Source organism: Ascaphus truei, chromosome 3, assembly GCF_040206685.1.
Source record: "Ascaphus truei isolate aAscTru1 chromosome 3, aAscTru1.hap1, whole genome shotgun sequence".
In the NCBI taxonomy this organism is placed as follows: Eukaryota; Metazoa; Chordata; class Amphibia; order Anura; family Ascaphidae; genus Ascaphus; species Ascaphus truei.
In genome coordinates this window covers 351966804-352034082 of record NC_134485.1, presented here as the reverse complement: position 1 = coordinate 352034082, position 67279 = coordinate 351966804, and the positions used below count along the sequence as shown (strand labels likewise).

The window sequence follows — 67279 nt, the reverse complement described above, 5'->3', positions numbered from 1 at the left end:
GAGTAGTAATAGTAGACTAGTAGTGGTGGTGCGAGGAGGATGAGGAGATGGTGGTGTGAGAAGAGGATGAAGAGGATGGTTGTATGAGATGAGGAAGGTGGTGGTGTGAGATGAGGAGTAGTAGTAATAGACTAGTAGTGGTGGTGCGAGGAGGATGAGGAGATGGTGGTGTGAGAAGAGGATGAAGAGGATGGTTGTATGAGATGAGGAAGGTGGTGGTGTGAGATGAGGAGTAGTAGTAATAGACTAGTAGTGGTGGTGTGAGATGATGATGATGATGATATGGGAGGAAAGGATAAAGGGAGGATGAGGATTAGTGGAAGGGAGAATGAGGGGGAGTTGAGAGAATATGGGGCGGTGAGAGGATGAGGGGGCTGCAACAATCTTGGAATTTGTGGGAGGAGCAGTAAGATCAGTATTGCTCGCCATGTACAGTATGACAGCAGGTATGTTATTTAGAAATTAACAGACCATTATATAATTTTTCTCAATTTCACTCCAAGTTTGCACCATTTCATATTCTATTTCATAAAAAATTCTGGGAGGACGCTCAATCCCCAAACCCCTCCCCAGATTTGTTTTTTTTAACGAAATAGAATATGAAATGGTGCAAATTGGTGCAAACATGGAGTGAAATTTAGGGAAAAAAAGACATAACAGCCTGATCATTTCTAAATAACATACCTCCCCATTGACTTTTCGTGTGCGTCGCACCTTTCACCATTGTGCCCAGTATTTTTGGAGAAGCCACCTGGCAACTCTATTAGTAGGCAGGTGTGCTTTATATGAAATACATCTCTAATTGTGAAGCAAGTTGGGGGGAAAAGGTAGAGGAGTTGTTATATGGCTGAATGCTTATGAGATTGCAGCTTTCACAGTACAAGTCGGCTCATGGCTCATGGCTATATGGGGTCAAAAGTACGTCACCTGCTTGTGCTGTATATTTTTAGCCACCAGAGGGCAGTAACCTATACAGCTTTTTAGTTGGAGGTTATGGAGCACATTTCAGTGTAGCATTACATAGATATATAAACGTTTAGAAGGACGTGTCCAAGAAGAGGGCGTGCAGGCAGTGCACGGCTTGTAGAATAGATATAAACGCCCCTGCTGTATTTTCTTATTTGCTGAGGCACTGGCTGGACATTTTCAACCTTGCAGGATAAAATATCCTAAAAGTGGGCGAAGGCACTCACCCCTGTTAGGCTGAGTCCATGATCAGCGCCGTGCTGAGGCGCGCTGACGCTTGTCAGTGAGCCCCTGCAGCCGCAATGAGAGCGGCTTTAGCAGGGGCTCGCGCACGCTTCCGCAGGCGTGCGGAGGCATAGCTCTTAAATTTTTTTTCGTTTCGGCGCTCACGGGAGCGCAGGGCCGGTCACGTGAGCGGTTCGCACAATGAGGGCGAACCAGCTCCGTGACGTCACTGCCCCGCCACCCCCCCCCCCCCCGGACGGCGCGCGAACTAAGGCCAGGGAAAGCACCCGCTTTTCCTCAGCTTCAGCGCGCCTCCGCACGGCTGGAGTCACCATGGACTCAGCCTAAGACATTTCCCAGTATATTTAAAATCTCATTAAATATGTGTCAATAGTTTAGCAAATTTATGTTTGAAAACAGTACTGTGAAAAACACAACATACCAGAATATGCAATGCCCATTTGTCCTTTTTTTTGTTAGTAGCTAGGTAATATCTAATTGGTTGTCAGGGTTTAATCTTACAGTTTGTGCATTGGGCTGTTGGGGGGTGGGGGGGGGAAACAATTTTAACCTGCTTGATACTTAATATTTCAAACGCTTATATCTCCTGAGGGAAACATCCGATTTTAAAAATAGAAACAAAATTGGAAAGGGCAAGAACAGCTCTCTCTGAGGTTTGGCAAAACCCTTTCCGGGTTTTCATACTCCAGTTCGGGATTTTGCTCTTGCTCGCTCTCTGTGGCTGGATCATCCATTTGTGCTCCTTGCAACTTCCTTTAAAAGGACAGCCCTGTTAGTAGGAAGTTGCCGAGCAAAGTTTCAGTTCATGCTGAGTACATGCAACGCGCTTTCCTATTGTCTTAACGTTACCAGACCCGGCTCACGTACCTCGACTAACCTTTGATTTCAGCCCCCCCCCCACCACCCAAACAGGTCTGGTTTTCAGGATATCCCGGTTTCAGCACAGGTTGCTCAATCAGTCCTTGCTTCAGCACAGGTTGCTCAATCAGAGGCTCTGTCTTTGACTGAGCCACCTGTGCCGCAGCTGTGATATCCTGAAAACCTGTCCTGTTGGGTGGGCTTGAGGCCTGGAGTTCAGCTCCCCTGTGTTATGGTGTTAGGAGAGAATATGTGATAGCAGCCATGTTACAGGGATATCGCAATTGCAGGGCTGAAGTCTGATCCGTCAAGCAGATGTTTAAAAAATGACAATGGTGGACATCATGTAGTGTAAACATTTTGCTCCCGGCATGGAAAACAACTGGAACATCACGAAGAAATATCCGATCAGGACGAATACAGAAAATGAGTTATTTGGGAAGGAGGCAGTGGGACTGCACCTTTAAATCTGCCCCTGTATCAAAAGGTCAATATTCAGAGCCTGCGGACCATCCTTATTTAGTAACCACTGAGACCTGTGATCCCGGCACTATTCCTGCTATGCATATTCGATACATCTTGTAAGATGCAGCCAACGCTCCCCAATGAGGCCATACGAGTGAGGGACTGGCTGTCATGGGAAGAGAAGGTGTTACACACACCCAGAGATACAGATCTGTGCAGCTACAGCAGACTCCACATTAAGGTGACTAAGGCCTTGTCACAAGTGCAGGGATGAAAGTGCTGGGGCTTTGTGTCTATTTAGTTGGCTAAAGGTTATCAGGGCACTGACATTTAGTTCAGAAAACCTTCCCATCTCCCTGCTCTGTCAGCAGATTAGGTTCCTTCTCCCTGTTGCGGGGGAAGGGAGCTACAGTCCCTGGAAAGGTCAGAGTCTGCACACACAGGGTGAACCACATGCTGCGGTGTTACAGGCTGCAAGACATAACCCTGTATAACACGCACGCTGAAAAGGCATACCCTGTATAACATACAAGCTGAAAGACATAACCCTGTATAACACACAGGCTGCAAGGCAGAACCCTGTATAACACACAGGCTGCAAGGCATAACCCTGTATACCACACAGGCTGCAAGGCAGAACCCTGTATACCACACAGGCTGCAAGGCATAACCCTGTATAACACACATGCTGCAAGGCATACCCCTGTATAACACGCACGCTGCAAAAAGACATAATAACCCTGTATAAAACAAAGGCTGCAAGACATAACCCTGTATAACACACAGGCTGCAAGGCATAACCCTGTATAACACGCACGCTGCAAAAAGACATAATAACCCTGTATAAAACACAGGCGGCAAGACATAACACTGTATAACACACAGGCTGTGGTGTTATAGGCTGCAAGACATAATCCTGTATAACATGCACACTGCAAGATATAACCATGTATAACACACACGCTGCAAGACATAACCCTGTATAACACGCCTGCTGTAAGACATAACCCTGTATAACACGCCCGCTGCAAGACATAACCCTGTATAACACCCACGCTGCTATTAGAGTTTAACACAGAAAACGTAGTGGTCAAATCTTGCCTGTATCACTACTTTTTTATTTACAAACTCAGAATCTCAATAACTTTTGTTTAAGAAAAGTTGGTTTGTTTTAGTCTTCCTCTCCATGTTTGTTACAGCATAAAGATTGCTTCAATCTTCTTAAAACAAACCTAAAAAGCTTTGCCTCGTTGTTTAAGAAAATGTATTTTTTTTAAACTCTACTTACCTCAAACACAACACACACGTACTCGTGCTACAGACGTCAAACTCTGCACAACAAACGCACACTTGTTTTAGAGCGCAGAGAACACACATCCAGCACGATGTGCCTAATCTTGTGTGGCAAAAAAACCATACAGGCATACCCCGGTTTAAGGACACTCACTTTAAGTACACTCGCGAGTAAGTACATATCGCCCAATAGGCAAACGGCAGCTCGCGCATGCGCCTGTCTGCACGTCCTGAACAGCAATACCGGCTCCCTACCTGTACCGAAGCTGTGCACAAGCGGGGAGACTATAGAGCCTGTTACAAATGCGTTATTTACATCACTTATGCACGTGTATGGTGATTGCAGTACAGTACATGCATCGATAAGTTGGAAAAGGGAGTGCTTCACTTTAAGTACATTTTCGCTTTACATACATGCTCCGGTCCCATTGCGTACGTTAATGTGGGTCTGAACTTCACAACACACACACTGCTGAAGCTGAAGTAATGTGAAAAACACACATTGTGCATAACATACACTCTCTTGTATTACTGAGAGGGATCCTGACACCACATGCCTATACCTCTGTGCCCAGGACAAACTCCAACACAACAGGTACAGTAACTCTCATTGTATTACTTGCTGGTAAAACATTCTATAAATAACATGCTGCTCTGTTATAGACAACACGCAGCAGGTGACAATGCGATCGGGGACCTGATGGAGGGAGTTGGGTAGTTCCCAAACTTTCATGGTGTTGAGGAAACAATACATCTATGTAGCTAAATATCAGGGGGTCACCCTGAAAATAGGCCGAGTTGGCCCGCACAGTCACAAACGTTAAACCCCCACTCATTTATATAACAGTCACTTCAGTGTGCATGTTTAGTGATTAGTGTACCAGGTATTGCTGAGGTGGCACAGCGCTCTCAGTGCATTGCTACCCTCTCCAGCACTGCAGGAGTTACACAGCTGTTAGGTCACTATGCTGCAGGCGTCAGAGTGGCCGCACTCCTGCATTGTTCCGCTCTGCAGCAGAGGAATGTGATGGGACGCTGGATGTGTGGAGTAGTGTTCTGCAGATTGTGACCGCACTCTGTGTCTGTGCTGTGTAGACCTTATTAATGAACCATTAATAACTGCACCACGTGACAGGCTCGTTGAACAAAACCTGCTTACAGTTCATGGTACTTATACCATTTTGTGATTTAGCCCCTGTGACTGCCATGTCACAGTCTGCACAGCAGAAACAATTGTCACATACAAGCATACCATGTCACACTGCTCACTTTCCGTACCCGAGTGCACTCACACTCGCACAGCGCCTGTGGCAGCCAATCCTGCTCACTCCTTCCTCGACTCCAGCTCAAGTCTCAGACAAGAGAGAGTCCTCCCCATTATTCTGCAACTAAACAGGAGCATTTAAAGGGGCAGTCCCACATAGCAGGTCAAACAATATGTTTTTAAACTTATTGGAGTAATTGGCTTCCTTAGAAAGATTCCGCCACCATTCCCCGGGGTTTTATTTATTTGCAGCCTGTTAAAAATGAATATTTTGCTATTCTCTAGGTCTGCTGATTTCAAGCATATCAGCTACTGAAGTTTATCTGTTTGGTTTATGATGGCTTTATAATTACTTTGGAAAGAGTTGCAAATAAAAACAGGAATTCACCTCTAGCATTCAGTACCGTCAAACAGAAATATCGCCAAAGTACATCAGAAATAAAAAACAAAATACTTGTTTACTATGGCAATGCTACAAATTTAAAAAAATGTCTTCACATTTAGTTATACTGGTCCCACCATAAAATAGAAAAATCGACATGTAACCTATTAAATATGCCCCCGTGCGAGTTCCCTTTCATTCTAGGAAGTGCTACTTTTTTAAAGGTGCAGTCTCAAACAGGACCAAAGTGAACCAATGGTAGTGGTATGTTTGATAGGTTAAAACGAAGTGATTCATCTCTGTAACAATCAGACAGATATGTCTGCAAGTCATTTTGAAACTATTTTTGGTTAAATGTATACTAGCAATGTTTGTACATATTGCAAACAGAAGTTCAGGGCTCGGAGAAGCTAGATCTGAAGGGGAGGGGAGGTGAGTACAGACACTGACTGAAAACAATGAGGCTGAGTTTGAATCATGGGAACCTGTGTCAGCTCTTTGTGACCTTGAGCAAGTCACTTTATCTCCCTGAGCCTCAGGCACCAAAAACAGAGATTGTAAGCTCATCTGGGCCGGGACAGTGCCTGTAACAATCCCATGTGCTGCGTACCGGGCGCTGTACTGTAATTGTGACGCGCTTTGAGTCCCATTGTATGAAATAAAGTTACTATATCTGCCTTATCATTAGAAGAGGCCCTCACACAGGGTGAGATATCCATATATCTGCTTACCTTATCACCGGTGGGAAACTCATAGGAGCTGAAAACAAAGGAGAATGTTCAGACTGAAACATGGATTTAAAAGCACATTTACTTCGCGTTCGATGCCTTTAAAAAACAAACACGATTTAACCTGTGATATTGGGTCTTAAATGGGTTTGGACCTTTAAATAATAATTAAAAAAAAAAAAAAGAGAGGTGATCCCTGCCCTTTATGGGTTTCCGACAGGTCCAAGCCTATTTTAAGCTGCACCACCTCAGCAGGCAGCCCTCCTCTCCCCTATTTCAGGAGCCCGAGCCTGTATACATGGAATGTATTCTTCACAATGTATTATACTGTTGAGGTTTTGAGCTTGCAGGGTTGTGTGTTTATACCATGGAGGAAGCAGTAATCCAGAAGTACATCCCAGGCATGTCTAGTCTTTGAATGACCCCTCAGACAGTGAGCATTTGAGAAGAACTAAACTCCTGCCAGGCTTTATTGTTATCGAGGCCTTGTTCAATCCCAGCAAAGTGTATAGCATGCACAGCACTCACACCTGGTGCCCAGTGACAATATAAGCAACACAATAACAGGTTTCACAGCAAACTCCCACACGTACACTCAGTAACAAAATACCACACCAGCAGAGTAATAAAGGTCACAATCATTTATTACCCAATTTTACAAAAAAATGAGATACTTTTACCCTCGGCTTCTCACCGTGCCGAGAATGAGAGCGCTGACATTTTCCTGCTGGTCGCGGCACGCGTCGTGGGGACACATGACCCCAGAGAACATGTTTCTTCAAGTTGCCTCAAGGTAAAGGAGCAGAAACAAAACGACGACCAATACTATGTAGTTTAAAATGACTAATAAAAGCAACGGGGCTGCCTTTAGCACCAAGGTACACATGCAAAGTATTGTATTGCAGGCCTCTGGCACTGGAAGGGCAAACTAACCTGTATCCTGTATCCGGCTGTGTTTACCAGTGCCAGAGGGGACTTGACATTACATTGGTGGCCCCTCAGGCAAAGGCCTGTTCACACGTAGCAATTTCTTCCACAATGTTGCGCTTGCAGCCGCGAGCTGGATAATCAGGTGTGGTATGTTTGTCATAGCACCTCGGACCTGGAGGAGTGTTATTACTGTACATTGAGAACGTGGGACAAAAAGGAGCAGAGAAATCCAGCATTTGATGTATTCCTTAAGGCCGCGCGTATAGTCCCGGCGACGCTGTGTCAAAACAAATATACAGGCAGTCCTCGTTTTACAGCGCTTCGCTTTACAACGAATGGCTTATCCAACGCTATGCAACGCATACCTATGTTCATTTTTACAACGCCAAAACGGCTTATCCAATGCTCTTACAACGCTTTGCAAAGTTGTTTATGTGTATATAATATATATATATATATTATATAATATTATACTATCTAATATATTATTATATTTTATGTTATATATATATATATATATATATATATATATATATATATATATATATATATATATATATATATATAAATACAGTATATACACTATATAATTTATGTGTGTGCTGCATATCTTATTGTCTGCATAAAATATTTGGTGTATTTTAGTGTTAAAAATGCCTTCAGGAACGGAACCTTTCATTTAAACAGTGTTCCTATGGGAAAACGTGTTTCGCTTTAAGACGTTTCACTATCCAACGCCATTTTGAGTAACGCATTGTGTCGGATAACCGAGGACTGCCTGTATTGAATCCATCGCGCGCGCCTATAGTAGGAGCGGCGAGACGGATTGGTCGCGATCGCTGGAAGTCAATGAAAATTGATTTTTCAGCCACCGCAGCCTGACGTCAGAGCCATGTGAGCGATTCAGCCAATGAGGGTGAACCGCTCGCGGCCACGTCCCCGCCACCCCGGTCGCCGTCTCTTGTCTCTAACACTATAAGCATAAATCGCTGCTACAATGGCGACGGATGACGTCGCGTCGCTGTAGCAAGGACTATAAGCGCGGCCTTATTCCTCTCTGATCCATGCCGTGTGTTCTCCACAAAGTGCAAGTTCAAGCACATGGAGCAAAATAGTTGCAAATGATGTGACTACATTGACGCAGAATTAAAAAGAATCTCTTAGTATCACTTTTACAGCAGAGACCTGCTCCTCTGCCATGATACCCAGGGGTAAGAACAATTAAAAGGATGACTTATATTTGCACTTTAGTAAATCTATCCCAGGCTCCCCAATGTTGTGTTGCAGGCTTCTGACTCTGAAAGGGTTAAGGCAAAGGCTGTGACGAGGAGGAGATTATTAGCAGCTGTAAAACTGCAATAAAAACGTATCAGAAACCCTATTGTAAAATTACCAAAGCAAATATCTAGCCGGATCAAAGTGTACTGCTCAGCACCTGCCATGCTTACACAAAGTCTACAAAGGCCCGTGCATCGGGGCACCTAAAATCCTGATCTCCAACACCCCAAGGCCACGAAGTGAGCAATACAATCACAAACGCTGGGTGCAAAGTATGTTTGGGCATATATACAATCTATATATTCAAACATACATGTAGAGACGTGGGCCAGAGAAGATTTAAAAAAAGAGAGGCAAAGTAGACGGTGAGATTAAGAGGTAACAGTTCACAGCCTGTTTACATGTGTTCGGGGTGATTCTGGAGGCATGTAATGAATTCTGTGACAGGTTTTCCCTCGTAGCAAGTCTGATACACGGCAGTAAAGAGCGGGAACCTGGTGAGGGAGACAGAGAAGTAGAGAACATAAGTGGAAAGGGAGGAGGCACATTTATTGCAACACTGTCACTGTCATCCCCATCCCGGCTGTCCCTGACGGGTCACCTGACTCTGCTCTCCAAGCCTTTGCATACAAAGTAATGCAGAGGTCCATACGTACAAATAACACGCATGTGTAAAAACACAGCAACATCCATTGCACCAGTGTGTGCTACTCAGGCATATTCAAACTACATGTGTGAACAACACAAGGACTCGTATATGTACAGATAGAATACATGTCAAACACAGGGGCCCACATACACAAACTGTGTGTGACACAAGAGACCTTTATATTTAAACATGTCATGTATGAGTGATACAGAGTCCTGTATAGACACCAAGTGTGTGCTTGATGCAGTCCAGCTGTGCACATTACATGTATCATATGTGGACCTAAACATGCAACATATGTATAAGAATCACAAGGAAACACTCAGTCTGCCTGGGTATTATATTTGTTACATGTTTACACTAGTGACAGGTGCAAATACACACACACAGACACACACGGACACACCAACAGGCTGGGTTAGATACTGTGACAGCCAGAGGTTTGCAACACAGTATGATACACTGACAGACAGCAATAGACATAGATTTATTGACAAAGACACACAAACAGAGACAGACACAATGACCGGTGCACAGAGATTCTGACACGGACAGTCGGAAACAGTCACACACCCCGAATAGCACAAACTTTGGTCTTTTGACACCATTAAAGCTTAGCTGAAGCCCTCCCCTGCTGTTACCACATTAAGAGCCAGCTACCAGTGAGCGGTGCCCCCCCTGGGATTGAAAAAAAGGAGAGCAGACCCCGTCAGCTGTGGATGTGGAAACCATGTGGAAGACTTCCGCTGACAGTTGCTAGTTTAGGCCTCTGCTCCCCTGCACGCTCCTCCTCACACCCGCCCGCCACATGCGGCCTCTTCCACTGGAAGTCCCGGCCCTACTAAACTCCTGCTGGCCAATTTAGCCGCAGCGTAGGCAAGTGATGCCTTTTATTAAAACCAACATGGAGGCTTGTCCATCAATGTAGCATGTACATGAACTTTGTAGACCGAAACAAGTGTGTTCTGACTACGGGATGGAAGTGTGTTTGAGGAAGAAGTCAGTCTGTACTATCACACACTTACACGTTACTGGGCGAAGGAAGAAGAAAATGGACAGAAACTAGTCTTAATAAACATTTTTACAAACTACTTTATATTAATGTAGTCAAATAATGATGCATCATTACTAGGGGCAGAGCAAAAATATAGGTACTTTTAGCATAGATACTGGGCCTGGATAACATGCTCTGGGAATGGTCATTATCAGTTCTTAGCTGATGGCAACATATCCCCTGCACTGTAATGACAGCAATTGCTTATACATGTTTAAGGCTGCGCTTATAGTGCCGGCGACGTCAGGCTGCGGTCGCTGGAAAAATCTAATTGAGATGACTTCCAGCGATCGCGACCAAGCTGTCGCGCTTACTATAAGCACAAGCGACGCCGGCAATACATTTGTTTTGACGCGACGTCGCATCGCTGTCGCCGGCACTATGAGCGCAGCCTAAAGGTGCTCTTATTTTGAAAGATGTGCTTCCCCATACTAGTTCGCATGGTGTCTGTCTGTTTTCCCTGCTCACTGATTTTCTACCAGTGTTGTAGTCCTAAACCCAAAAGCGCCAAGCCACTCCCACTTTGTGACATCACTGGACTTCTGTGCCACCTAGTGGGGTGGGAGCAACGGAGATTAAACAGCAGCGGTTGCCATGTGAACACTTTAGTGCAGGCATTTGGACATTTAAAATTTTAATAAAATCAGCTTGATAAAAATAAATCAAAATCAAGTTGTAATCTGCTTTAAGGGATTACAATTAAACTCATCTTCAAAATAGGTCCTTTTTGATGGGACTGCACCTTTAAGACAATGTATATATTATGTGAAAGACATTTCTAGCTGCAGTGGTGAGGGATGGACTTTAAATATTAGTTTCCATCTCAGCTCCCCCCCCCTCTACAACAGGAGTGGCCAACTCCAGTCCTCAAGAGTCACCAACAGGTCAGGTTTTAAGGATAGCTTCAGCACAGGTGGCTCAATCAGTGGCTCAGTTATTCTGACTCCTGAAAACCTGACCTGTTGGTGGCCCTTGCGGACTGGAGTTGGCCAGCTACGGTACACAAGTTGATCAAAATTACACTTACTTCTCCACTATGTTCTTGCTCTTGAGGATATGATTAAGTTCGGCTGAGGTTTGTGGTCCTTGCAGTTTCTGCCCATTCAGCATCTCCTTCTCCAGCTGCTCTATGGACTAGAACAAGAAGTTCCCCCTTTACATTTACAGACAAACTTTGCTCTCTCCAACACGGGAAGGGGAGGGGGGAGGGGGGGAAACAGGTCTCCGTGAAGATAAGAAGTGCATTTGGACACATTCCCATATATTGTCTTTTTAAGGCAGCATCATTTTAGTCTTAACCATATTCAAGATCGTTTTTAAACAACATTGCTTAAGCGATTTAACTCGTTAGTCTTCCTGAGCTTTCATCTCACATTCCGCTCAACTAGAAAGACTCATTCACTATAACCCCATAAACATGAAGATAAAACCATCTATGGCAGAGAAGAGGTGTGCGTCAACCTCATATGCAGTCACTTTGGAAATGCCAAATTCATCAGAAATCAGATGAGAAACAGTTCCAGGATCATCCGATAGAACATATGACAACATATGGGGTAATGCCATGTGCCAATATTTGGTATATGATTTGTGATTTCATGAAAATCTTGCTTATGAGATGAAACGCCAAATAAATTGGCATTTCCAGTTTGTTACATTTTGGGTTGGCCAAACACAACCTTGGTGGAAACGTACACGCATTTACCCAGCTTAATAAAGACATTCGTTGAAAAAAGGGATACATGGCTCCTTTCATTTTCGACGTGAGTCCCACAAGGCTCCCTTCTTCACGACACACACATTAATCTCTGCTTCTTACTTTTCCCGTCTTGGCGAAAGCTTCGCCGACTTTCCTGTTCCGGCCACCGTAACATGTTGTGATCAGGTCAGCGACACCGCAGCTCTCCAGGAAGGTGGCGGATGTAACAGGTCCGGCACAGAACAGTTTGGTGAAGGCGATCATCTCCATTAGCCCCAGCCGGATAACGGCTGCTTTTGTGTTATCGCCAAAACCAAGCCCATCACAGAAACCAGCTCCGACTGCAACAATGTTCTGAGAAGCAAGAGAGAAGCACAACGCTCCCTGAATTCTGTGTGTTTCAATGCCACGGCTACAATGCACATCAGCATCACCTAAACCAGAGGTGGCCAACTCCAGTCCTCAAGGGCCATCAACAGGTCAGCTGTCCAGGATATCCTTGCTTCAGCACAGGTGGCTCAATCAGTGACTCAAGTTAATTATGATTGAGCCACCTATGCTAAGCAGGGATATCCTGAAAACCTGACCTGTTTGAGGCCTTTGAGGAATGGAGTTGCCCCCTCCTGTCCCAAACCATCAGAATCTATGGATGAACACATGCACAACCTTATTGCTGATTCCACTGATCACAGGGGAGGACTAGTCAGAGAGGTAAGGAGCTGGGCCTCTACATGGGGGTGAAAGAACCTGATCCTCACCTTTTCCTTCTGGACCACTTGGAGAGAAGATGCGTGAGGAAGCAGCACAGATAGTGAGCGTCTCCTCTCCTACATGTAAGAGCTCAGCAAAGGTGAAGAGAGACCGAGGAAGAAGGGCAAGTGAGGTAAGCACCGGTGAGGGACGCGCACATACGGATTAGAGATACAGTACTTTACACAAGAGAGGCGGCACTAAACGCAGAGTCCATGTGGTTTAGAGGGGTGCCCAAATACACTTCTGGGGGCAACCCTGTGTGTCTGAGAGTAATATGTGAATGTTAGGGTGACTATTTGTGGGTTCTAGTAATGTGTGTCTGGAATCGTTGCTGGTCATGATATATTTTATTGGACTAACAGGAAAATTCTGCCAAGACGTTGGGATGTAAATAAGCAAAACAAAAAAAAGCTGCCGACCTTCTGTGAACAGGACAAGACCACAAACCAATATATTTTAGAGGAAATCCCTCCTATGGCCAAAGTAGGTTAATGCCATTGACATGTTTAAGCGATTACATTTAGGTGATTTGATGCCTCTTTTTACTCAAATCGGACATCTAAAAGTACTTTTGCGTTTTTTAAAGCTAGTTTGTTAACATGGTGATTTCAAACTTAGGAGGGTATTCATCTCCTCTGGATACTGCCTTTTGTCTGATGTCACTGAGTGTCCAGCAAGTGCTTGTACAGCCAAAGCCACCCGTCTCTCCCCATTCCCTCATGGCTCTCTTTTCCCTCACCCTTACTGGCTCTCTGATAAGGACAGTGAGGGATGAGTAAAACAAACACTTGATTGACAAACCCTTCCAAATTCAGAGGCCCCTTAGGCTATAGCCCCAGTCCTCCCTGCGGCACGCGCGCCTGGCGGCATGGCGGTGCGTGCAGAGTCTGCAGCCGCGATCAGCGGTCTGTAGGGGAGCGCGTGGGGGCAGAGCCATGATGGGGCATATCTGCCCTGCCATTGGCTGCGCGCCGACAACGTGACCGCGTCACGGCATGGGAAGACAAAATTCTTGTCTTCCCTGCCAGTGTATGTGTCACAGCGCTTTGCGCACCCGCACACACACGGCCACTGGGGCCTGCCCCATAGAGGGCTGTGCTGTGGCGTGTGGCGCACTCACCGCCGTGACCACCGGGGACTCAGCCTTAGAAATTCAACTTGTAACAAATTTCCCCAATAATGAAAGCAGACAAACCTTAGCATGGTTACATTTGTGTAGGGAGGCCAATCACTCTATTAACACTTCGGGTGCCCTTATGATGTTTCCTGAATATCACGTGAGCCGGCCCATATGACGTTCACGGAGCGGGAAGTGATTACGGCTCATTTTATTGTGAGAGATCACGTTTACTGGTCCATTGAGGGCGTCACTTTAGTTTGTGTCACTATTGACGTGTCGCAGTCACATGCTCATGTTCTGGGAAAACTTCTTGCACAGAAATGGTTGGATTCTTTACAAACACTACGTGGGATTGCACCATTATAGCTTGTGATCTTGTCTTGCCCACAGGTCAGTGCATCCCTGACAACAGAGTCTATTATCTTAAGCCACCACCATCGCTGCAGCAAACAAAGCAGGTACCCAACACCTACATATTAGTTGCAAGTTGGGATACATTTTAATGAGCCAACAAGAAAGATTTCCAAACAATTTATCATTGTAATTGGCTTTCTTAGACAGATTCAACCACCTTAAAAGTAGCTGCCTTACTTGTGGCTTCTGACAAATTAATGTATTTAGCATTTCCCCAGAACACTGCATACAAACTAATCAGTTACTGATGTTTATCTGTTTGAATAATGATGGCTTCATGAGTAGTTTGCAAACAAAGAACAGAGTAGAAAGAACAATTCACCTGCAGCTTTGAGCACTGACAAACAGTCTTATATTTGTCCATTTTTCAAAAAACTTCAGTCAGCTTAAATTTAGATATTAAACATGCCACTGTTCTTAGTTCACCTTTGTTCTAGGAGAGACTGCCCCTTTAAATATGCAATAGATCTCTTCTTTGTGGCTCTTCAAGACCCTATAGTTTTATTTATTTGCTTTATTGTTTTAATTCAACAATTCAAAATGATTATTACATGTAACTGTGTTTCCCCTAACAGGTGGGAGATTTGGCCATTACTACGTATGTGGTGCATGATACCTGCTGGTAACAGGAGGGCTGAGTCATACCCTACATATTTTTTATCAGTTCAGCGCCTCCATCTGTCGTAGGCTCCAGGGAACTGAAGGTGATCTCCCACAGTAGAACGATTACCTCTCCCTCCAGTAAGGTCACACACCAGGCACGAGGTATAACAACAGGAATGGTTTATTGTCCTCACTGTACAGCACAGTACCAAGGCAGAGTTCTGCCCGATGCAGTCTCTCAGCTACCACTGAAGGTTGGTCCCTGGACCTTCACTACAGGCCAAGGGCACCTGCAACAGTCCCAGCTCTTCCCCGCTCCTCTAACAGAGGCATGGTACACATTCACTCTCCCCGGAGGGAAGAGGACCAGAGTCGGCCCAATAGTCAGACTCTTGGCTGTGTGACCTGCCCCTCTCAAGTGGGTAGAGGCACTTCCGATTTTGGGGCGGCCCTGCCCTTAAGTACAACCAGGAGGAGGGCACCAGGTCTGTCTCATGATTGGTCATGCCCAGGCCTGATGTCACCGCCTCTCGCTGTCACACAAGTGCAGCACCCCGGGGAGCAAACCCCCATATCAACTACTGGCAACCTGATTGTACCAGGGCTTACTGCCAGTACAGGGCAGAATAGTAGCCATCAGGTGACCTGGCTACATAACATTATGATATTCATTACATATATAATATAGACATCTGTTTATACATTATTTAGACATACAGGGATGTGGATACAGGGATGTGGACTGAGATTGTGTGAAATCTAGTAATAGCATTAGTTTTTATTAAATCTCATCTTCTCACTGGTATTTAACCCATAAATCCAACACATAAATCCATTGCTAATCTCAAAACATAAACCTAGATTATACCAATGAGATGAAAACGTCATATAATAATAGTTATTTAATATAGTGCTTTTCTCCCAATGGGACTCAAAGCGCTTCAGTTACAGTATAGTGCCTGGTACGTAGCACATAGAATTGAGACAGACACAGTTCCTGCCCAGATGAGCTTACACTATGTTTCTCATGCCTGATGCCCAGAGAAATAAAGTGTAACCACTTTTCTAAACGTTAACTATATACCAAACCTTTCCTGTACACAAAACCAACAACAGGAATTGTCCAAACAACACTCAACCGAAGTCAACAATATCATCAATCTCAACCCCTCCACCCCCCAACTGAACCGATAACTCAGACACAGAATACCCTGCAGCCCATACGAGCCCAACACGTAACAATGACAGGGTGGGTGTCTGATCCCTTTATGTTTAATCAGACCCTTATTTTATTTTCAATAAACCTATTTTGCAAACATGTTTAGCTGTTATTTCTTGTGTGGTGTCACGGTGTTACTGCCCATCCCTTCTCTTACACGCTGTGAGAAGACGGGGGAGATCCCATGGTGTTGGAAACCATTGTCAGGTGCCGCCTAAAGTCCCATTAAAAAGAAATATTCTTAATTTATAAAGGGGGGGGGGGGGGAAATCTTTTTTTTTTTTTACATTTTAAATGGTGATACCATTTGCTTAAAGAAGGTAAGTACGTTGGCACGTTGTGTACAATAATTTTGTTTGCTACGTGGAACTGCCGCAAATGAACACTTTAAAGTAGTCTCTTACCTTCAGTGCTCCACATAATTCCACTGTATCAGCCTCTTCCACCACAGTGATACGGAAATTTCGTGTTTGGAACAACTCCTTCAGGATTTGCCCGTGCACTTTGTTTTTACAGCCTAAGAGAAAGGAGTCAAATGTTTTATAAAGTCATTCCTCAGCAAGCCCTGGGAGAGCAGTCACTAGCAGGGCCCTGGGTCTGTCTGTGATGTGTGTCCATCCATCTGTGGTTCTTCCGCAAAGCGGATTGTCTCTTACCAATTGTGGTCTCGCAGAATTTCCCATCAGCCACTTCATTGGCAATGTTTGCGCCCATCAGGACACTCATCTGGATTCCCAACTTCTCCCGAATGATGTCAGAGATCAGACGCAGCCCATCAGGCCCCTCATCTACTCCCTGAAAAGGACCATGTCCACAGATCACTGCGCTGCCAACAACGGATGTCCACACTGCACTTGATCCAAGATGCACGTTTTATTCATTGAAAGCAGGGATATACAGAATGTGTTGTGCAAGTATGGAGCAGGAAATACATGAATATAGAGTAATGTGGGCACTGTGCAAAGGAGAATCAAGTTGAACGTAACCACCGGGGCTCCATATTAAGTGGGGTATCCAATAGTCCCAGCGATACAGCAGCGGGTATGAGAGAAGTACAGACACATGGACTTCCAAATAATAAAAAAAAAAAAGAGTGTGTGTGCCGATCACGTGCATTTTAAGTGAAACTTCTTTGTCTTTTGTCACAGAAATTGTATTTGTGATGGTGATGTTTTTAATTAAAAATCAAGATACAATTTCAATGCCAAAATGCAAAAAAGTTTGACTTAGAACGCGTGTTTTAGCTATTTGCAAGTCAATATTTATAGTAACTGAATTCCTTTTGGTGTCGGTGTGTGTGTGTGTGTCAGGGTGCCAGAGTGTGTATGTTTGAGTCAGTGTGTGTGTGTGTGTGTCAGTTAGTGTGTGTGAGTCATTGTGTGTGTGTGTGTGTGTGTGTGCCAGTCAGTGTGTATGTGTGCCTCTGTGTCTGTCAGTGTGTGTGTGTGGTCTCTGTGTAATGCTGCTGGTGCGCCGGTGCCTTCTGCGCATGCGAGAGAATGGGGGCTGTACCTATTAGGTTGTGCACATGCGCGATGATTCTGCCGGAGCAGCCCACTCTCTACTCCCCCCGACGGAGGTGTGGGGACATGGCCAGCCCCCGTCGCATCTCCCGGCCAAACAGGAGATTTCGGGGGAGCCGGGGCACAGGATCGGCTGTATTGCGCATGTGTGGGGGTGACAATTGACTTCTGCGCATGCGCGCTGCGGCTCACAACTCCTTGTGTGCATGCAAGTTTAGTGTGGTCCATGCAGCCTAGAATGCTGTTTTTGTGCGCATGGGCGCACGCCCATTAGTACCGTGACGTCACTCGCCTTATGGTTTTTCGTTACCAGGCAAGAATTTTTTCAGATGAAAACCCTTTAGGCGCCAGCAAAAAAGTTTCACTTCAAAAGGTGTTTAATGAGCCAGAAGATCCAATGTTTTAGCCGTATGAATCAGCCTATGTCAAGGGGAGGGCTCTCGGCCGAAACTTTGGCTCTTGTCGCTTATTAAACACCTTTTTGGCATTGCGCATGCATGTGGCGCGCGCATTTCGTTTATATAGTTGTAAGCGGTGGCGTTTAAAAAAAACAAAAAAAAAAACATTTAAAGTGTATTATGTGTTTTTTAAAACTTTAAATTATTCAAATAGTTGTAATTTTAATGGAAACACAGGAGCGAACCTACGCGCAATTCAGCTAGTTTTTCTCAATCTGTATTGCAGCCTCACTGTGATTGGCTAAAGAGCGTGATGTGCAACGGCAGCAGCACGAAAATATACTTTTCAGGTCTTTCCCCCGATCTGCCGGCTCAACGCTCACTGCCGTGCGCGCGGCCGAAGTATAGAACGTCAGGCATGGACACAGCAAAATGTAAATGACGTGCACGCACTATATTACACGATTTATAGTTTGGGAGTGTAATTGGACAAGACAAACAATGGTTGGTGAAGATGTGCACATCTGATTAAGGGATAGGCTTGGAGAGTCAGAAAGCACCAGTGTGCATATGTGTGGGGTGAGGGGAAATATTTTTGCAATGTAATTAGTAAGTAGTGGTACTAAGGTTTAATTCCCCAACTCCCCTCCCCCCAAAAAAACCCACTTTGAAATCAATTGGTAGAGGTTCTTTAAAATACTTTTGTATCATCGCACAATCCCAGAGTCACTGGCTGTGTTGTATCTATTGAAGGTATGTCAATGTAGTGTGGCATACAGCTGATTATGTTATCTAAGTGACTTCACAAATATACCCCTATACAGAGCCCCTGATCTAGATGACAACAATGGAAAAAGCTTTCAAACATATTTTTAAAATACTGTGGCTGACTTGCCCCCCCCAAAGAGCAGTTATCTAATCTTACTTAAACATATTGGATCACAGTCTCTGGGACCCTTTGTGGGACTGAAGCGGTGTGTAAAGCAGTGTTTGTGAGGTCTCATCACTGGCAGTATTCCCACCCAGTTGTCGGTCCCACCTTTATGAGAGACACTCCGAATGCCTCTTTCTTCATGTTAGATTTCAGCTGCTCACACAATTTGCCGATAAACTGATGGGGAACAACGAAGATCAGAATATCTGCTCCTGCTGCAGCTTCGAGCAAGTCTGGGACAGCCACCTAACGAGAGACAGAAACGGCCCGCAAAAAATATAGAAGGACATTTATCAAACTGCATTGAATATATATGAGCCAATTTCCACAAGGTCCATCTATGCCAGGGGTGGCCAACTCCAGTCCTCAAGGGCCAGATTTTCACGATATCCCTGCCTCAGCATAGGTGGCTCAATCATTCTTACAGAGCCACTGATTGAGCCACCTGTGCTGAAGCAGGGATATCATGAAAACCTGGCCTGTTGGTGGCCTTTGAGGACTGGAGTTCGCCATCCCTGGTCAATGCTATAAAAACATTAAAAGTAGATTTTCCTTTGAAAATCAGTCATTTTATTCTCTAAAAAGCTTTGGGAACCAGAAAAAAGTAGTAGTTTTCTGTACCACTCAGTACCATCACACGTCAACACTGAAAAAGGATTAACAAACAAAAGAAGCACTGAAGAAGAACCCAGGTCACTTTTAGCTTCATCACTCATTCATGCATTTACGCCTTTGTTCAGAGCTGCATGACTTCAACTAGCCAATCAGAACGCTAAAGTGTGCTCAGTTTACATTGCGACTAGTGATGCTATAGAAACGGATTTAGAAGTAGTTGAGGAGTTCTGACTAGGGACCTTCACTTCTTTTTCTACCTCTGTTCTTATAAAGAGTAGGGTCTATGCAGCATGAAGTGACAGCTAAGCAAATTAGGAATCGTTCTCAAACAACTGTTACTAAGTATCTCAAAATGCACAAATACAACTTCAGCATGAGGTTGCAACACTATATGCATCTAGTAGCTACATAGGACAACTAGAACTAGCCACAAACCAACGGTTTTCCATCCAGCTAGCAAAATAGTTATTGGTTTCTTGAGCAACTGTGGATTAACACAGTGAGGCGCAAGATTGTTCAGGGGGGGGGGTGCGGCGGTTGCAGATGCCCCCTGCTCTTCCCCCCAAGACTTTTAAATTAATGCCGGGGGATTGCGTGAGGCCTCTGCAACTTCACTTACCTTCGGCGACGCATCGCCATGGCAACGCGACAGCGCGGCGTCATTTGACACAGAGACAGAAACAAGGTAAGGGAGGGGGGCGTGAGCAGGGAGGGAAGCGCAGCAGGGAAAGATTGCGCACCCCTGGGTTAACACTTCATTGAATTGACAAATAACATATTTAACCATTCAGAGGTTGCAATGCCATATTTATATAAAAAGATCATTACAGCTAGCTACCGATTTGTTGCTGTTTCTTGTAGCAGCTATGAAACAAAATGACAACTAGCTACTTATTACTGCGGTTCCACTAAACAAGTGTGACAACTCGTTATTATTGAATGGTAGTGGTACTTATATGTCCTATAGGTACCACTACCAAAGACATATAGTTACTTTGTTACTGCTTTATGTAACTGGCTGCCCCATGGGCTGGATTTTTAATTAGCATGGTCAGGATTTTTCACAAGTTGTTTTTCCTATAACTTGATACAATTAATTGTAATTGTTTTTGTAGCAGAGCCGTGACTAGAGCATATATGAGCCCTCCTGGTGCAGCATACAAGAACAAATTCCTAGTGATATAAATTGGAAGGCGCATCGAGGTGGCCATTTTTATTGCTGCAGAAATGTTCCAACTAGTACAACACCCTCTTTTGAAAATATATGTTAACCTTTCCCTTTAGTATAAGTGTGTTTTACTATTAAGGTGATCTTGATAAGAACAATCTACTAATATTCTAGTCCATTTTCTCTTTACATTCAGTTTATTATTCACCCCTTGGAGCATGGGCGGAAATACCATATGTGCAGTCTGTTTAGCATGTCTAAAGCCCCCCATTCCTACACACTCTCTCCGTGGGCCCTAGGTTGACTAGTTCCACCCCATCCTTGGTGTAACACCCCCCCCCCACTGAGTGAGTTTATTCTCGTTTGTGTAGCTAGGTCAAAGATCATGTTGCATTAGTGAGCAATCAAATGCCCTTGCTAGTTTTGATAATCTTGTAAGACTGCCTTCATATCCAGTGATGGAACTCAGCAAGTCTCTATTTGCATGAGAAGAGAGCACTTAAGCAGTAATCATTCAATTCAGCACACAATGTTATGAACCAAGTAGAAGTACTCTGCCTTAGTATTGACGACCTCCACTTCGGCTGCAAAGCTTTAAAGCAGCATAGGCAACATGCTGAGGAGTGAATTATCACCCAAAAAAGGGTTTATACAGCTTCACATCTTCAGCAGATCCCATGTTGTTTTTGAAGGTGAAAGGACCATCATAAGACCTGGTGCCCCTTCCACTTACCACATTGGTTGGGAGTTTGTGTCCTGGGAGGTATTTGACATTCTCGTGCTCTGAATTTATGATCTCTGTTAGTTTCCTCCCTGAGACCACTTCCTCAAAGACCCACATCTTCACCACACTGTCAAACTGGGGGAGGCCAGCTGCATTCTCACCCACGTTCTTGGCGATGGCCGATCCCCTGTGGTAACACAGATGACAGGCAGGGTTCAAAGGCATGGATTACCGAGCACAAAAAAGGTACACAATGCTGTGTCAGAGGCAGTGCTATGTATACAATGGAGCAGCAGTGCATTTGTACAATGACGTTCAGGGTATAAGCGCAGTGCGTGCTGAGCAGCAACGCATATCAGGCGTGCGAGCTACAGTTGGTAGAACACATTATAAAAACAAACAGCAATACAGAGAATTGTGGGGGGAGAGGGGTATGAGTATAGAAAAAATACCCAAGGTGTAATATTAGGGAGTAACGCCATGTTTTTAGCTTAAAGGAGCAATCCAGGCTGCTTCTTTTAAAACAATTTTGTTCATTTTCCTAGATACTTACCGCCGAATGGGGGACGTTTGCTGCAGTTTACCGCTCCCACATTACATGGGCCAATAAGAAGCTGCACCGGGTGACGTAATGGCTTCCTATTGGCCCACAGGTCCCAGGAGCCTTAATGTGAACCCTAGAGTGACTACCGGCACTCAGTGCCAAATTTCCAATTAGGCCCAGGTCTAGGGCGACAAAACATTTTTTTTGGGAGGGGGTTCAATGTCCACCCACATATACTTTTGCCACACGCTCGGGCCTATAGGGCCTGATGGGAGGTCACTTAGCGGTTGCAGCCGCCTCCTTACCTACCGCCCTCCTCCTCCTCCTGAACCGCAGTGTCAAATAACACCAGAGACGTCACACGGCGTCTCGTCGTGCGACGTCACATTGGTGACATCCGCGGCATCATTTGACGCTGCGCTTCAGGAGGAGGGCGGCAGCAATGAGGCGGCCGCCACAGCTAAGGACCGGCTCACTCTGCTAGCTACACGACGGGCGCACGTCGTCACTCATGTTTGGTAATGGGAGTTTTCAGACATAAAACTACTCCCAGCGGCGAAGTACAGCGTTGACGCTGCTGCAACTCAGGGAGACAACGGAATTTGTGATTTCGTGCAGCAGCAGCGTCACGTGTACCTCGCCAGCCAATGAATGAAAGATCCATCTTTTTTTCTAAAAAGGAGGATGACGTCTTCCCCTGTCCCACCTACTATCGGTTCAGTCTGCTGGGGATGTTCACACATTGCCCAGACAAAGGCGCGCAACCATGGATGCGCGTACGCAACGTCGGGTAGTAGGCAGAGTGCGCCCAGCCCAAGTGTGTAGGGGCACTTTTCAAATACACTGCTGCCGGCATCCACTATGGACAGTATGCATCTCCGGAAGCAGGGAGTCCCCCGGAGCTGAAATTAATTTCCAGAGACCTCCTGCTTTAATTGTGTGTGTGTGTGTGTGTGTGTGTGTGTGTGTGTGTGTGTGTGTGTGTGTGTGTGTGTGTGTGTATATATATAAAAATAAAAAAATAATAATAAATAAAAAAAAAAAAACTTACTGGACAGTGTTCAAAAATCAGGCACAAGGGAGCAGACAGAAAATTAAAAACTCATTGCAAATCTCAGCCCACCAGGTTTACAGAATAACTTTAAAATCAGATTAAATGTCAGATTTGGGCAAAAATGCATCCCTCACCCAGATGTAAGTCCTTAAACAGGTCTCTGGCATTAGTTCAGGACTCTCCATGTGTTTGCATTACATATTTACAGCAAACATGACCCATTTGTCACAGAGTTAAAAGGTATTACAAAACATAGCAACACTGAACAGTGAGTCATTTCTAGTTCTTTTTATTTAATCCTTATTTCCACTATATTTTATAGACAATACACTTAAAACTGTTAGCATTACAAAGCCCTCGACCCTTTTAAAGTAATGTCTGAAGAGATTCATTACCATGCAGAAAATAAATATCCCCTTCCTGCAGTGAAGCACAGCACTGCTACTTTCTGGCAGCTTCACAGAAGTTATACAATCAGCAAACCGGTACCTAAGTGACCAGATCAGTAGTGCAGGTTATAGGTTAGAAGAATGAGCAGTAGATTAGGTTACTAGGCGATAAGGTCAGTCAGAAGTACTGGGCACGGTATAGGGGGCGGGGTGAAGTAGAGCAGAGTGCAGGCTGCATACAGTGCAGAGCAGGAGAGGCAGGCTAGGCTGCAAGTGCTAGTCAAAATCAGCAGTACTGGATATAGGGTGGTAGTCAAGTCATGAAGCATGGTGGGTGTAACCAAAGCTCAACATTTACATTAGTGGCCATTGGAGAAAGATCACGTGACGTTGAATGAACAATAAACAAAAGGCATTTCTCTATAAGTTCAGTAAATCAGAGGCTCTTCTATGGACAGCTAAGCTACCACAAATTCCACACCCTCTCGGCTGCTTTAAACCAGTATTCCCTTTCACTGGTAGCTGTGCCAAACAGACCCCACGATCTGTGCTTAAACACACCAAGTATCTTAACCTCAGTGCTTAATACTAACACAGTGACTAACACTCCTATCCGCCCTGAAGCGCCTGTGACTTTCTTAATACCCTGCAGACAGCTGTCAGCTTGTGACCCGATTTTGCCAACTCAGAGCACCTGTGCCAATTGCAATATCTACATATGAATCGCCTTAAAATGAAATACTGACCAGTTGCCAGAGCCAACGATGCAAACTTTCAGAGCCATGCTGGTGTGCCCAGGCCACGGTTGTATGCTCCTCTCGATCCTTGTGCAACTCCGGATCTCTCAACACGTTAGCTGCTTCTCTAAAAGTTTCAGGCAGCTCTAAATCCTGGGCATTTAAACACGTGGGCGACTGCCCCTGTGCAGCCGACACCGCCCCCTGACTCTGATTGGTCAGACGCTGCAGCTCTTTGCCCTTTAGTCACTTGTCTGTGGAGAGTTGCTGACTGTCTGTGGAGAGTTGCTGACTGTCTGTGGAGAGTTGCTGACTGTCTGTGGAGAGTTGCTGACTGTCTGTGGAGAGTTGCTGACTGTCTGTGGAGAGTTGCTGACTGTCTGTGGAGAGTTGCTGACTGTCTGTGGAGAGTTGCTGACTGTCTGCTCAGTTTGACTATACTGTGCTTGGGAGATGTAGGCACTTGGCATAACTGCAGCAGCACAGCACTTCCCACTAGTTCCACATCTCAGTTAGTGTGTGACATAAGAAATTGGATATTTCTATTTTATACAGTCATAAATAACTATTAAATAGCATAACATCGAAAGCTCATTAAGGAAACCATCCTGAGGCAAGTTCTGATTTCATCTGAATTATACCAATAAGAAAAGTTGCGTTTGTGAAATTGTCCCGAATGTATCAAACGACTTAACAAAATAGCTACTGCTAGTTTGTGCAAACTGCATATACTATTCACAATATTAAATTAAATAATTATAGTGCCCAAAATTATTAGTGGACATTTTGTTCTCTGAAAAGCAGCCGAGAGCCCAAGTTTCATTTTAAAACCAAAGGAAATTGTGGAAGGTTAGATATCCCAGAAACAAAGATATCTGTAATTGTAACATGGGCTGGGAAGGAGGAAGTAGCCCTTTGATATGTGCAGAAAACTGTCCCCAGCATAAACTTTTTTTTTTTTTTTTTTTTAAACACAAGGATACAATTTATTTAAAAATAAGGATTATTTACAGGTTGATATTCTAGTCCTTAACACCCTGCGAGATACAGACAGACAATCTTACCTGTTACACAAGCCCCCAACATACAACAAAAGCACACACCGCTTTATTCAGAAGATGCTTTTATTAAAACTTGGCAATGACTACGAGATACAAAACAATATTTTGGTCCATCAAAACCATAATCCGTTTAAAAATAAAAAAGGCTACATTTTATGAGAATAGAGGTGCTCCGAGCACATTCAGTGAGGGAGATTGAAGAGCTGCTCAGCTAGGGATATATACCCTTGAGAGCAAAGCAGCAGTTAAGTTCAGGACCCCCTTTCTCAGAAATAAAATGCTGCATTAGAATATGACCATACACTTAACTACCCAAGGTGTCTGCTGCTTACATTTGAGTCCTTCATTAATGAAATCTGCTGACCACACTTTCCCAGCCCAAAAACGTGTAACTTTCTCCATCAAAAAACACCCAGGAGGCCTCCATCTGTTGGATAGAACTGTTGGATAAAGGCCAGAGTAACAGCCACAAACATGGCAGTCCTGGCAGTGTGTACCAGGACTACTTTAAATTACGCTTTTGCTAAGACGGAAGGGGGCAGGGAAGGTACGCAAATGCTCACTATCATACTATGCAGCAAGTCTACTTTGTAAAGTAAACTGCTGGTTTAAAATAGACTAAATAAGAAAGTTATTGATCAAGTATACTGCAGCACAGTGCAATCTGGCAGATTTAGCCAATACCACCCTGCTGAACAGTGCAAAGACTCGAACCACTACGTTATAAATCCTTCGTTATTTACCGGGTATGGCCCCACCACTTCAATTAATCTCTCATTTGCCTGGGAGAGAAAAGGCAATACTAAGGTAGAAATAGAGGAAAAAAACAAGTATACATATACAAGATCGAAAGACATTTGGAGGTTAAAAAACGAGAGTAAAAGCATTTGATCCTTCAGGGTGTACTTGACATGTCTAGCCCTCAAAACTCGGCTGATCTTGCCAGAGGTTAAAAGCATTTGTGGCCAGCATTAACAACGTAATTGCAGTCTCCCCGTCTCAAAACTCTGCAGTCACAATATAGAGACCCTGATCCCAACACATTATAGCCTCTTCCTGAAGCCTCAGGTTGATGCTGAAATGCTATTGGTTGGGAGAGGGACGTCAAAGTTAAATCCAGCCAGGGGGAGCGAACAGCTGCTGTCTCTCACTCGCCGACGTCACAGGTCTTATGTGTTTCGGATCCCAAGAGCCTGTTCTAGCTCCTGGCGCCTTTGCTGCACCTGTGTAAAAAGCCGCAAAGAATGTTGAGTGAGAGGGGTTGGGTGCAGAGAATGGAGGAGCAGATCCTACTGGCAGACACTACACTTCCTTACCTTGGAGTAGAAGTATCGATACACAGCCTCCCGAGCCCAGGGTTGGAAATAAAACTCTGCTCTGCGCTCCTCTTCTGGATTACCCACAACATCAGTCATAGTCTGAAGAGACAGAATCTCAATAAGAGGGGTATATGATACGGGAGGAAAACTCATTCATCGCTACAGCACATGTAGGAAACAAAAGAAAACAGCGCACAACGCCAAATAGTGAAGCAAATTCAACAATATATTATAGAATTAAAAAGGGGGTAATATATCTGCGTACATGAAAAAAGTTGGTAAAAGGCATGTAGTGTGTATCACACTGTTTACCACTCGGCAGCTGTTAACTGTAGAATCGGGTGCTTGCTTCCCTCTGCTGATGCAGCTCAGTTGATTCTGGGGCAGGACGTCAGTCTTTCACTCCCAAGGGGATTTCCCTTCATGCAGCCAGGTTCAGCAGCTGGTACTGGGGCTCGGTGAAATCGCTCCTGCTTCCTGGCCGATATGAAGCTGCTCCTGTACCTCGGCAGGTGTATCCTCTGCACAGAGGTTAAAACGCTGCACAGAGGTTTTTAACAGCTGCCGAGTGGTAAACAGTGTGATACACACTACATGCCTTTTACCAACTTTTTTCATGTACGCAGATATATTACCCCCTTTTTAATTCTATAATATATTGTTGTATTTGCTTCACTATTTGGCGTTGTGCGCTGTTTTCTTTTGTTTCCATTCTCTTAGTGTGCTGAGCCACCCCTGCGTTTACAGCTGCAGACGCCATTATCCCCAACACGGTTATGTGGCACTTATTATTTAATGTATAATTATCTCACTGTGGGAGTTGCGGTTTAATTTAAAATAAATAAATAAATTATCACTAAATTGATGGTATAGTCACTGCACTGTATATATTTATACATTTACACTTTATAGGTAGTTAGGTAGTAGCGCACAGTTTTGTTTTTTGTTTAGCACATGTAGGACCCTCTTCCAACTCACCTTGAGGTCACGGCACTGTGACTGCAGCCAGTCGTTTATGAATCCCTGTGGGTCACGGGCAAAGCTCAGCATAAATTCCCTCTGAATCTTCAGCTGGTTAATAGTTTCAATCGTCTCATGGATCTAGGGAAAAATCAAGATTAATGGTAATATACAGAAAGATTTACAAGTCATACTCAATTAAGGATCAATTATTTTATTAACCTGCAGCACCTTTACGTTGCTTTAGTTTGTCGAATTAAATAATATCTTGGGTCTCATTAGATTCAAATACAAAACAAAAAAGGCGCAATCCCACGTAGCTGGTCAAAGAACATTATTCAAAGAGTTTAACTTCAAACAATTTAATTAAATCAGATTACCTAACCCCTTGATGTACGCTGCACGACCTTGTGGCACACCAGAGAGCTGTATGACAGTGTACCTAATGCTTTTTTTGCTAGTTTTCCAGGGGAGATTGCGCTCAGCGCTCAATAGGGTGAACACCATCTGAAGGGAAGACCCTGGAGGAGGAGCTTGTGCTGCAGCCTGCTGTGTCCCCAATAAAGCTTTGATGTTCAATTTTGGATTGTGACGTCATTGGGCTGTTTTGCTGTTGCTCCGGATGCACCTCTCCCTTCCACATGACCTCTCTGCCGGATGCACGCTGTAGGACTCACTGCTGAGGAACTATTGGACCCAGGATGGATGAGCTGACAGGGGTAAGATTGCTGTTTTGCCCCTGAGCCCCAACTTTTATAGTGGTCTTTATTTATCCTCTCATTCTCCTACCAGCCCTGCACAACCAGTGCTTCACTCAACTTTAGCCTAGGAGCGCATGACAGTTACATATCTCTCAATTATTAACTTGCAGCACCATTACGTTGCTTTAGTTTGTCAAATTAAATAATATCTTGGGTCTCATTAGATTCAAAGACAAAACAAAAGAGTTTAACTTCAAATAATTTAATTAAATCAGATTACTTAACCCCTTGACGTACGCTGCACGACCTTGTGGCACGCCAGAGAGCCGTATGACAGTGTACTTAATGCTTTTTTTGCTAGTTTTCTAGGGGAGATTGCGCTCAGCGCTCAATAGGGTGAACACCATCTGAAGGGAAGACCCTATTCTTCCAATCCACATCTCTAAGGACCAATAATATGATGGTCACTTTCCGGGGAGGGCGTGCCACTCTAGTGCAAAGGACCCCCAGGCACTCAAGTGGTTAAACAAATCTAAGTGATGAAAGCAGAGATCCAGTGGCTTTTGGTTCGTAGGAACCTTTGAATGGGGGTGCGTCATTCAAGTCTGATTAACCCTTGTCCTATCCTGCCCTTATCAGGAAGTGGATAAGGGAATACAAGAATGGCTCTGGAAACTATTGTTGAACAGCGGTATCAAACAAAAGGGACCAGGCAGAGGAAGCCAAAGTCCTCCGAAGTCTCAGGTTACTAGGTTTACAAACCAACTTTGACAAAATATTTACTTATAAGTGTCAGATTTAAATTTTTTTTTTTTTAAATATCACATCACCCAGATGTACCCCCTTACACAGATCAATGCTTTTGGTGCTAGGAGGGATTGCCCCTTTATGACAAAGGCTTCAAAATGTTATACTGTAGGTCCCCTAAAGGGCGATTTAGTGACTTTGTGATCTTTCTACCACATCATCACTAAAAGTGTGTGTGTGTGTGTGTGTGTGTGTGTGTGTGTGTGTGTGTGTGTGTGTGACAGGACGCAGACTAATGAATTTGAATAATGATACACATACATACATGAACCACAATTCAAATCCATTATTCTGCGACCTGTGTGATCGTGACATTAAAATGAACATGTCTTGACAAAGGTCTCTTTACTTTGGACACAACACTGGTACTTGGCATTCGGGACTTCCTTAGAGGCATAAAGTCCAATAGACAATAGGGTCAACTTTTTCAGAATCAGAAGAATTTGTGATTAAAATGGTTCCTACAAGGAATATTTTTGCTGAGAAAAAAATCCATGCGTTCTGGTTGATCAAACTAGAATGCACACTAACAATACTCCTAGAGAAGACAGCTTAAGGCAGGCACATTTGTTAACCCCCTAAACGGAATTACTTGGGTGTGCATTCTTTATATGAATTACAAATATGTTTATTCACCCTGACATACTGCTCAAATAAACCCAGACTTTACAATCTATTTCTGGCCCAGACTCAGATGTAGTAATAACAAAGTCAAATTGTATGACACATGGTGAATTACCAACACAAACATCATCCAAATAGCAATTAGAACTGTGGATAATGTGCCAATACTGCTATTAACATATCTGTTTATCTTTCCTATAGCTAGATGGATAAATGCAAAACGCAATTGATCCATCATGGCTGTTTACAGCTTCAAGCATTTGTTCCAAAGCAATTATTCATGCTCTGTCTGTTTAATTAAAATTATACTGGAGCAAACATCCTCCAGAACTGGCTACTTGTAGCTTGAAACCCCCCCATGGGTTTCCGAGATACTGGCGTATCGGTGCAGAGAAAAGATAAAATAAATATGTCCAATATGTCCTCTTAGGTTTCCCAATAGAAAGCTGCAAAGTGATAAATAAATGACATTGTTTACTTTTGAAGTGAAGCCGACTGTTGGTCGTTGTTATTTTACAATAGTGAAAATTTTAGCAAAGCAATAAGATCTCTCACCCGGGTGATAAAAAGCTTGATATCATGGGAACTAGGGCTTAAAATGTTTCAACTTCAGAGGACCCCTCTGGTTATAGAAAATAAAGGAGCCATATGGATTGCAGCTTGCAGTATCCAACTTGATCCTAACATGGCTTATTTTGAAAGAGCCTCTAATTTTGGAGAAACATTGACATACAACATTCGGATGTCTTTTTTACAATATGACCAGAATATGAATCTTGTAATAACTGACTTTATAGCTCAGTGCTGGTGACGCCAACACAGAATAGCCATTGCCTTTTCTTTAGACAAATATCCCTCACAAAAAAAGAAAGTATGTACCCCATACACAATGCAGTTACTGTGTATTGTTGTTTCGAGTCTGGCCTAAATCAGAAAAACAAAAACTATCAAAATGCATGCAAATGTAACGGGCGCTTTTTTGCCTTTGCCACATCTTCACAATAAGCCACAACGTTGGAGCTCAATTGTTTGTGAGGTACACCAATGTAACAGGACACAAGTTGAAACTGCCACAGCATTAAAGGTTCAAAACAAACAAAAAGGTCACAACTTTGCCATGTCATACTGTGGACACTGATCCTTTATGCTAGAACACTTCAGAGGTATTTGCTTGTAATAGATGTTGGTCTGCTGTTTTCTCTAATAAAAGTTCATCTACTTCAAGATAGTTTTACATAAAAATTAATAGAAATAAAAATTAAGCAGAAAAATACATTTTTAAAAGTACTTTGTTTTTCACAAACCCTTCATTTATGGGCGATTGCATATTTCAGTAGCGCATTAACAAGGGACACTTAATATAGAATCTTCCAACAGTGCAAGGCCATGTGAGGGAATATAGAATATTTCCCAGAATCCCTTGCTGCAGTGGAAGCACTGTATGCTACGAGATAATGGGGAAAGGCCGGGTTGTAGACCTGTGAGATATGTGAATGTGATCACAGGTGATATTTTTATTTGATATATAATATACATATAATTACATAAAGATGATACACTTCACACGTTCGTGTTTAGATTATTTCAAGACTACAAACCCTTGAGCACCTGGTTAAAATATGTTTGTATTTCCCACCTTGTTGTCCAGGGCCGCTATCTCCTGCTGACTGGATGTGGAGAGAAGGAAAGAATTCATTTGAGTTTTCAGAGTATCGTCCACTTCCACATCAATATCATAACAAGCAGTCTTCTTCTGGTCATTGGGGTCCACGCTAATAATTAAAAAAAAAAAAAAAGGTGTAAGAGGCCCAGGTAAAATGATTTTACTTCTATTCTACCAGACACTGAATGCAAGGATTGGCTTCCTTTACCTGATGACATGATTAATTATTATAGGCTCCGGAGGCATGAGGAGGGCATGAAGTCGCTGAGGTATTTCTGAGAACTTCATCCTCTGAGACTCAAATATCTGCAAGAAAAAAAGTGAAATGGGACATAAGAGTTTAGTGTGAAATGGGCATGAGTGTGAGCAGAGGTATTCAAGAGGGAGAAGCACAGACCTGCTGCAGATATTTGTCACAGACGATAAATTCCCGTTCATGAGGATCCTGTAGTTTATGAGTTTTAATGTACTGCCACAGAGCTTGAATGATGACCGGACGAGTCTGGGTGTGGATTCCAAGAAGGCGAGCCAGGCGGGGGTCCAGTTTAAACTGCGGAGGCTGAAGAAAGGGAAATGACAAGAACTGTAGCAAAACTTACAAGAGAAAAATTCTGCTGCACACACTTTGATTTCTCCTTCTGCGGCATGTGCTAATTTGGCAGAGTATAACAGCACCTCCACTGAAAGCCAGATGTGTTTAATCTACCTCAAGCCGAAGCATAGGCAGCACTTATCAGTGGATAGAAATATGGACATACCTGATAATCTAGCATCAATAATACAGTGCAGCGCACGTTCACATCCCCCGGGCGCTTCACCTGAAACCCATCAGTCTCCTGCGTGGTGGCCGTTCTGTGCCACTGCAAACCAAAACACATTATGAAGCTGGTACCACAACTCCATTAAAGACATGCAACATACACACACTATTTCTACATGTAAAATCGAGAGATAATGTAATATTTATCTTAAGATATTTATGTGTGTGTGTGTATATATATATATAGAGATCTCTCTCGTGTGTGTGTGTGTGTGTGTGTGTGTGTGTGTGTGTGTGTGTGTGTGTGTGTGTGTGTGTGTGTGTGTGTGTGTGTGTGTGTGTGTGTGTGTGTGTGTGTGTGTGTGTGTGTATATATACACACACACATTTTTTTTTTTTTTTTTTAAATCAAACATACTGAGGATATACATGTGATGGGCTTAGGCCCTCATTCTATACATTAGATTTGAGACATGCAGAGCTGGAACCTAACCTAATGGAGGAAGCACCAAAAATCCTCAAGTATGTTACCATAGGTAAATTGGATTTAACAAGATAATGGCACCTAATTCAGACAAGACAGTGTTTAGGACCTGCAGCCTCTACCTTCCGAAAGAAAGGATTCCCGGTAAACATTCATTGTAGCAAAGCATACGGGACTACAATTCCATAATTTATAATACCTCCACAATTTTGGGATTATTTTCTAAAGGATCCACCATCATCACTAAGCCTGGACACATTTAGGATTTTCATCCAGTACCTTTCAAAGACAGACCCATCAACAGTGCAGGATAACGTGCTTAGTGCAGTACATAGATAAAGGTAGTCATACGTAAAAGGGCGTTTCAGTCAAACAAAGAGTTTAGCTGATTAAAATGTATTCTGCTCTGTATTAGGCTCCAGATCTAAAATGAAACTTTATCATCCTGAAAAAACCTAAAATGTATCAATTTATGATTAATAAGGATTTCTACGGAAGGCTGCATACAGTAGCACTAAGTTAAGCAAACTTCCCCGATGGAAGGTTACAAAGAACAGGAAAAATGCACTCTCATTTTGGTCCTTCATTTCCCCCCTCCATTTACCCCACGAGCCAAAGATAAACTTCAGTTTCCTTTTTCTTTTTAATGACACTATTATGGTGCTGATCTCAGACTGACTAGTTCCAATGTTCCCAAGGACTGAAGCCAATTTAACAAATGCGTACAGACACACAAACGTGCGGACTGGACGGCTGCAATTAGGTCAGCACAACCTTTTACAATTAGTGCAGGTTGTTTACCAATATTAAGATCAGCAAACCTCTTTTGGATTAACTCTTTAAAATGCTGTGTGGGCAACAGCAAGTGCTCGCAATGGGAATACCTGTGCTTGCTGTGAAGGAATCCCTGTGTGGTTGCACTCTGTCCCTTTATCACAGACTATATACAGCACATGAACCTCAGTGCTGCACACTGAATACACCTGTAAGCCTAACACTCAGTATCTTACCTCCACCAGATGATTATCTGGCCCATACAGGTCCTTGTCTAGCTCAATGACCAGAGACTTGAAGAAGGATGAGAATTTCCTCTTTTGTTTAGTAGCATCATATTTGGACAGAGCAGCCTGCAGGAAAGACAAACAATGGGCAATAGTTGGACTAGATCGTAATGCAATATTTCCCAATATCAGAAGGGCTGCAGAACCTGAAACATCATATTACGGAATTGATCTGTGTATAAATACCACCACAAATACAAAGCAGGCAAGTGTGTGTTTAGATTTATATTTGAGGTGTATTGTTTTATAAAATATATGTAGGATAAGGCATTCTAGTGCATGTATTAGAAACCTTGATTGATTTGAGTGCGTCCTTAAATTGTGCAAGGAGGACAGATAGACGAGTTATGGTGCTTCAGGGAATGCAATACTAAAATCTATTTCCCATTCCTTGTAACTCAGCAATACTTTATCAGCCTGAACTTTTTCCAGACTTGTCCAACAAAGAAATCAATTGTGGATAAGGTTGTACGAGTCTATAGTACATTGGTGAGTTTAGGGCATGATGAACATAATATATGTCACAAAAGTAGCAGCAGACATTAAATGCTAGGCTAACATAAAGCTCCAGTCCTATGACCTTACAAACCATATAGGTCACAGCTGTCACTCTGTACTCACATCCTCAAGGAGTCGTCCCTCCACACGCAGCTCCCAGGATGCCACTGTCCCCTCCCCGTCCTCGGCATCAGATTTTGCTGGGTTAAATGTGTTAGAGATGAAGATTCGAAGTTTCCGCTTTTGCTGGAAAAATAATAGGGGCCTGTCTTTTAACAGACTGTCTGATAAAGAGAGAAAGCCAAGTAATCCCGCTTAAAAAAACCTCTTCCCACCCTCCACACATACCTTGATAGGTCTTTTAAGGGCTTCCTGAATATCTAGACGTTTTCTCATAATTGTCTGATCCAACTTTCTCTCAAACGCCAATAAATCCATATAAGCCTGTGATTCCGGTACCAACTCCCGAATCTGTTGAAAAGAAACACTTCAGCCTAACCTACCTACTCCCAAGATCCGTGCACTCTTCACTGAGCTCTTCATGATCTCCACACCTATGATGCCCTCTGAGCCAACCTGGACAACAATACCTTTCACTCAAACCTGTAACCCCTGCTCTTTCCTCCTAAATCTGCTGCTCCTCCAATCCCATGTACTCACCCTCTGAGGTAGAATCTTATCCGCCATTTTCTTCTTTTTAGCACTGCAAAAAAAAAAAAAAAAAAAAAAATACAAAGAAAATAATTTATGTCACCCAATACTATAAGGAACAATAGGGGAGCCGCTGCTGCGGCCACAATGAAATTAGGCTGTGAACGGTGCAATGGGTATAATTGCAGTAATACGGATAGAGAGAGAACCCAATATTGCACTCAAGTTCACCCTCTGGTGATTTATGAATTAATTAAAACATAAACTTTATTAAGAACAATAATTAAAATAGTGGGTGTTAAAACGACGTACTGCAGGTAGGTGGATCAATAATACTGATAGCCATATAGGCTCAGGATCAAAAGTGATGGTGTGTGTTTGGGATATCCAGACCACACACCTGGCGAAACAAACACAGAAATCCTAATGTGGACCTGTGTATAAGGAATACTATAGGGTGTGTGCAGGTAGATACTTAAACTTCTAGTCACCTATGGCAGAATCTGCATATACCAAGGTGAAAATAGGTAATGTGACTAGTAGTGACTTATATATAAAACAAATAAACTATATATATCAGTAAAGTATGTAATCAGCTGATACTCCTTTAATGAATGCTAGTGTACCTTGCACGGTGTCAGAGTGACCTCAGGTAACCTATTCTGCAAGAGTGTTACGTCCTCTGATCACACATATAGCATTAATCAGAGGTAAGTAGATCTGATACTAGATTGCAAGAATGGTAAGTAAGCCTAATCCAGAGGGTACTGACACCTAGGGACATACAGTGAACATGATGTACTTCGGAGGAGTTTATATTGCTGCGTTGTGCACAGAAAATGTGTAACCTTTGGGCTGCTGTTTAATACAGTTTATACACAGATGCAGCCCCCAGGAACTGTGCTGAATACTACTACTCGTTCAGACCACTATCCCCATAGAAATTCCTATTAGAGAGGCTTGTAGTGTCCGTCGGGGCACTTCTAGCCTGTGCACTGTAGCACGAGCAGACGACCGCATGAACTCGCGGTCTGAAACATGAATGCGGGGGCAATCCCTAGTCTGCGCGTGCACGTGGGAGAAGGAGCCGACGCGCGCGTTTCGCGAGAGGCTCTCAAGGCGAAATATTAAGTGTAACCCAATACTATAAGCAAGAACAAGAGAACAGAGTTCCAATTATCAGTGCTTCAGAGATTTTTTGGAGCATGACAATGTATTTATATGAATGTCAAGTTAGTACAAATCAATTGATTAGAGGACATACATGTAGTACACCTGAGGGTTTGATGAAAATGCTCTGTAAACAGTAAGCTCATTTTTTGGGGTATGTATACTATGAAAAAAATAGAAAGTGTAGTACTCACAATTATGGTGTAATCCGTCCTCTGGTGCGTGCATCCAGCCAAACAGTTGTAACAAGGAGCAATCAAGGAGCAAAAAGCAGAGCACCCTTCGACAAAGCACTAGTGCAGCGCGAGATGTGTCAAAGTATACCTGCCATCCACCCAATAAAATGAATTTTTAATCATATGTAGTTTGCTTAGCCCCAGTTTTTGCACATGTTGTGCTCTGCTTTTAGCTCCTTGATTGGATTTCTCCTTAATACTATAAGCAACGTTACCCCAGAGCAAATAGTATCAAGGCTCACAGGCATTCAAAAAACAAAACCCAGAGTTACAAAAAGTGAACAACATCTCATAAGTTCTCCAAATACCAAACCAGAAGTTTTCAACCTTATGTTCTATTTGAAATCCTAATAACTGCTGGGGTCCCTTAAAGGACGGTGATAAAGCTCAAACGGAAATGAAGTACTAAGTTACACATTTTTACAATAAAAAAAAGAAGAAGAGATTTTTCAGGGGGGGTGCGGGCTGTTGCAGAGGTCCCGCTCTCTTCCCCCAGGCATTTAAATTAATGCTGAGGGATCGCGTGAGGCCTCTGCAACAAAAAAAACTTATCGGGATTCAGACGCTGTGACGCGTCTCCATATCCGACACTGTGGGATCATGTGACATGGTGTCACCAGCGTCAAATGACGCAGCGGGTCACGTGACCTCATGTGACGCGACTGGAAGGTAGGAGGGGGGCGCAGCTTCAGCACAGGCCAGAAAGGGGGGCACAACTGGAAAAGTTTGCGCTCCCCTGCCTTAAAAACATCATTCGTCTATGGACAACAGAGCTAAATGATCTAGGCCAAAGATGCCCAGTAAAATTTACTCTGAGCATCTAGGCCAAGGCTAAAGCAAAATTCAAACTCTCGTCAAACGACTCCCAACTTATTCCCTTGTTCGAAAACACAAACTTCCCACCAGGGACCAGGGATTGGCTCAGGCCACTTCGACCTGTTTAAAAATAAGAATATTAGAACGATAGGTGACCATCATAAGGGATAAACCGTTAAGCTTCCAGGAGCTCAGAATTAAGTACAATGCCTCAGAATAACCTCTTTTTCAGTTTCTACAAATAAGGCATTTTCTTCTATACAGGTCTAGGAAACGGGAGTTCCCGGAGAGCTGTCCAACTTCAAATCTTTGTGTAGAAAAGCAAATTACCGAAAAGGTCTAATAACCATGATACATGCAGGGTTAAAATCCGCAGGGAATACTCCAGACCATGGTTACATGGCCAATTGGGCCAAAGATCTAGAGGTGGAATTCGATTCAGCAGACTGGGGGGATATTTGGGACAAGGCGGCTAAAACCTCCATCTTCATGATAACAAAAGAAAACATACAAAATAACATATCAATGGTATCTCACACCAATGAGATTAAAGCAGATCTTCCCCGAATCCTCTGGTCTATGCTGGAGGGACAGTGGACAGAGTGGTGACATGGTCCACATTTGGTGGAATTGCCCAGCAATTAAAAAATATTGGAGGGTGGTACAGGGGATTATTAGGGAAACAACAAGCCTTGAGATCCCCCTGAACTCCTTGATTTACCTGGTAGCTAAATCAGTTGTGGATGTGAGTCATGCTATGAAACGCCTGATATCACATATCCCAACTGCTGCTAGATGCGCAATAGCTGCCGCATGCAAAAGTCCACTACCCCCTTCCAGGTCAATGGTAACAAGTACAACCAACGAAGTGAGGCTAATGGAAAGGCTCAGTGCCTTTATTAAACACTCTACCGAAAAAATCCACCAGATTTGGGACCCTTGGTTGGAGACATAGCAGCATAATGGGTAGAAATAGAGGATCAAAGGGCCCTTAAAGCTGGAGAGTAGAGAGAGTACAGAGAGAGGAAGGAAACAATCATCTAGTGAGCCTGGAAATAACAAGCGGAAATGGATGGTAATTTCCCCCTCTTCCCCAATTTTATTTTTAAGGTATAAAATTTGTTGCTGCATAATTGAAGATTGTACGGAACTCCACGGTTCCCTCATGTAATTACTGTATCTGTGATTGATTGAAAACTCAATAAAAATATTTGTACGATTTAAAAAAAAAAAAAAAAAAAAACATCATTCACATCCATGGGTGTTATTCTTCAGGTAGGGGTAAAGCACTTAAGGGTGCTGCTGTACAATCCTGGTTAAAATTCACAAAAAAACAAAACAAAAAAAAATCGGTAAACTGTGCTGCAAACACAGAGCATTTACCTGTGGTTCCTATTCTGAGACGCCTGTTGCTGCTGCACCTGCTGAATTTGCTGTTGTGCAGGTCGTTTACGGGACTGTTCCATGCCTGACTGGGACATCCCTGGTCGTGCCACTGGGCTTCCACCATAACCAGGGGGTCCCATGGCTGGTCCCTGAGGGGTCATCCGACTACCTGGGAGAATCCCGGGTCGCTGCAGAACACAGGTGGAATTGAGAAGTTAATATACTGAACAACCTAAAGGTAATTTTTTTAAAAAGAAATATTAACTGAAGGGGTAAAGTGAATAATAGATATTACAATATATGTGTATAATAAATTAAGTGGATCTTTAGAAGATAAATATATATATACACACACACACACATTTGCTTAATCTGTATGTCTATCGATGTAGAAATGGTTAAAAATGCAAGTTTACATATACACATACATATCTTGTTCTATATACACACGCAACATTTCTAAACATATTTAGATTTTGTTAATCTCAAACACAGTCATCCCATGTGTATCTCGAATGCAATCACCCACAATTCAAAAAAAGAACACATTTTGAAACAATGCAGCAATTCTAAATACATCCAAAAGTATTTGCAACTAAAACCCTTTTTTTAATTCTGCGAAATTAGAGGGTAAGCCTTTATTACACATTACTGCAATATTCTGCAAGAAAACTGCATGCAGCTCTCCCCCATGCTTGCTGAAAATAAACATACATATTCTGTTGTCTTTACTCTACAAGCTATTTTAAAAAGACACAGGGTGCGCGCGTATGGTATTCTGAATGCGACAAGGGCCAACACACTTCCTTTGTGACAACGACCGAATAAGTCACTGCATTCTTGTTCCCATCTGGAGCTGATCCCAATACCAGCTCTCTAAAGATGGCTGACGGTCAGGGCCATGTGATTGCCAACAGTTATCACATGGCAGCAGAGCAAGAACGTAGAGGTTCCTTTCCCCAGAGCCACTGAGGGGGGTAAATTCTACATTTGTACTCTAAGGATATAATGTATAAAATAATTTACACACTAGGAATCCAAACGACTGCAGCCATTTAATCATATTAAGCAAAGACAGGCTTCCATGGTAACTCCAATGTCAGCAACATCTACAGCGAATATATATATATTGGGGGGGGAGGGGGGGAAGGTTAAGAAGGAAAATGAATAAACTGCTGATAACAGCAAACACTATTAAGGTATGTTACTACTTCATCTTCATTTTTGCTGCTTTTTTTTATAAAGAGGAGAATTACTAAATATATCAGGACATGAGAACTTTTTCAATCGGTCTATCAGTTATGTTAGGCCACTTTAGTTTCACCTCCCACCTGCATTATCAATCTCCCCAAATTAAAATGTTACATATTCAACTTGCTGCTCTCATAAATTTAATTTGTTAAAGCATTATGGCTGGATGGAAGTGGGAGGTGGCAATTCAGCTTAATCTACAAGTAACAATATTTGACTCGTCATTGACAGGTGATGGCTGCTATTTTCACATTGACACTATAAAAGGCAAAAAGTTACAATATATATATTTCAATCAGATACACCAGGCCAGAAAAAAAACAAAACTCCCTAAATCAACTGGATTTTTGAGTCACAAGGGAAACAAGCAATGGCGCTGTACCTTGTCTCCACAGAAGCGTGCTGTAGAGAAGGGGACAGTATCTGTGCTACCCCTCAACCTTGAGAAATGGATGTCGATCGTCAAGAGTTAAAAAAAATTTGCAGCATCTTAGCCAACAGACTGCAATTTACAGAAGATAAAAAATATTGGGCGATCATTTTCAGTTACTTGGATGGTGGCTTATGACAGCAATTATGACATGATGCTTGCAGGAGACAAACTTAATATCTGCAGCAAATGAAATAACATTTTAGGAAAAGGCAAGAGTGCTCCTGAAATCATATTAGAAAGGGTTACAAAATATGTGTAACCCAATTTAGCTTTCAGCTTTATGATCTCCTAGTAGATTTAACAGAGAATGTGTCTGGTTAGAGGTTATGCACAAGGACGTGGACAAAGTAATGGTGCCCATAGAAAAGGTAAAAAGGAACAGTTGTGTTTGTTTATGCAGGGAAAACAAGAATGAGGACAGGGGAGGAATCTGAATGTAAAACAAGGTCTGATGGGTAGAAATGACAGGTTACTGGCTGCTGTTGGGGATGTCATAGTAAGATCGATACATAGAATATAAATTACTGGAGACTTTATAGAAACGCTGAATGATGGTCACAGATGGAATGATACACATTGGAAGTGTGCATAGATCTTAGATATATGCCGGTTAATGGTAATGCCAAATACATGTCCATACTACACCCTGAATACCAGCATAATTTACTGATGTATATATACTGCAACACATTGAAGAGTATGTGCAACTCAGCAGGAACACATGGGTAAGATTTTTTGATATGCGGTTATTGGCTAGTTTTGATGAAGGTCGTGAAAGCTATTAATGGACCCACATTTAATTCATTAAAATATGTAATACTGTATTTAGATATGTTATGTGACGTTTGGACAGTTCTGCACATGCTTTTACATCTATGACCCAGAGAACACTTCAGCCTCTACCTGCCAAAACATGCACACCCTATCTAAAGTTTAAAAAAAACGAAGGCAAGACCTTTTTTAATAAGAGTTCATACAGCACTACAAGAGAGAAAAACAAAGAAATTACACCGCAAAAAAAAGCAATTGACATATTACAATTAGCAATAAATATATATTCACATGTCACTGCTCTCGCCCACCACGCCCGTTCACTTAAAGGACCCCCACTTTAAACATGGAGGATGGGCTTTGCTTGGGGTCCCTCCCCTTTGTGCTGAGCACACAATGAGTTGGGTTACCCTCAGCTTATCCCTTCCCTCACAGGGTTCACTCGGGTCAGTGGACCCAGCAGCCGGGTTGTGAAGCTGCCGGTATCCCGAGCCAGCTCTGTTCCGTTATCGAGCTGGTCCTTGAGCCCCTTCCCATCTATCTCTATATTACCGGGTAGGCGGCTCCTGGCATGGGGGAGCGGTACAGCCCCTGCCCCGGAGCGGGCCCCATCCTCACGGCCGGACCGGGGGTCCCGGGTCCCTGCGCCGCCGTAGCCGGCGAACCGGTCCCCCCCGGAGTCACCGACTGGAACCCAGCGCGCGCCGCCATCCCTCCGCAACAATGAAACCGGAAGCGGAAGTACCGCGTCACACAAGAGGGGGGGCAGAATTGACGTAGCGGCGATACTATGGCAGGCCGGCACTAGTGACAGGAAGTGCTTGGCGGCCATTTTGGAAACTGGCAAAAAAATTAAAACAACGATTGGCCGCTTTGACAGACGGGACGTTAAACTCGCGTCGTTCGACAGTTATTAAGAGAGTTTTACCACCAAACGACGGTCTTACTCAGAAAACGCCACATTATTTAATTTAGACACCTTTGTATTTCTTTTTCCAGTGAAGAGCGTATTATTTTAGTAAAAGTTGAGGTTAAGTAGCATGTGCTGTGTACTTAAAAAAAAATATATATATATATATATTTTTTTTTTTAAATCCTGGAAAGTAAAATAATATATTGCCCAAATTAAAAATGGCCACTAAACGCCGCCACATTACCCTACGTGTACTTTTCACAGTAAGCCGCCGCGTTCCCCTGTATCACTTCGAATAGACGAAGCATTGAGTAGCGCACAACTGGCCCTTGGGAGAACGCGCCCTCTCCCGGCCGGAGGTCCCGGCGGAATCCCATGACGTCACACAGCCCGCTTCCCGCTAAAAACGGTTACAAATTTGAATAGAGATTTCCCCGCGAGGAGACGTGTAATTAGCACCAAGTGACATTACACGGCTAACCGCAATCATCACAGACATGTTGCTGTGCAAGGGCACAAATTGGGGGCTCTAGGCTATAATAAATAAAAAATTGTATCAGTGAGATAATTGCAGACTAAAACTGCGGATGTTAAATATCAGTGGGACTGTGCCCGGTCTCAACACTTAATGAATGGGGCAATCCCTCATAGAAACGAAGTGAACTAAGGAAAGTGGCATGTTTTTGTGTGTAGTTCCGCCTAAAACAATATATGTTTAGTAAATAATTTGTGCCCATTTTTTTTGTGTGCGAAGTGCTTATGTACAAAAATACCTTACTTTGTACCCAAGCCTTAAAGTTTTTTGGTGTCCACGCTTGCCCAGCTGGCTCTGTGACCTCAGATGTGCTTATTTCCTATCGATGTACCCCCTCCAGGTGTGGGGGTGATAGCAGGAGAGAGGTTTCCATCCTTGGGCTGCTAACGCTGCTAATAAATGTGAATAAAAAGCATACGTGCCAGTTCCATTGTACTTAGATGGTAAGCAGTGTCTCCCTTTAGCCTTATGTTGCCATTGACTTGTTACACTTATTCCCATTGTATGTAATGTATTGTAGCCAAGTAACCCCATGGCTACTAATCCTTTACCTCAGCGGTGCGCAAACTGGGGGGGCGCGAGACTGCCTGGGGGGGAGGGGGGCACGCGGTTTACAGAGGCCCCACGTGTTTCCCTAAAGGCACTTAAATTAAGTGCCGGGGGAGCTGCAGGGCCTCTAAACCTTTACTTACCTTGGCTCCGCTCACGTCGAATTGGCAACGCAGCATGAAATGATGCAGCGAGGTCATGTGACGTCACATTGCTATGGCAACGTGACGTCATGACGCCGGGGTGGGGCGTGGGGGTGAGGTGACCGCCGGCAGGGGGGCGCAGGGAAAAAAGTTTGTGCCCCCCTGCACTACCTAACACATAAACCCTGGTACCAGCACAGGCAGTGTTGGGGTTAAATCTATGCCCTTGCTGCTACTGCAGCAGTAAACAACTCCCTTGAGTGACGGGGGATGATCCTAAGGCCTTTGTACTGCCCTATTAGGGGCTCAGACCTAGAACTCTCCCATGGGTACAAAAGGGGCTGCAGATCCAAATTTAGGAGAGTGTGGAAGTGTGGAGCCAGGGCTCTGGTTCACCTTCCTTCCTCTCCCTCGGGGAGTGGGAACAGCTACCCCATATTCCACCAGGGGATATGGGAGTCAGGGATAGACCTTTGGGGCCTCAAGATCTGGGGGTTGAGTCCAGGGACCCAAGAAAGAACATGTAGGCTGACATGTATGCTGTAATTGCTGAATAAAGACCCAGATGCTGTTTGTTATACTTCTGCCTGAGGCTGCAGTTCTTCAGGGGGGAGGGATGAGTGTTTTCCACAGGGGACTGCAGCTATCTATGATAGGCCCTGTGGGAATGGAGGGGCTGTACCAAGGCAAAGAACCACCCAGCACTGAAAGGCTATCCTGCTTATCCCCAAACAACACCGGCGGATGCTCAGGGCCTTCCTGTGAACCAACGGGTAGCACCAACACCAGGTAACAACAGTGAATCTCCCTTAGGGTGGGGGAACATGTGTTACAGTATTGACCTCCTTGTAATGTAAAGCGTTGCGTACATTGTAGACGCTGTATAAATAAAATGATACATATACTGCCGCCATGATAGATTTGTGGTAAACACTAAAAAGCCAGGGGCTTTACAATGATGGACGGTAATCTACTATATAAAAAATATAAAAACAGTTGTGAGAACTGCTCGTTTTCTATTTTCTTTTTTAATTCAAACTGGAGCGGAGGAGGTCTCCTGGAGCTAAAATGTGCTATTTTTAAGTAAGGACCCCCAGATTCTCCACGTACCAGTGAAGTTACAGGTATTTATTCCCCGTCCAGGGGAAATCAAATGGCCACCAGAGCTTGAGCTAATAGGAAGCCACAGCGTTATTTTTGGATGGCCATTTAAATGCACGGCAGAATCGCTGGTGAATATCTGGGAATCTGAGGGATCCCCTGAGCTAAAAATTAGTGCAATTTAGTACCAGGCGCCACCCTGTGTCGAACATTAAAAAAAAAACAGATTTCTGCTTTATTAAATTTAGATGTAAATCGATGTAGACGGGGGAAAGATTGAGCACCGCAAAAATTGGAAGAGGGCGGGAGGCAGGTATAAAAATAAAACTATTAATTAGGCATATTAGCCAAAAAACATATAAGAGAGGGGTCCTCTAGTGCGTTTCTTGATAAAGCTGCCTTTTATACCTGCCTCCAGACCTCTTCCAATTTCTGCATCGATTTACTTCTTCCAGAAGGAGGCATGCTTAGACGGAACCGGCGGGAGCAACGGAGGCCACGGCCAGGGTGGCGATGGGCGAGCGCGCTCACGCTGGCTGCGATGAAACATATTGCAGCAATGTGTGGCCAGCGTGAGCGAGCGCCTGCGCATGCTCGGCGCTTAGCTGCTTGCCGAAGCAAGCAAACTTGAATTTGTCTCTCGCTCGCGCGTCACGTGAGCGGTTCGCCCAATGATGGCGAACCAGCTACGTGACGTCATGGCAACGCGCCCCCCGAATCGCCCCCCCACGCGCGCACCTAGCCGGCCACAAATCTCCTGGCCGAGCAGGGAGCGTGACGTCACCACGCATGAGCGGCAGCGCACCCACTCTGCCTGGCCTTACTGTGAGTAAAGCGGCTGTTTTTTTCATGTGCAATTGATCTCTGCGTTCTGCAGCCAGTGTGGTCACAGCGGCTGCTTTACATAACGGAACAGGGGGAGAGTGCTCGGTCACTCAACGGAGGTCTCTCCGTTACACAAGGAGAGAACTCAAGGGTTTACTGAGCCAGCATTGCCCCTCCCCCCACAGTTATGTTCACTATTCAGTTCATACGGATCTACCTGGCTGCCCCATCACCCCACATCTACTTGGCTGACATTTGCTCTACTTTACAAACCACCGGATAACTCAAGGTTCCTTGGTTTCTTCATCATTACTGGACTTTGTTGTTACATACATTTGATTGGCTTCATGCATTGACTATGTTCACAAATGTTTTTGTAGCACCACTGGGGACAAGTATCCCATTTTTTCTCTTAAATTAAAAGTAGCAAATTAACATTGTAAAAAAATCAGACAAGTATGTGTTTTCTAAAATCATTTTATACACTTAACATTTTTGGTGAATGATAGCTTTGGAAGAATTTTACAATCTTTCTTTATGTAATGTCATTGTTTGTCAAAAATGAAACTGTGTGCACATGACTGTATGTGAAAGGCTTAAAACATCATCTCCCTGCCTGGCACTAAACATGAACAATATCTTCACACAAACCGTCACACTACACCTCAGTTACACTGCTGCCACCAAGAATAATTTAAGGACTTACCCTCAGGAGTTCTTGGTCCGCTGTTTACTAGACAGAAGATGTAATTAACGCACACAAAAAAAACTAGCAAAATGTGCCTGAAAATGCAGTTAATCTCTTCACAAAGGTTCAATTAGATCCCAAAGACTGTACGAAAAGGGTGCAGTGCTTGTTAACAGAAAAGGAATGTCTCAAAAACATACAGAATATAAACGCAGAGTTTCATCAAATAATAAAAACAGAAAGCCACCTATTAGACGCCTCAAGAGGACGTGAAATTGAAATATGAGAAGTCCTATGTTATTTGGTATCACACCCATCTGTTGAATTCTACTTTTAATACGCAAATGCATTATTTTTATGCTCAAAACCTTGCCCGTCGCCAGAACAGGTCAACTTTGTCTGTTACAAGGACAGGACATGTGAGTGTGTCTTATTTCCCACTCATCAATCTTTTGTGACATTTAAGGCTGGGAGAGAGAATGATTTTAAACCCAAATGAATCAGAGAGTATAAAATACCCTATAATGTTCTCCCTGTAACCCCTAGATTAATAACTACCCTCATCATTGCATTCGTGTGATTTTACCAAAGGCATAGATATAATTTTCACCAACGCAACTTTTAGTCTTGAACAAATATCTGAGACATGCAACACAGACAAACTATCGTATTCAATATTGTTACACCCTCCTAATTTCGCCTGCTACAAGTCTATATTTTTTATCTTTGCATTTACATCAGATTTTAATTATCATACATTTTTAAATCTGTAAGGAAATGTAGAGGGCCCTTCCTGTCACCTTTTTGTCGGCTGACCATAACGTAGAGATCATGTCCAAACTGCGGTACATCTATAAACTTTCACCAGTCACTGCAATTATGAACATATCACTTTTTCATTGTTTTATTGGCCCACTAATACAAAGACCATGTTGACCCTGGAAACCTCACATGAGACAACAGGAAAATAGGTATTTTTCAAATTAAAGTTAACCCCTTGGTTGCTCTATTGTTAACACCACTGAATAGAGGTATTAACGTGACATTGTTTATCAGCCCTCCGATTAGAAGTAAATTGTTGTCTTTGTTTTTTCCATTGTTTGTACAGTAATGATTAAATACAAGTACCTGATTTGCTTCCATTTCGCAGACTCAGAGAAAAGAGAAACATTCATTTGTTTCAGAATGCACATGAGTAAAGCAGTTACTTTAAGTGTAATTCAATCTTTCTAACGAAATCAGTAACACTGATAGATGCAAGTGACGCTTTAAAACAACAATCCCCTCTACGCTCCGTGAAAAATAAATCTATATTTTTACTGACGTGAAGTGCTTTTGTTGCTGTTTTTAGCAATGCAATTCGATTAAGTTGTTTAGTTGTTTTTTGGAGATATTGTATATTGCTGAAAATTGGTCTCCTTGCGGTATAAAAATGGCCAGAACCATTCACATACATTAGTACAAGAGAGGTATATATATATATATATATATATAAATATAAATATATATATATATATATATATATACCACACGTATTAAGGTTATGGTGGGTAAAAAAAGTGACAAAAACCCTCCACAGTAAAGCATATAGCAAATTGAAATATTACTGTATGTTCATTTGCATGTCTTAGACAGGACTGCAACCCTGTCTTTCACCATTATCGCCCAGCACACAGCACTTCCACTGCAGCAAGGGATTCTGGGAAATGACATGCAAATGAGCACACAGTGGAGACAAAAGAGGGAGATTCTTGGAGTGGTTGGGACCTCATTGGCCAGAACAGGGGGAGCAGGCAAGGATTGTTGGGGGTCACAAGCAGGGTGCGGTGGCAGGCAACAAGCAAGATTGTCATGGTCACAAGCAAGGTTCGTGGCAGGCAGCAAGCGGGATCGTCAGGGTCACAAGCAGGGTTCGGTAGCAGGCAGCAAGCAGGATTGTAGTGGTCACAGGCAGGGTCGGCCACAGAAAGGAAGGAGCAGGGCAGGGGAGCAGGAACTCAGACTAGGGAGCAGGAACAGGACTGGGACTTGCTATCAGGAAACAGACTGGGGCAATCTAGTTCAATATCAGGGGCCTTTATAACAGAACAGATACAGGAACAAGCTCAAGCATAAGTTGGGGAACACAACACAAAGCAAAGGCAAGGGAGAAACAGGAAACTATAAGGACAGAGGACAGGAGCAACAAGGAGACAGACAGAAAGAGGAACCCCAGAGCAGACCGAAAACAGCAGCACACCCGGTGGACAGAGAAAGGAACTGGGAGAGAGGGAAATCTAGGAAAATATATGTCAGGGCTATTTCCTGACACAGTGGTTTCCTTTGTGGGCACTCACGTAGAGCGATGCAGGGAAGACAATAATTTTGTCTTCACATGCGGCAACGCGGTCAAGTGGTGTGCCGGGAGCCAATGGCCGCCCCCCCCCCCCCGTCACGGCCGTGCTTCCTCCTCCCCCATTTTGGCCACGCCCCTGTGCCTCCCAGGGCTCCCTACAGACCGCAGATCACGGATTTTAGCTGTGCACGTGTCGCCAGGACACCAGGCGTGTGTGCAGCAGGGAGCACTGGGTCCATAGCCTAAGAGGCAGGACTAAGGAGAGAGGAGCCTATAAAAGATGCTGACAGAGCACATGCAGTTAGCCCCCCAGGGAGCTTGAGTGATCTGAGGACAGACTGGCTGAGACTCAGGGTCAGTCCATCCTGCAAAGAGGCCCAGCAGAATGTGCAGAAGCAGAGAGATGCAAGCAGTAACAGTCACAGAGAAAGACAGAGCTGAGGTCTGTTGGAGGTTGGGACAATCAACAACCAACCGGGTTACCGGTATCGTGAGTAATGAACGAGGGGATCCTCAGTTACAGACAATGGTACTGAAGGCTTTCTAAAGCACAGGCTTGCCACGGTTACTCAGTTACTAAGAGCGCCAACATTGTGCCAATACCAACACACAGGCTCCTCATAACACAGGGTCAGTGGGACTTGGGAGAGACATTGGTATCGGACTGCGCCACATTTTATAAATACAATAATAATAATAATAATATGTACATGATCCGCCAATTGAGGATCACGGATATGTCAGTATATCTGTGGTAATAACGGGTTTATTTTTTTATTTTTTTAACTTTCTTTTTATTGGTTTTTCAAAAATATAGCATACATTTATCACATGAGTACCATAAAGTGTACTATGGGACATACAACATCAATACAAACAGGGGAAAGGGTAGACAGTAGAGAATTGGGGTAGGAGGAGGGGAGGGAAGGAAGGGGGGGGGGGAGGGTAGAGGAGGTATCTCCATTGTTGTTATTCTCCATTCCTAGACCGTTGCTCCAGGCTCACGCTCATCTGTGTCCACGTGGCACCAGGCAGTGAGGCAGGGGGGCGCTCGTCCGCCCTCGGTATCCTTGCGGCACGGTACTAGTGTCATCCCTATGTGCTATCAACCTCAGTTCCTGTCGGCCATCAAAGGAGTACCCACCTGATTTTATTAAAGCCAGACGGAGGCATTGCTCACCCCCAATAACGGGTTTATATAAATAAGTTTACTGTTATTCAAGGCCTAGTGTCGTGTTCTATTGTCCGACCTTTGGGCCACGTGCCCAGCACGGCGGATTGTACTGTTATAATGGGGAGTAAGACTTGGGCCTCTACCTTAGCGAATAGAAGTCAGTCTAAGGAGACGGGAAGAGTGGTTACAATTAAAATAATAATTAAAAAAAAAATCTTTATTGCCAAATGTCTCTTCCTAATTCACGTAGACAAGGAAAATTAAGAGATTCCTCTTATTCCCCTCCCAAATGTACCGATAGGAAATTTGACACGTTGGGATGTCTGATACAGCATGAAGCGTCATTAGGAGGAGATATAAGTGTGAACCTAATGCTGGCCTTACCTACAATGCCACAAAAAGCATCACTTTCATCTTGTCATTTTTCATCAATGTACAGTATCAAACCATTTGCTGCAATTTTTGTCCCATGTGCGTCAGCTTGCAATTTGGAGAGTATCAAAAGAAGGAGCCTGGAAGAGTTATGGCACTCAAATTATAATGAGATGATTGAGCACTTCCGTATGTCACTTTTTCTCCCTTCAATCTACGTCAAAAGATTTGTCAACTTTAAGGTGGTACAAAAATTCTGCTAACCTTCTCCATATCATCTTAAGATTTTGATCAAGTCCTTGCTTTTTAACGCTGAACACAATGGGTACTGATTCTCAGTAATCCTACATACTGTATCTATGGAGAGCACAGTTTTTGCCTAGGACTTGGCCACAGTTTTACATTACAAGGAACTAGATTGGCAACACTATGCAGGATAGGTAGACAAAGGCAGCACTTTCTTCAAAATGTGTAAGAATTGACGTGTGTAATTTCATCATAAACTCTGATTTTATATGGCAAACTGTCTGACATAGAAAATATATATGTATGTACAGTATCTGATTGAATATATATTTATATGTCTGTATCTTACATGCCTTGTCTGAACAGATGGCAGGATACCAGGTGAAACACAGACAAAGATTCGATTAACACCTCAATGAGATCTCTCCCTTTGTTAACTGCATGCAAGAAACAAACGATGTTCCAAAGATTTGATGAACAATTCAATGAGACCTCTCCCTCAGTTACAGTATGCGAGAAACTGTTTCAAAGAAACGGATTAAGATCTTATTCAATGGTTCAGAGAGCAAGACCCCCAAACTAGTATTTAAAGTCCAGAGAGCTGTGACACAAGTTAGGTTAGCTTTTTCAGCAGAAGAGGATGTACCAGAAAGCAGCTCCAGGGGGATGACCTGAAATTCCTCAACAACACAAGATATAAGCAGGAGGATGAGGTTAATATACTGTATATCTTTATGCAATTTGCAATATGTAACGTCATTTTATAACTGGAATTGTAACATATAATGTAATTTGCTATCTTATTGCTATGTGTACTGTATTGTAACAACAGTTTGATTTGTTCATATTAATACAATTTTTATATATTCACGTGTATTTGCATTTCTCTGTCGCACTTCCCCCAAAAGAACGTAATACAGAGTTGTATTTCTTACAGTTGGACTGGTGAACCATGGAATGAAAAAGGAGTGCCAGTGTTTCTGACGTTGGTGTCGACTCTTGAGGGGAAAACAGAGGAGATCCCCACCATGAAAACCTTCCCTCCTCAGAAAACCTTGGGTCACCAGCAGTAGTTGAGACTCTGCAGTAGTGGCGTCCAAAACATATGTAACGCTAAATGCCCTGCTCTTAAGGAGTTTACATCATGAGAGACTATTTACATGGCTGTGCTCAGTCCCATACCTTTGCAGGGTGCTGAATCCATGCAACCTGGGTGTAGTTGTGCAGATGTTAGAATTAAGGGTGCCAGAAACTTTTATAGTACAAACAAAGAACTTTATTCACATTTGTTGATAATGCTCCACATACAAGGGTAGGCTTCACATAGACATTAACTGGTATCAAACAATATAGTTACTCTGTGCTGTTTCGTTTTGGTAGCTCTCACTCCTACACTAGGATGGTACTTAGGCTTCTTTAGGATTCATCCCCTTGGTAGCTCTAACTCATACGCTGGGTAAGTACTTTTACTTGTGTCCTTTAGTAATGTTAGATTGGCAATCTCTTGCATAGCTTCCTCAATGCCCTGCATCTGGTGGACCCTGGTTGGGACACACACACTCGAGGATCAGCACCGCCTACCTTGTCCATACCTATTGGATCTGGGGTACACCAGGGAACTCCAGTGGGCCCTATCCAACTATGCTCCGGAGTTTCTACTCTGAGAACTCCCTGCTGAGCACTTGTCTGGTCAGAGAACAATGTAAGGATATCCAAACATGGAGAAAAAAGCGGAGCACAGCGTTCCAAGAATATGCCCCAGAACACTGTGCTGCTCTTTTTTCTCCATGTTTGGATCTCCTTTCATCTCTACTTCCAGGTTGAATGCACGCATCTGAGGACAGATTTCACCCAATTGTGAGTACCACAACTGCACTTCACTTATATGGATGTAGATTGAACTTAAATATATGCTACATGCTCTAGGGTGATTTGCCTGGAGAAAATGAGTTATAGAGCCATAGCTGTCCTCACAGATAGTATTTGACTGTTAAATCTCCAGATCCAGGCATTATCTGTACCCCACTAATGAGCCAAGCCTTGCAAGTCATGTATACTCTACTCACATGTGAATTAATATCCTGTCCTCCAACTTATTGACATTAAGAATATATGTTGCCATATTACAAATCCAAAACTCTGATGCACTGATTTCAGGGACTCTGGTCTCTATTGTTCTGGTCCGATCTGGTCTGATCCAATCTCTGTTCATTACTATGGGCTCTATCTTTAAAGGGCACGTTTCTTAACTGACAACAATGAAGGAGACAGGAAATCATTACTACACATATTGTAACTATACACTTGAACATATTTACAGTGAGGCCCTCTCCACTACAACTCCTGAGGAATCTGATTCTAGAACAGTCTCCCTGGATAGATATAATCTAGTGGTGACGTCACTATCACCAGACAAAAAGTGGGCATTGCTTAGTTTTTGCCAAGTCACCTTGTATCATGTGAAGGAGGAGTTACCCTGTGTGAGCCCACACGGTTACCCTTTAGGGCCCTTAACCCATATACTACCATAGTAGTCCCCACCAGAGGGAATACACATATGTTTATTGAGCAAAAAAAAAATCATCAAATATCAGAGTACTTTACTATCTGCAGGGCAGTGTTGCAGAAAATCAAAACAAAAAATGATCTACAATGGCAGAGAATAGCCTGCTATGGCCTTGAGACTCGGGTATAGCTCTTATTTGCCTTCAACTATTTCTTAGTTCTGGAAACCCCAGTGCTTCAGGCACCTACCCACATTAAGTCATAGGTCTTTGAACCTTTCAGTTGAAGCTCTAGTCTTACAACCTTCCAGGTGAGGAAATCTGCTGTAGTCTTCTCCCTCCCTGGTCTGTAAACATTATTGATTAAAGTTTCTCAAAAAAAGCTTTTGCATTGTCTCCTATTTTTATGTTGGTCAGTATCACACCAACATGGAGCTATCTTTGTCAGAATTTGCAGATCTCAGAGGCATTCATCCTTAGATTGTTTCTAAGTACTATGGCTAGATAGTGATTTACTGCCAATGATGCTATTTGTTATACAAATGTTTTCTCCTGTTGTGGCTGGGTCTTTCTCCCCCTTCATGTAACCATGTAAAGAATTTCCATTTTGACTGGGTCTCTATTTGCCACAGGAGGGCTCTCTAATCTTTTGATGTTTTATTTTTCATTAAAGCGAAACAACAACTTGTTTTTCAGTTTCTTGAGAAAGTTGTAATACATTCTGACACACATATTTTTTTAGGAAGTAACCAACACCAAACTAGAAATGGTCTTACTTCCTAAAGAAATGTTTGAAAGAGGTAAAGTTGAAAGGACTATTCTTCTGAGATGAAGTTGATCACCTGAACAGAGATGGGCAAAACTGTAAAAATCAATTTTGTGGAATTTACCGAGCTTTCCATTCAAAATCCGTTCCGCCGTGTCAAAAACATTTTGCGTATTGTCCCAGTTTCAATCCGTGCAGATTAATCAAAAACCGCCATTGGATAAAATGGCTGGTGAATTTTGCCAATCCAATCTGCGGATTCCGCATTCCGCTGGTGGATTTTAAGAATCCAATTAGCGGATTCAGCAATCTGTGTGGATTGCTGAATACGGACATTAGATTCTTAAAATCCACCAGCGGAATGCGGAATCCTCTGATTGGATTGTCTGTGGTAAAAAAAAAATCCGAAAAGGACGAAACACCCTTTTTAAGACTGGTTTGTGGTAATTTGGAGACCAAAGGAACTGGACAATCCACGGCGAATCTAAATCCGCCCCAAAATGTGCCCATCTCTACACCTGAGTAACCATACCATATACTGTGGTTAAATACCCAAGTTCCATGTTCCTTTCTGTACTATGACCATGTGATCGCTTGTGTAGCAATAGCATGGTCGAGAATGACCTGATTCCAACAGGAACGGAAGAAAAAATCCTCCTCTTCCATTCCTATTGTGTTCACTGCTCTCAGATGTGGATGTAATCTCCAGGGACTATCCAAAAAAGTAATGGCATTCAATAGATGCCACAGGGATACTTCACAATGGCACCTTTGGGGTTAAGCAAGACCAGTAATTCAGAGTGAAAGCATTATGCAATGTAAAACTCATTAATTTTGATATTTAATATGCGGTTTCATTCCATATTTGTTTCCAATAATTGCAGAGGCTCTATCAGTTTGACACAGATATATATTTTCCCTTCTGCAGCTCTGAAACAATGAAACTGTAGCGAATGCATTTTATATCTCCTCATTTTGTGTTGCCCTAGGAACTAATCCTAGTAAATTCTCAACAAACTTTTCACAGTTGAAGAGGCACAGAAATTGCAAGTTGTGCTTGAGTAAGAGGGGGAAAAAAGATTCTGAATTTTGTTTTCCATGTATTTCTTATGTCCTTGGGATGTACTACTAGATAGCAGCTGTTTGTAAATTACCACAAATATAAATGTGTAGCAGGCCAATATGAAAAAAAAATAAAAAATACAAGTAAAAAGCAAATACATGGGCATACTAACATGAGGTCAACAATAATTCATTTTAATGCAGGATCATTTCACAAGTGTAAAAAAAAGTGGCTATTTTAATGTAACATCATCTTACCCGCATCTTGGTCCTCTATGAGAACATTTTTCAAGGCAAGATAATAGTACATTAAGTTATTAATTTTTCATGGTTCCGCTAACTTCAATGTTCTCTGCTGAACTGCCCAGCTTTCACATTTGTATTATTGCTATTATTATTCCCCAATGTTACTAGATGGATTTTCGTCTTAAACCAAGATATTTCTCACTTAATAGCTACAGAAACCTTAACTCATAAATACCTAGAAGGTCTTTATAATCCCTGTGGGTCACATGTCTTGGAAAAAGATGGTTCTACTGTGTCTGATTTAAAAAATATACATTATTTTTATTCAATATCTACATATGTACCCCACCAGTACCATAACACTTCAACCACCGCCTATGGCGTATCTCATTCATTGAAGTTAGCAGCAGATGTTATTTTCTGTGAGGCAACCTGATTCTGAGCATCAGCCGTCCCATAGACTTCATTGGGAAACCTGCACCTGTACTTGCCTTATCCTCTACACTGGGAAGTAATTACATGCATACAACAACTAATAGTATTTTCTTATTCCTGCCATGAGCTCTCCTGCCAGTGGTATAAGTGCATTACAGAAAGAAGTGGTGCTGTGCCTGGTTTCAATACATTCTTATTCAGTTAAACAATGGGACACAAAGCTTTATGGACCGTATTTTATACAATATGTAGGCTCCAAACAGAACAAGGTGGAAAGCCTTTATGGCAGAAAGATTTTTTTCTACAGATAAAAAAAGTGGAGTTGTAATTTTCTCCTAGTACCATAATGATTCCCCCACTGCCTACTACAGGTTCAGCGTATGACCGCTTGTTGAAGCACTTTTGTGGAAAATGTTTCCTTTGTGCACCTTATCTGGGGTATGTATTGGTGAAACTCTGGTTCCTAAAGAAGATAACCGGTGTAGCGGGGCTTTGACAGTGGTTGCCCTGATATGCCCAGAAGTCCTCAGTAAGGAAGAAACTGGAATCATAATTGGAACTAATGCCAATATCTTTGGGCAGCTAGCAAAATGGTGCCAGACCATAGGCGGAAGTGACTATGGATGGATGTTGAACATTCATCCCTTATGTTTGAAGGCTTACCAATAGATGGAAAGGAAGAACATGGCTCAGAGCGAGGGGCCCTTGGGGGACGTCACCTGTATGGACCCCGCTCTGTTCAGATGTGCCCCAATAGTGTACCAAGGATAACTGGAAAAGTGACCCTCCCGCGAAATATAGATGGGTCTACTGTCATGATAGAAAGCCCCTAAATTGGGGGATATTCAGGAGGATTGTTGGTGAAGAGCGGTGAATTATCCTTTCTCTTTGGAAAAGTGGAAGTAAGGAATGAGATCGCCCATGAGGTGTTGGTGGGAAGAGGCACGGTAATGACCCACCTGTGTAGTGCAAAGTGATGGGTCCAGTCCTGATGGACAAAACCGATGGGGGTAGACTGACCCTGGATAGGTTTAACTTCGGAGACAGTACTGCTCCAGAACACTGGAAGATATATCTGCGGGAGAAGATGGCTTGAAGGCCTGAAGTTTTCTCTACTCAAGATGTAAGATGTGGGAAAGGCAATGGGAGTGGAGCACCAAATTCGCCTACATGATACCCACCCATTCAGGGAGATGTCACGGAGATTGGCCCCGGCTGATGAGGATGTGAGATGACATCTACAAGAATTGATGGGGACTGGTATAATCTCGGAATCAAGCAGCCCATAAGCATCACCCATAGTTGTGGCTTGAAAGAAAAGCGGAGCCGCGAGAATGTGCATTGACTACTGTACTTTGAATAAAAGGACCACTCCCGATTAATAAACCATTTAATCCATAGAATATGCTCTGGATTGCCTCACGAGGAGCAAATGGTTCTCTGTTCTTGACCTATGTAGCATTCCCATGTGCAAACAAGACAAAGAGAAGACCGCTTTCATATGCCTGTTGGGGTTCTATCAATTTGAACACATTCCTGTAACGCCTGTATGCCCGCAGACCTGGCCAGTCCCCAGTACTGAGGTGGGTAGGATTAACACACGCACCCACAGCAGTGAGGCGTGCCCGGAGTGTGGTAGTGCGTTGCCAGGCCTGTAGAAAGATGGTTAGAGTATACTCTCAATGCCTTGGGATATAGAGTTCGGTTACTGATGTCCGTGTGCCAGAGTCTAGGGCAATAGAGAGCAGGATAGTGATGTCCGTAAGCCAGAGTCCAGGGATAACAGAAGTCAGCAAAGTCGTGTCCGTAAGCAGGGTTCAAGGGCAGAAGAGAGCAGGGTAATCCAGTACAAGCAGAGGTCAAGCCAAGGAGTTCCAGGGGTAAGCAGGAGCAGGAACAGAAGCTAGAAAACACAGGAGAGCCAAGCATAGGACTACACACACAGAGGTTACAAAGAACTATGCAGAGCAATGAGTTAGAGGACAGACATGGGGTTATAAAGGAGGGAACACTAATGGGAGAGAGAGGAGGAGCAGAAGGTGAAGTGAGAGGCAGCAGGGATAGGTGAGAAGGAAAGGAGGAGGAGACAGGTGAGTCAGAGAGGGAGATAGCCTGTACAGCATGAGAGGAGGAGCCAGGGGTCTGGGAAGGCCTACAAGAGGAGAGTGTGCTCGCGCCCTCTGTAAGGTTAGAGTGCGCGCGCACAGGCTGTGTCAAGAGGCGCGCGGAGCGCCATGCCGCAGTGGCACCCGCCGAGGGCGGGAGGAGAACCGGAGGAGAGTCTGCAGGAGGTAAGGGAACTGGAGCAGAGGGAGACCGTGAGCGGGGAGTGCTGTAGAGGGGAACGGGAGACTGAGAAGACGCGCGTGCCCTGCGGGGAACACGCGCAGACGCTGGGAGAGCGTTAGGGACTGCCGCAGAGGGACGGATGCGGGAGGAGGAAGGAAGAACAGAACGGGGAGGCAAGGAAGGGACATGAGAGGCAGGAGGGAGCGCAGCGCCAGGGACACATGGAGGGGAAGGAATCACCTGAACCGTCACAATTCCCCAAAGAGTGTCAGGGGCCCCTGCCACTTTCCAGAGATTTGCTGGAAATTCTAGTATACCTGGACAACCTAATAGTTTTTGGGAAGACCTTGAAAGAACACAAGGCTAACCTCATGAAGGTACTGGACCGACTAAGTGAGAATGGGTTAAAGCTCTCCCTAGACAAGCGTCAGTTGAGTTGGACGTATGTTACTTATGTGGGGCACATCATGTTTGAAGAAGGGGTGGCTAGAGACCCCTCTACATTAGAGGCAATTGCATCCTGGCTTAGGCTTAGGCAGCCAACTGAGACATGATCCTTTTTAGGAATCTGTGGATATTACAGATGCTTTGTGAATAATTTCTCAGCTATAGTGCAGCCTTTGACCCAACTAACTAAAGGCTACCCACCACCGCGGGAACACAGGATGGCAGCTGGAGCCACCAGTAAGGACTACTTCAAGATGAATGAGTCATTTGGAGATAGGTGGACTCCCAAGTTCGAAGAGACTTTCAAAGCCATAAAAGCCTGTCTCACTAATGCACCAGTGCAGAACCTTACGTACTACATGTGGATGCCAGTCTAGAGGGTTTAGGGGCGGTGCCCCTTGGGCTTCGGTCAGTACCATTTTTAAGTCTGGATTTGGCGCCATCAGAGAAGAATTACCCTGTGCACAAACTCGAATTCCTAGCTTTGAAATGGGCAGTAGTTGACAAACTACATGACTACCTGTATTGAACAACGTTCATAGTGCACACAGATAATAACCCACTTACCTACATCCTATCCTCAACTAAATTGGATACCACTGGTTATATGTGGCTAGCTGCATTGGCCACATACTATTTCAGCCTGAAATACAGATATGACCAAATACTGTGTGAGGCTCTAAAAAACAAAGGCAGATAACGCTGAATATAGCTTCATAAATCAACAGCAGTCTTCAATGGAGTACCCCTCCGGTAGATAGATATCAAAACACATCAAAGTCCCAATTAGTGATGCAATAACTGGGAAAAATCCCACTAAGCACTGTGGTAAGGATTTACACACACTCTGGTGTCCAGACTTGTATACATCAATGTAGAATGGGTATCATGAGTGATAAATGGAGCAATAACCATGGACTCACGTGATTGTGCAGCGTCCTGGTCTTGAAGCCCGTTTCTCCTGGGGTACAGTGTGTGCCTCCGCATGATATACACCCATGTAGGAAAATGATTGCAGAGAATGCAGTCCCATGAATAAATAAATAGTTACTTTAATGGATCATAAAAAAACATACAAGAGCAAGTGTTTCATTTTGTCATTATGTCATTTGTCATTATGATTTGAAATCATAATATGACTTTTTACTAAGTAATGTGACTCTTTTTGTTAGTGGCTGTTTTAGACTAGCAATTAATATGTGGAGTTACAATGTAGTTCATATGTATATGTGAGCTGCTACATATTTCAGTCTCTATTTGAGTCTGTTTTTCTAGGACTAAATATGATTATATTATTGGTCCCTATTTTTTAAAATTATTTTCCACACTTTTTTCATTTTCTAATTTTTATGCCGTTCTCTTTGTTCTTATAGCTATTTTTTCTCCCTTTACTTCCGTTTTTCATGTCTTTAGTTTTTTTGCCTGCAATTTATCATTAATTGGCATCAGTTGTCTTTTACCTGGGGAGGTATAAATAGTATTCACCTCCCCCAATTACTTACTCCTTGAAAAAGCGCCATAGGGGGCGTGAAACGTGTGGGAGGAGAGTTCTCTCTGTACATGTTTTTTATGTAGTCGAATAATTTTTTTTTAACAATATTTAGCTGGTGAGTTTTCCCATTTTTTCGTTTGGAGCGGCAGTTACTTTGATCCATTTTTTGTTCTGTTGAAGGAAATAAGGTCAGCCTTGAGAAACTAGAAGTCTGGTCAAGACAGTCACAGGAACACACCCAGAAAGCTGGCTACTCTTAAGGCAATGGTCTAACCTAGTAATCAAAAGTGGAGTAATGTGCCAAGTCGACAAGAAGTCCTAGCACATAGTGACTAAGCAATTGGTACTCCCCTACAAGTATAGGCATGTGGTACTCAGTTCTCTCCATGACAATCACGGCCATCTGGGAACCGACAAAATGTTGCGATTAGTGAAAGACTGGTTCTATTGGCCCCAAATGGCCCGTGATGTTGAAGATTACTGCAAGAACTGTGGGAGGTGCATGCTTAGAAATGTTTTGCCTACAAGGGCTGCACCGTTAACAAATATTACCAATAGTGGACCATTGGATTTGGTCTGTATGGACTTTCTGTCATTAGAACCAGACATAAAGAACACTAGTAATATTCTAATGGTCACAGACCACTTCGGCAGGTATACCCAAGCATTCCCAACAAAGGACCAGCGAGCCATTACCGTCGCCAAGATGTTATGGGACAAGTACTTCATCCATTATGGATTGCCAGCTAGGATACACTCAATCAAGGAAGGGTTGTGGAAGAAGTGGGACTAAGATGAAGAGGAACCTTTAAGTGGATCGGCCATGACACGTGGCAACAGATCTGCACTAGCCTGAATGGCTTCAGACTCAATCAAGTGTGACGCGGGACCAGTCTGAGTCCTGCTGAGAGAGAGTGGAGGGAGAGCAGTATCTTGTGCAGCAAGGCCCAGCAGTTCGGCGCCGGAAAGCACACGGAGTGTCGATTGCCGTCGGAGTGGACCCTCAATGGTTACAGTTAACAGTGGTACTGAAACACCTTTTGTAAAGTACAGAGCTGCTACACTTTAGCACATTAAGAGCTCCAACGGAGTCATGGCACCATTTACATAGGCCAATATACCCAGGGTTTGGTGGCCAACTCTTAACTGACACTAACATGCACCTGTGCAGTGTCTATGTGTAGTAATCCTTTTACTACCTAGTCTACCACATTTCCCTGTAGTCATTCTTTTCCTCCAGAAGGTACATACCAAAGTGTAACACATCCTAAAATTGCAACAAATGTAAAAAACATATTTTTGGTCTTTAAATGATTCAATTATAAACTCAGATTAAATTTAAAAAAACATTCATGGTGATAATAAATAATAAATATCCAGTCAATTTTTCAGTTGGTACAAGCAAAGAGAGATAAGATAGAGCTGCGATTATCTGTGTGCCAATTGCCAAACATGATTTTTTTTTTTTTTTAATCCAAACCTGTAAATGGGATGATAAACCTCCAGTTGATTTTTGGCTGGTACAATCAAAGAGAGACATACAGGACACCTACAAGCTCATATTGAACCCCCAAAATAACCACAACATATATATAAGCATATAAGTGTCACAGAGGAGTACTACTGAGCATGGCAATAAATATTTAAAACCAGAGACAGAACATAAAACACAGACAGAGCTCAGTGCACATCCAGTGAAACTTATACACGGTACAGTGCCTAAATATATATGTATTGATATCTATTAAATAAAATGGTATTTTAGTTTAACATTTTGGCCAAATTGTTGTAAGCCCCTGAGCCACTATACGGCAGATCACATCTCAAGGGTCCCTAACACTAATATAAATTCTTAATAACCTGTGCATTACCAGGAAGAATGATTTATAATAAATCTGTCAAAATTAGTTGCATAGTTCTAAGTCTGATTGAAGCTTTTATTAACCTGTACATTACCAGGAAAATCACTCTGTATTAGATTTGTCACAATCATACTGCAATCAAGCAAGTTCCCCTGAGAGTGGGAGATGCTATGGAGTGAGCTTTTAACCATTTAAATGTGGGAGGGGGTGAGCTTCAATTAGGTAGGAGGTTGCCACCCTCCAATCAGCTAAGACTAGCTGAACAAGAATTGTAAAATATACAGGACACCTACAAGCTCATATTGAACCTCCAAAATAACCACAACATATATATAAGCATATAAGTGTCACAGAGGAGTGCTACCGAGTATGGCAATATATATTTAAAACCAGAGACAGAACATAAAACACAGACAGAGCTCAGTGCACATCCAGTGAAACCTATACACGGTACAGTGCCTAAATATATATGTATAGATATCTATTAAATAAAATGGTCTTTTAGTTTAACATAGCATCTCCCACTCTCAGGGGAACTTGCTTGCTTGCAGTATGATTGTGACAAATCTAATACAGAGTGCTTTTCCTGGTAATGTACAGGTTAATAAAAGCTTCAATCAGACTTAGAACTATGCAACTAATTTCTACAGATTTATTATAAATCATTCTTCCTGGTAATGCACAGGTTATTAAGAATTTATATTAGTGTTAGGGACCCTTGAGATGTGGTCTGCCGTGTAGTGATTCAGGGGCTTACAACAATTTGGCCAAAATGTTAAACTAAAAGACAATTTTATTTAATAGATATCTATACATATATATATATTTAGGCACTGTACCGTGTATAAGTTTCACTGGATGTGCACTGAACTCTGTCTGTGTTTTATGTTCTGTCTCTGGTTTTACAATCAAAGAGAGATAAAATATAGTGCTGCTATGTGTCTGCCAATTGCCAAACTTGATTTGTTAAACAAAAACTGGTTTGATGATGTGGTTAAACCTCCAGTCAATTTTCAGCTGGTACAATCAAAGATAATTATGTCCAATGCTTATTGCTAATGCTTTCTTTCTGTCTCGATCCTTGTTTCTTGCTGCCCTGTCCTCTACTTGCTCTATTTTATCCTCTATTTGTTTTATTGATTTTGTTCTGTTTTTTCTTTCTGTCTCTGTTTGATTGTTGATCATGATTTCCCATATTATTTGCTAATGCTTTGTTTCTCGCCTGCTGTTTCTTGCTGCCCTGTGCTGTTATGCCTGCCTACTTCTCCTACCCTCCTACGCCTCCAGACCTCTCCCCACATAGAAGCGTACTGGTGGCAGTGAAGGAGTGGGCGTATATATTAATGGCGAAATGACACGCGAAGAGATCTGATCCGAGTGAAAACAGGAAATGACCTTTCGGTTTTGCTTCACTTCGAATTGGCTACATAGTTATGTGGCCCGTAGCAAACCGGAGACGCTTGAAGCAAGAAGACATGGGACCGGGATTTGGGGAATATGGTCAATTCAAATGTTAATAGTTATCGAATGTCCGACCCACGAAAGTGCCAATCTATAATATTTATGTCAATTCAATGTAAAGGGGGGAAAAGATGGAGCACTGCAAAAATTGGAAGAGAGCTGGAGGCAGGTAAAAAACTAAAACTATTTATGAGGCATATTAGCCAAAAAACATACAAGACAAGGGTCCTCTAACACCTTTCTCTCCGCAAAGGAGCTTTATCAAAGAGGGACCAGTGCACGACGTGTAGTGTCTTAAATAGCTGCCTCTCCATGTTGAAAAACAACTCCCATCTGTACACACTGGACTCACTAATAAACCAGATACAATGCACAGTGGGGGAGGAGATGTTTAACTGTATCACCACTGGAGAGACAGCAACAAAGTAAAAATACAAATACATTTTACAACACATATATTCCAGTATCCCAAGAACCACTAAGAATAAGCAAAACTTGAAATCAAGATTGACACAAATACACTCATATAATGAAACATTTAACATAAACATAAATAAGAAACATATATAATAGATACTGTGATAAAGAATCAGAGGCAATAAAAACAGAGCACATAAAGTAAGCTGCCAACACCCCTTAATATTAATGGCACCATATGGAAATGTGATCTTATGAAGCATAAGGAAAACTGTTGTTTTGGAAAAAACATATCCTAAAGTTACTATTTTTATGCTTATATGTTCCGAATAAATCCTTAAAAGTATTCATAATGAAACAAATGTACAATTGACAAGATAGAACAAATTATTAAAGAAATTAAATAATAATAATAAAGTAAATTAACTCTTGTCTGTAATAATAAACATGGACGTTCATCTGAAGGCTAACTTAACTATAAGAAATAATTAAAAAGTATATTAATGATTAATATAATATTGATTAAATTAATTATAATTCTATGTCCAATACTCAAAATTTGATTGAAAAAGATTGAAACAGCATATTTAAAGGTAGAGAAAACATCTTATGATTTAAAAGTTAATTGATGAAATAAACATATCAGATTTGATTATAACCTCTAAATTTATTAAACCACCTCTACTGTATATGTAGACACTGATAAATTTACAAAAAAATGTTTCAGCTCCCAATTTATGTTTATGCCCAGTGGATCCAAAGTGTCTAAACTAAAAATCCAGAACGTTTCACGTTTATTGAGCATGTTCAATCTGTCTCCCCAGCGAGGTGGGGCATGAACATGCTCAATACCCGTGAATGAAAAATTAGCATTGCCACCCAGGGGGCATTTGGAAAAATGTTTGGGGACTGGATGTAAATGATCTTTCTTGATGGAGCGAACATGCTTCATGATCAGGGCTGCCAACAGAAATCATGGGGCCCAAGACAAATGAAAGGAGCAGACCCCCACCTCCCTTCCCAACCCATACCGCACTTAGTACGTCCCAAATTTTTTTTAGCACGCAACTTTTACTTAACTGTTTTCTTGTTATTGTAATACGGAAAAAAACATTACAATGCAATCTGTTTATTTTAATATTTTCAACAAAAGACAAAGATACCCAATGCTACATCCAATGTGACAAAAGGCCTGGGGGATTCAGTATGGGCCTGGGATTGGGTTAAGTATGGGCTGTGAGGGGGTGGGTTAAGGATGGGCCTGGGGGGATAAGTATGGGCCTGGGGGTGGGGGGCTAAGTATGGGTCTGGGGGTTGGGGGGGTTAAGTATGGGCCTGGGGGTGGGGGGTTAAGTATTGACCTAAGGGGTAAAGGTGGTGGTGGGGTATGGGTAAAGGCGGTGGTGGGGTGGGGGTTGGATCCCTGCCCAGAGCCAGAGGCTAAGTTAGGGCCCGGTGGGGGGTGTTGAATATGGGGGGCTGATGCCTTGGTATAACACGTGGGGGGGGGGGGGGGGCACAGCCTGTACCCGTGGTTGCTGGTAGCAGGGCCGGGGGGTAGTTGGATGATCCCCTTTGTTAGGGCCCAGATGGGAGGCTTTGGAGGGGGGAGGGAAGGCACATGAGGGCCTGCAGCCTGCTGTACTGGACAGCAGCAGAGGAGGAACCGGGAAGGTTGTGCCGGTGGCGGATGCTTTGGGCATTGTGCGTGGAGGGCCCCGCAGCCTGTACCCGTGGTTGCCGGTAGCAGGGCCCGGAGGGAGGTGGGGTTCACATTCCTCACTTGCAGCTCACATTCCCCCACTTGTACCTCACCACCCCACTTGTACCTTGTTCCTCACATCACCTCCTCTGCTGCACATCATGCACGCGCGCGCCTTCTGTGCAGTGCCTACAAGCTGCTGAACTTCCAGCACGGGGGCAGGGCCTGCACGGGAGGCCACAACAACAGTGGAGAGAGAGGCGCCTGCTGCAGCGGGGGAGGAATTCTGGGGCCCGGCCACCCGGCAACTGGACACAGAGCGGCACAGCGGCTCTCCCCCCTTGTTGGCTGCACTAACGGCTGCCGACAATGTCACGTGACCGGCAGCAGGGCCTGGGCCCCCTGACTCACCGGGTCTGGGACACCAACCTTGGCATACCCCACCTGTTGGCAGACGTGTCCATGATCCTCATTTTGAGGGGTCTAATAGTATGCCCCACGTATCCCTTGCCACAACCACATCTAAGAAGATATACGGTGTGGGTAGTATTACAATTTATGAAGTTTTGTATAGTCCGCTTCATTTTTGGTTTAAGACATTGGATTTTTTTTAGTTTGTCCTGGGACAGGATTGTTTATTTCTCTGTATTTTTTCTGCTCTCAGGCTGCCAGCCCTCCCCAGCTAAAGTTACATGTTTTCCCTGCTCTGAAGCAGCCAGAGCTATGTATATTGCAACATAGTTGTTACAAGTAATCCCCTTTACACAGCCTCTAGTCAGTTGCCCTGGCAACCTCCCAATACTCATATCTGAGATTGGTTTAGTTTTCTCCCCCTGGTTTATCTGCATATTGTTATGACGCCTTAGCGTGTTCCTGTCTGACATGAAAGTGTGCTCCCTCTTTTCAACATGCAGCCAAAGTGAGTAGACACATCTTCCACTGCTCTCTCAGAAAGGAAATCCTTTTTACCTTCCCCTCAGAGAAGCACGTCCACATAGCAGGACACCTTCCTCTCATAAGGGAATTCTCCTCACAAGGGACATCTGCTATTACAATCCACATACAATAACTTTTATACTTCTGTTAACTCCCTCAATAGAATTAACTCCATGGACTTACTCACATGCTACATATGAGCCTGGGTCCAGAATATAGTTTGATTTGCATATTTGCAGAGGACACAATGTCCACATTTGTGAAATCCCTTAGGAATCCCTCTGAGTGTAGAACTATTTGCTTGGGAGCTGAAAATACTTGGAGACAGGAAGGGAGCCAATGATTTGGCCCTCCTGAATACAAATCTGGGACCATTATCCAGCACAGGACCTAAGGCTCCATCCAGCTTCAATGTATCCCAATGATTTTGGACAATTGACCTTATGCAGCCAACCTGTCCGCTCTGTCGAGTGATAAACAAAAGGTGGCAAAATGCCTTAATTCTGTATTAAACATTTCTTTTTAGTTCTGTAGGTAGGCAATAATCCTGCATGGTCAATAGTCTGTACATTATTGAGAGTTTCATTGACATGGTTTTTTTCATAGCCTCTAGCTATGAATCCTGAGGCCAGTTCTTTAGACCTGATCCCAAAGGTTTCATCGGTGGAACAAATCCTTTTCAATCTAAGAAATTGTCCCTTTGGGATACCTTTTTTAAGGGATCTACTATTGGCCCCTAAGGTATGTGTTTCTCACATTAGACTTTCTGTAAATGTCGGTGTGTATGTTACCATTAATGTCAATGTAGAGCATTAAATCTAATAATATATATAATGTATATTTTGTACATAAGTGAAAGTGAGATTATAGTCATTAATATTGAATGTGTGAAGGAAAGTTTGTAAAGTGAGTAGATCACCCTCCCAAATGAATAGAAGATCAAAAACATGTTGAGCACTGGTCACTCTTTGATAAAGCTCCTTTGTGGAGAGAAACGCATTAGAGGACCCCTCTCTTGTATATTTTTTGGCTAATATGCTTAATTAATAGTTTCATTTTTATACCGGCCTCCAGCCCTCTTCCAATTTTTGCAGTGCTCAATCTTTCAGCCGTCTACATCGATGTACTCCTTCCAGACGGAGGCACGCTTAGACGGAACCGGCGGGAGCAACTTACTGTGAGTAAATGTTTTTTTCATGTGTAGCTGATCTCTGCGTTCTGCAGCCAGTGTGGTCACGGCTGCTGCTTTACAACACGGAACAGGGGGGAGAGTGTTCGGTCACTCAACGGAGGTCTCTCCGCTACACACGGAGAGAACTCAAGGGTTTACTGAACCAGCATTCTCCTCCCCCCTCCCCCCCAGATATCTATACTATTCAGTTCATACTGATCTAGCAGGCTTTTGAAGATAAAAAGTCCTTCTTGGCGCGTGGATCCTGGCTTTTGGTGCAGTTGTTCTCCAATGTATATAAAGAAAAGACCATACAATATTGCTTCAATAAAGTGTCTAAAAGACACACTATGTCCTCCCATCACCTTGATGTGCACCCCTTACGTGGAAAATTAAACGATATAGGAAAGTATATGTATATATGCAAACCCTTGCTTCCAGATATTGGTGCTCTTTATTACACCTGATAGGGAAAATTCTATAAGAGTGTTACTCCACATGTACCTTAAAAACCACATGGAAGTACCACCCTTAATCTGGATGATCCATCTTTGGTGCTCAAAAATTACATATACTTTAGTGTAGAGAGTAGTTGACCCATACACAAATACATGTAAGTATAGAGAATGTACCTTATTAACATAGCTTATATGCTCTTCAACATGAGCTTGAGAGTAGGATGATTGTTATAGCCACATATCACATGAAAAAGAAATTAGAAATATCCATAGAACAATAAGGTTTGAAAATCTTTACTTAAAAATCACATAAAAAGACAATTGGAAATTCACTCACGGATTCCCACATAAAAATATGCGGTGTGAACCTTTAGGCTGTCACCAGCCCCTTTTCCCCGGTCGTAAGGAAGGCAGGATCTGTTGGTTAGAGTCCCCACTGCATCTGCACTGCTTGGAGATAGTCCCAGGCGCCCCCCGTGTGTTGGTACTCC

The 67279-nt window shown here is 43.2% G+C and overlaps 2 protein-coding genes across 3 annotated transcripts; both read right to left on the bottom strand.

The window, feature by feature from the left end:
* Nucleotides 1-6828: 6828 nt before the first annotated feature.
* Nucleotides 6829-24171, bottom strand: GPD1 (glycerol-3-phosphate dehydrogenase 1). Its single transcript, XM_075591909.1, has 8 exons — nt 24017-24171; nt 21293-21470; nt 18882-19022; nt 16578-16716; nt 16326-16438; nt 11933-12166; nt 11141-11247; nt 6829-8904 (listed from the first exon to the last, which is right to left on the bottom strand). Exons 1-8 carry the CDS (start codon nt 24052-24054, stop codon nt 8808-8810), a joined length of 1047 nt encoding a protein of 348 aa, XP_075448024.1. The 5' UTR covers nt 24055-24171; the 3' UTR covers nt 6829-8807.
* A 942-nt stretch (nt 24172-25113) lies between these two features.
* Nucleotides 25114-41406, bottom strand: SMARCD1 (SWI/SNF related BAF chromatin remodeling complex subunit D1). 2 transcript variants are annotated; one of them, XM_075591908.1, is made up of 14 exons: nt 41212-41345; nt 39838-39957; nt 38202-38392; nt 34606-34648; nt 34294-34416; nt 34069-34191; nt 33397-33513; nt 31901-32002; nt 31540-31701; nt 31351-31448; nt 31116-31251; nt 27366-27488; nt 26385-26486; nt 25114-26291 (listed from the first exon to the last, which is right to left on the bottom strand). In XM_075591908.1, the coding sequence occupies exons 3-14, from the start codon at nt 38363-38365 to the stop codon at nt 26238-26240; spliced, it is 1347 nt and encodes a 448-aa protein (XP_075448023.1). In that variant the 5' UTR covers nt 38366-38392; nt 39838-39957; nt 41212-41345; the 3' UTR covers nt 25114-26237. The 2 variants fall into 2 exon arrangements, with proteins under 2 accessions (XP_075448023.1, XP_075448021.1); XM_075591906.1 differs by lacking the exon at nt 39838-39957 and having other exon boundaries at nt 41212-41406.
* Between the last annotated feature and the right edge of the window lie 25873 nt (nt 41407-67279).

Coding starts and splice junctions, on each gene's coding strand:
- GPD1 (XM_075591909.1), bottom strand. CDS start 24,054: ATGGCTCTGAAAGTTTGCATCGTTGGCTCTGGCAACTG. Junction 16,717..18,881: donor TCGGAGTGTCTCTCATAAAG/GTGGGACCGACA, acceptor GGTCCTTTTCAG/GGAGTAGATGAGGGGCCTGA. Junction 16,439..16,577: donor ATTCTGCGAGACCACAATTG/GTAAGAGACAAT, acceptor CCTTTCTCTTAG/GCTGTAAAAACAAAGTGCAC.
- SMARCD1 (XM_075591906.1), bottom strand. CDS start 41,370: ATGGCGGCGCGCGCTGGGTTCCAGTCGGTGACTCCGGGGGGGACCGGT. Junction 33,514..34,068: donor AGGGACGACTCCTTGAGGAT/GTGAGTACAGAG, acceptor TCTTTCCTGCAG/GCTGCTCTGTCCAAATATGA. Junction 31,702..31,900: donor TATTGATGCTAGATTATCAG/GTATGTCCATAT, acceptor CCCTTTCTTCAG/CCTCCGCAGTTTAAACTGGA.